Source organism: Somniosus microcephalus, chromosome 5 (genome assembly GCF_052327205.1).
Source record: "Somniosus microcephalus isolate GS21.2 chromosome 5, FLI_Smic_1.0, whole genome shotgun sequence".
Classification (NCBI taxonomy): domain Eukaryota; kingdom Metazoa; phylum Chordata; class Chondrichthyes; order Squaliformes; family Somniosidae; genus Somniosus; species Somniosus microcephalus.
This window is the reverse complement of record NC_140991.1, coordinates 64,023,306-64,095,394: the sequence shown is the minus strand read 5'-3', so window position 1 is coordinate 64,095,394 and position 72,089 is coordinate 64,023,306. Positions and strand designations below refer to the sequence as shown.

General features: G+C 46.1%; 1 long non-coding RNA gene across 1 annotated transcript; it reads left to right on the top strand.

Moving 5' to 3' along the window:
• The first annotated feature begins 22,972 nt into the window (after nucleotides 1–22,972).
• On the top strand, nucleotides 22,973–38,490 carry LOC147117072 (uncharacterized). The gene is made up of 3 exons (XR_015078363.1): nucleotides 22,973–23,318; nucleotides 25,801–26,022; nucleotides 38,266–38,490. It is a non-coding gene; the product is annotated as an uncharacterized LOC147117072 (long non-coding RNA).
• Nucleotides 38,491–72,089: the final 33,599 nt, after the last annotated feature.

Sequence of the window (72,089 nt, the reverse complement as noted above, 5' to 3'; positions counted from 1 at the left end):
CCTATTTCTACTCTGACTAGCACGTGGCACTGGTAGCAATCCTGAGATTACTACCTTTGACGTCCTATTTTTTAAATTTACCTCCTAACTCCCTATATTCTGCTTTTAGGACCTCATCCCGTTTTTTACCTATATCGTTGGTGCCTATGTGCACCACAACAACTGGCTGTTCACCCTCCCCCTCCAAAATGTTCTGTAGCCGCTCCGAGACGTCCTTGACCCTTGCACCAGGGAGGCAACACACCATCCTGGAGTCTCGATTGCGGCCGCAAAAATGCCTATCTATTCCCCTTACAATTGAGTCCCCTATCACTATAGCTCTTCCACTCTTTTTCCTCCCAGCCTGTGCAGCAGAGCCACCCATGGTGCCAGGAAGTTGGCTGCTGCTGCCTTCCCCTGATGAGTCATCCCCCCCAACAGTATTCAAAGTGGTATATCTGTTGGAGAGAGGAATGGCCGCAGGGGATTCCTGCACTACCTGCCTGCGCCTCTTACTCTGCCTGCTGGTCACCCATTCTCTTCCTGCCTGTACACCGTTTACCTGCGGTGTGACCAGCTCGCTATATGTGATATTCACGACGTCCTCAGCATCGCGAATGCTCCAAAATGAATCCATCCGCAGCTCCAGTGCCGCAATGCGGTCTGTCAGTAACTGCAGCTGGACACACTTCCCGCACACATGGTCATCAGGGACGCAGGAAGCATCCCTGATTTCCCACATGAAGCAGCTGAAGATGGTTTGCCCTAGGAAGCTGCCCTGAGGAACTCCTGCAGCGATGTCCTGGGACTTCCAACAACCATGAACATTTTTCTTTGTGCTAGGTATGATTCCTAGGGAGACTTTTACCCCTGATCCCCATTGACTTCGGTTTTACTTGGACTCCTTGATGCCACACTTGGTCAAAAGTTGCCTTGATGTCGAGGGTTGTAACTCTAGCTGTTTTGTCCATATTTGGACCAAGGTTGTAATGAGGTCTGTAGCCGACAGTCCTAACAGAACCCAAAATGAGCATCAGTGAGCAGGTTATTGGTGAGTAAGTACCGCTTGATAGCACTGTTGATAACTCCTTCCATCGCTTTTCTGCTGATTGAGAGTAGGCTGATAGGACAGGAATTGGCTGGGTTGGATTTGTCCTGTGAATATGTGATAAGTGCTAATCCCCTGTTTCACTGTGAGAAAAAACAAAATATGATAAAAGAGCTAAACACTGAGGCTGGAATTTTTCGGGGGGTCAGGGGGCGTGTTTGGTGGTGGGTCGGCTGGGAAAACCCGCCTCAACGCTAGTCTCCCAGATGTCTGATCTGTCATCGCAGAACAAACCCGACACCAAGCCACGGGGGAGGCAATTTAGATTATTAGCTGGATTGTTAAGAGGCAATTAAGTCTTATTTTAAGCTTACCTTTAGATTTTTAGAGTTTGCCAACAGCTTCCCCACTGCTTGGGGATCACGTCAGGTAAGGAGGTCGGGTGTTGTATCAGCATGTGATGATTTATAAATTTGACAGCTGCAAATGTTCTATAAAAGCTCCCATTTCATAAGTCTTCACTTTGCAAGGTTAGAAGCTGTTGCTTACTGCATTTGGAAGACAGATTGAGCTTTATGCAGGTTGCAAGTGTTTGGAGCAAACTCTCTATCCAGTGTCACCTCATTGGAACAACCTCTCTCACCATTCACAGATCGCTTCTGTCATTTCAACCTCACCTGCCAACTATTCCATCAGCAATGGTGCCCTTGAAAAAATCTCACCTTGGTCCTCAGAATCCCACCACGATCAGCCCCAACACCAGCAGCACCAGGCACACCAGCAGCACCAACAACAACACCAAACTTCTTCGCAATCAGCTGGTGCTGCACATGACACAAGGCATCAGCACCCAACCACATTGCTGCCTGGGACGCCAGGGATGGCCTTACCATGGCCACACTTGCTTCACTTGACGCTGTACACCCTGGCTATGATGCGCCAGGTTGGCACCACCCCACACCAACATCATAAAGCATCCTTGCAATGCCCAAACCATTCCTTTCACACTTATCATCATTGCAGGGGGTATTGTTATGTTTCACCATTCACTGCAACTCACTAAGCCACTTCCAAAGGTGCACACAAACCTGTCCAAGAACGCAGAGTGTTGAAAATAAAGATTTCAATGTTTGACAGCACATTAACAGAAACTTCAGATGAACATTGGTTAAAACACCCAAGTGCCTACCCTTGTGTGTTGTTAGTTGGTATGATTGGACTCGTATGAGGGTGAGTGTGAGGGGTGGCTAGTGAGATGAGGAAGTGATAATGTCGATAGAGAGGGATGGGTGCAGGTGCAAGGTAAGTTGGTGTGAGTAAGGATGTGTAGGAGTAGGGTAGGGAAGGTAAAGTGATGGGTGGCACAGCAGGATGAGGTTGAGTGTGGCTTTGCTGTAACGTTTCGTGATCTACTGAGATCATTGAAAGGTTTGCGCCACTGCAGCCTGGTCGTCCTGACGACATCTCTGCTTGTGTCCTCCTGTGCAATGTGCATCGAGGCTGCGTTGATCTCCTTGGGAAGTCTCTTCCGCCCATGGGAAGGGAAGAGAACCTCCCTGCGTGCTGTGACTCCCTCCATAAGCATATAGAGGGAGTCATGCGAGAGCCTGGGTGCAGCCGTGCACCTCTGTGCAGTGCTTGTCAGTGTTTGAAGCATCTCAATGCTGTAGAACACTGACAGCAGAATTGTCAAAATCAATTTGTGCATGGTCCCTTTAAGGAAACCGGCTGATGACACGTCACCAAGTGACATCATCATACCCGCTTCCTTCAATTGGCCGGGAAACGCGCTGGGCGGGCTTAACAAGCCCAATCAACGTAAAATTCTTTTCACAGAGCGGGATGGAGCCAGCAGCAGGGTCACACCCCGCCACCAACCCCAGCCGCCTTGGACCAGCCTCGATAGATGAAGTTGCGGCCGTAATTTCCTCTGGGGTTGTAGGGAGCTCAGAGTGATGAAAAGGTGGGAATTCCACCCACAAGTCACGTGCACCGTTAACCCCACTGAATTTCACAAGATTAGCAAATTTACATGTTCATGGTGGGCGGGAGCTCAACTCCCAAGTAAAACAGGAAAAATTCACTGGGTGGGGAGGGGGAAGGAAGCCTGTTGATGCAGGAGTTAAGACTGCAGCAACAGGTTTTCTCTCCCCACCCCCAGTGAATTTTTCCTGTTTTACTCAGGAGTTGAGCTCTTGCCCACCCACCGATGAACATGTAAATGTGCTCTAGTTTCGTTATTTTATATAAGACAAATAGGAAATGTCACATGGTTTTGCTCATAGTAAATCAGAGGATTACTAAGATAGCAGTTCCATTGGCACCTCTAAAAAAGAAAGTTAAGTATCCAGTGGTAGCCGCTCCATGAAAGGGAGGCAAGTAAGTCAGTCTTGTTATTTCATTTGCCAGAATGTTCAGCTCCACTGGAGACTTAACTTTTTTTGGGGAACTTGAAAACAGACAAGCAGTAGCAGCATTTCCATGTGCCAGAGACTTCGCAGCAGCCTCCTCCTCAGGAATGCCAGAAAACCCAGCCAAATCCATGCCAGGAACACATACTCAACGACTGAGCCGCCACAGCTCTCTGGGGTAGAGAATTCCAAAGATTCACAACCCTTTGAGTGAAGAAATTTCTCCTCATCTCAGTCCTAAATGGCTTACCCCTTATTCTGAGAGTGTGACCCCTGGTTCTAGACTCCCCAGCCAGGGGAAACATCCTCCCAGTATCTACCCTGTCAAATCCTGTAAGAGTTTTATATGTTTCAGTGAGATCACCTCTAATTCTTCTAAATTCTAGAGAATATAGGCCTAGTCTACTCAATCTCTCCTCATTTGACAACCCGTCCTCCCAGGAAACAGTCTGGTGAACTTTCATTGCACTCCCTACAAAGCAAGTATATCCTTCCTTAGGTAAGGAGACCAAGGGCTGGATTTTGATACTGGAGGCGTGTAGGAGGCGGGACTACAACTTTCGGGGTTGTAGTCCTGCCTCCATCGAGTTGTGGCCAACCCACGCGATTTTCACTTGATTCACCTTGTTGAGCCCGCCCAGCGGGCTCAGCAGGCCAGTTAAGGGCCACCCGGCAACAGGTGACGTCACAGATTGACATTTCATCTGTCAAGAGCTTTTGACAGATGAAATATCAGCGTTTGACAGTTCTGTGAAGTTGTCAAACACTGACAATCTGTACTCCAAGTTAATTCCTTCCTCTCAGGCTGATTTAGAGATCTCTCCAGAACAGAAAGCTGAATGCTGCAACTTTTGACAGCTCGCGGCCATTCTGCTTTCTGTGCCGGTGAGATGAGGGACTCCCGAGATCTGAAGGAAGAAGGAAGGCTGTAAAGGTAATTAAACTTCTTTAAACACTTTACACACACCAAACACACTTACCTCTGCACTCATGCACCCATCACTCACCTGAACACCGGACATCTCGAACCCTCCAAGCCCTTCAGCCCGACGGTCCGCCTCGCTAACTTGGCGTGGTTTGGAGCCGTCGGGAATCCCACACTTCAGGAATAAAAATAGGGATTAGGCAAAAGCTGCCTGTTAACAGGCAGTTAATTGGCACTAATCCCCTTGCCGCCTCGGGGAGGCGGCTCCCAGCAAAGGTCGGGTATCCGCCTCCTTTGAAACTGGCATGGAGGCAGGTTGGGGGCAGGATGGGTTCGTGCCCTCCATTTCGAGATTTTAACCCCCCACACGCCTCCAATCCCGCCTCCACGGCCCAATGAAAATCCTGCCCCAAGACTCTACACAATACTCCAGGTGTGGTCTCACCAAGGCCCTATATAATTGCAGTAACACTTCTTTACTCTTATAAAAAGAAAAAAAATAGAAAGACTTGCATTTATAGAGTGCCTTTCATGACCACCAGACATCCCAAAGCACTTTACAGCCAATGAAGTACTTTTTGAAGTGTTGTAATATAGGAAAAGCGGTAGCCAATTTGCATACAACAAGCTCCCACAAACAGCAATGTGATAATGACCAGATAATATGTTTTAGTGTTGTTGATTGAGGGCTAAGTATTAGCCAGGACACCAGGGATAACTCCCTTGCTTTTCTTTGAAATAATTTACACCCACCTGAGAGAGCATCCAAAAGATGGCACTTCTGACTGCACTGGAGTGTCAGCATAGATTTTTGTGCTCAAGGCTCTATAGTGGGACTTAGAACACACAACCTTCTGACGTAGAGGCAAGGGTGCTACCAACTGAGTCACTGGCTGACATTGGTTATATTCCAGTCATTTGGTAATAAAAGCTAGCATACCATTTGCTTTCCTATTTGCTTGCTCTACCTGCATGTTAACTTTGAATGATTCATGTACAAGGACACCCAGGTCCCTCTGAATACCAACATTTTCCAATCTCTCATGATTTAAAAAATATTCTTTTCTATTTTTCCTACCAAAGCGATAACTTCACATTTCTCCACATCGTATTCCATCTGCCATGTTCTTGCCCACTCACTTTACCTGTCTTTATCCCCTTGAAGCCTCTTTGCATCCTCCTCACAACTTACTTTCCCACCTTGCTTTATATCAACAGCAAACTTGGATACATTACACTCGGTCCTCTCATCTAAGTCATTGATATAGATTGTAAATAGCTGAGGCCCAAGCACTGATCCTTGCGGTACCCCACTAATTACAGCCTGCTAACCAGAAAATGACCTGTTTATTCCTACTTTCTGTTTTCTGGCCATTAACCAATCCTCAGTTCATGCTAGTATATTACCCCCAATCCCATGAGCCCTAACTTTGTGTAATAACCTCTTGTGTGGCACCTTATCGAATGCTTTCTGAAAACCCAAATACACGACTTCCACTTGTTCCCCATTATCTACCCTGCTAGTTACAACCTCAAAAAACTCTAATCGATTTGTCAGACACGATTTCCCTTTCATAAATCTGTACTCTCCATTGACTTCAGTGTAGAATAAAATTGGGTGGGGTGTAAAAGCAGCATTGCACTTGATCCCGTCAGTTTGCCACCGGGTGGGTTAGGTTAAAATTGCCCTATGTTGTTTGGTGCGGACCAATACTGTGGGAAGAAAAAAATCTCCTTAAATTATTTCAATGAATGTGGCATTGAACTGTCAAATAATTAAATCAATGGAACCAAACCTTTATTTCACTGGTGATGCTATCTTGCTTTTAATATCCCAGAATGAATATTACCAATGCTTGCTCATTCTCAGAGTGACTAAATGTAGTAAGTTTGAAACCTTTGTAGAGGTGGTTGTTGTAAAGACTCTGCAGAGTATTTACAGCAACTGATATCTAAGTTGGTGTCTCTAATAGTTTTTGCTATGGACTCCACTTTTACATAGAGTCTACAGTACAGAAGTAGGCCATTCTGCTCAACTGGTCCATGCCGATGTTTATGCACCACAGGAGCTTCTTTTCACTCTAATTACCTATTCCATAGGTGTCAGCCTTGACTCAGTGATCGAAATCTCAGCGCTGAGTGAGAAGGCTTGTGGGACCTTGCTGTGCACAAATTGGCTGCCATTTTTCTCTACATTATGACAGTGACCACACTTTAAAAGTAATTTATTGGCTGTAAAGCACTTTGGGACGTCTTGAGCTTATGAAAGGTGCTATATAAACCCAAGTTTGTTCACTCGTTCGTTATGACAGGTCTTTAGCAATTAAAAAGTGCAGTAAGCACAACACACTGGGATTTATTTTACAGCACAGTCTATCAATATTGTATTGCAGTAGGAAGTCCAATGTAAAATCTTGTCAGTTTAGGGTGGATCCACCACTCACGTGCCAAATTGGCAGAAAACACTTTTTTCTTTACAAATATATTTAGGTACATGACCCACTTTCTGGCAGTAGTTTGTTGCAACATATTAAATGTGAGCCATAACTCAACAACTTCTGTTTTTGTTTGACAAAACACTGCACATTTGCTGTGTAGCCAGAATGCTTCAAATGTCATCAGATACTGCAACTTGAGTTCCATTTGAAAGTGGTCCATTGACACCCATAGAGGTGTGCCTCAAAATATTGCTTTGAACTCCCAACTATTTATACAAAGCCATTACATAAACCACAGTTATTTTGCTATAGATTACATTCTTCCTGTAATTATATTATAATTGTAATCTTTCAGTGAGGGTGTCATCCCGCATCCCAAAATGGAGCATTTGACATTTAGGTGAGCCACAATATTCAGCACCAGAAAAAACACCCTTACACTTAGCAATTAAGGATTAAAGGTACCATTACTATGCGTCGTCATACAAAAACTAGCAGATCTCCTATGCCATTGCTCATAATGTTTTATTTTGAAAGAGGTAGAACTAGCTAGATGATTCATCTGGCAGAATTCCCACCAGTTCCACTTCTCTTGTGCCCACTGCTGTCCCCAGGACATGATCCTGATTAATAGGGGCCTGGTTTTGTTTTAGAGCCGACTTCCTTAAGACACTCGGGGAGCTAACTGTGTATGTACAGTCGTATTTGACCCCTTCACAAAAATGCAGTACACCTTGGAGCACCTTGCACCTTCCAGTGTTATCTGTAGTGGAGGCCCCCTTGACAGAGGTCCTAAGCACAGCTATGGGTTCTCGCAGGAATGTACCACCTAGTGCTAAAGAGATCTTGGGCTCCTGAGACTGAGTTTATTTTGTCTGGGTTCACAATGCTGGGGAATCGTCTGGACAGTACCCTGATGTAGGGCTCCAGGTACCTCATTACAGCCACATAGTCTTTTCCAATGCAAATTATAGGATGTGTTGATGGAGTTCCCAGCAGTAAGGGCATGGCAGGAGTAGGCATGGACGAGGGAGCTGTCTCTCAGTGACAGTCAAAACCCATGCAACTAATTGCACCACTCAAATGACTCACGAAGATGCAGAAAGACGGTAGGCCAAGGCAGCCACTACAGTATCAGACTTTGAGCTGAGATTTAATTTGAAATAAGGGGCCTAATGCCTGCTTGTCGGCTGCGTTCAGGAAAAGGTGGTCTACCTGCAGCCTGACCAGAAGTCCTTAAAGAGTCAGCTGCAGGCCCCCACGGCTTCACATTCAAACCACAGGCCTGCAACCGCTCGCCCCAACCCCACGCTACCATGCCCCTGCTCCCCTCAGTTGTGCCTTCGACCCCCATTCAATCACAGCCTCCATCCCACTCCTGGTTGCCCTCCACTCCTAGTCACCCCTCCCTAGCGACGCCCTCTCGGTCGCCCCACTTCTGATCAGTCCTTCTCTCCTGGTCGCCTTCTCTCACTCCTCTACCACCACCCTCCCCTCCTGATCAGGTACCAGTATCATGTAGGCATCAATCTCTGCACCCAGTTTCTGCCCCACAATCTGCGTGTGCCAGTCTTACACACAAGGGGAATGGTAGTGTAGTGGTAATGTCACTGGGCTAGTAATCCAAAGGCCTGGACGAATGATCTCAGAGATGTGAGTTCTAATCCCACCACAGCAGCTATGAAATTTAAATTCAGTTAATTAAATAAATCAGAAACATAGGAGTAGGAGAAGGCCATTCAGCCCCTTGAGCCTGCTCTGCCATTCAATGATATCATGGCTGATCATCCAAATTCAGTACCCTGTCCCTGCCTTCTCCCTTGATCCCTTTAGCTTTAAGAAATATATCTAACTTCTTCTTGAATATATTTAATGAATTGGCCGCTACTGCCTTCTGTGGTAGAGAATTCCACAGGTTCACCACTCTCTGGGTGAAGAAATTCCTCCTCATCTTTGTCCTAAATGGCTTACCCCTTATCCTTAGACTGTGACCCCTGGTTCTGGACTCCCCGGCCATCGGGAACATCCTTCGCCTGTCTAGTCTTCTTAAAATTTTATAAGTTTCAATGAGATCCCCTCTCATTCTTCTAAACGCCAGCGAGTATAAGCCCAATAGACCCAATCTCTCCTCATACGTCATTCCTGCCATCCCAGGTATCAGCCTGGTGAATCTTCGCTGCACTGCCTCCATGGCAAGAACATCCCTCCTCAGATAAGGCGACCAAAACTGCACACAATACTCAAGATGTGGTCTCACCAAGGCCCTGTACAACTGCAGGAAGGCATCCTTGTTCCTGTACTCGAACCCTCTCGCTACGAAGGCCAACATACCATTTGCCTTCTTAACCGCCTGCTGCACCTGCATGCTTACCTTCAGCGACTGGTGCACAAGGACACCCAGGTCTCGTTGCACTTCCCCTTCTCCCAATCTATTGCCATTCAGATAATAATCTGCCTTCCTGTTTTTGACACCAAAGTGGATAACCTCGCATTTATCCACATTATATTGCATCTGCCATGCTTCTGCCTAATCACACAACCTGTCCAAATCATCCTGGAGTTTCTCGGCATCCTCCTCACAGCACACACGCCCACCCAGCTTTGTGTCGTCTGCAAACTTGGAGATATTACATCTAGTTCCCTCGTCTAGATCATTAATATATATTGTGAATAGCTGGGGTCCTAGGACCGATCCCTGCGGTACCCCACTAGTCACTGCCTGCCACTCGGAAAAAGACCCATTTATTCCAACTCTTTGCTTTCTGTCTGCCAACCAGTTCTCTATCCAAGTCAATATCTTGCCCCCAATCCCATGTGCCTTAACTTTACACGCTAATCTCTTATGTGGGACCTTATCAAAAGCCTTCTGAAAGTCCAAATACACCACATCCACTAGTTCTCCCTTATCTATTTTACCAGTTACATCCTCAAAAAATTCCAGTAGACTAATCAAGCACGATTTACCTTTTGTAAATCCATGTTGACTTTGTCCGATCCTGTCACTGTTTTCCAAGTGCTCTGTTATTACATCTTTTATAATGGACTCTAGCATTTTCCCCACTACCGATGTCAGGCTTACCGGTCTATAATTCCCCGTTTTCTCTCTACCACCTTTTTTGAATAGTGGGGTAACATTAGCTACCCTCCAATCCATGGGTACTGTTCCAGAGTCTATCGAATTTTGGAAGATGACCAGCAATGCATGTACTATTTCTAGGGCCACTTCCTTAAGTACCCTAGGATGTAGATTATCAGGCCCTGGGGATTTATCGGCCTTCAATCCCATCAATTTCCCTAACACCATTTCCCTACAAATACTGATTTCATTCAGTTCCTCCATCTCATTAGACCCTATGTTCCCAGACATCTCTGGGAGGTTATTTGTGTCCTCCTTTGTGAATACAGAACCAAAGTATGTATTTAATTGGTAAGCCATTTCTTTGTTCCCCATTATAAATTCCCCTGATTCTGACTGCAAGGGACCTACGCTTGACTTCACCAATCTTTTTCTCTTCACATATTTATAAAAGCTTTTACAGTTAGTTTTTATGTTCCCTGAAAGCTTACTCTCATACTCTATTTTCCCCCTCTTAATTAATCCCTTTGTCCTCCTTTGCTAAATCTTAAACTGCTCCCAATCCTCAGGTTTACTGCTTTTTCTGGCCAATTTATATGTCCTCTCCTTGGATCTTATGCTATCCCTAATTTCCCTTGTTAGCCACGGTTGAGTCACCTTTTTTGTTTTATTTTTATGCCAAACTGGGATGAACAAATTCTGTAGTTCATCCATGCGATCTTTGAATGTTGCCATTACCTATCCACCGTCAACCCTTTGAGTGATATTCCCCTATCAATCCTACCCAACTCGCGCCTCATACCATCGTAGTTTCCTTTATTTAAATTCAGGACCCTAGTCTCTGAATCAACTACTTCACGCCCCATCTTAATGAAGAATTCTATCATATTATGATCGCTCCGACCCAAAGGGCCTCGCACAACAAGATTGCTAGTTGGTTCCTCGACATATTGGTCCAGGAAACCATCCCGTATACACTCCAGGAATTCCTCCTCCACAGTATTGTTACTAATTTGGTTAGCCCAATCTATATGTAGATTAAAGTCACCCATGATAACTGCTGTGCCCTCATTGCACCATTCTCTAATTTCCCTTTTAATGCCATCCCCAACCTCTGCATTACTGTTTGGGGGTCTATATACCACTCCCACTAACGTTTTCTGCCCCTTGGTATTTCTCAGTTCTACTCATACAGATACCACATCATCAGAGCTAATATCCTTCCTTACAATTGTGTTAATCTCCTCTTTAACCAGCAATGCTACCCCACCTCCTTTTCCTTTTTGCCTATCTTTTCTGAATATTGAATACCCTTGGATGTTGAGTTCCCAGCCTTGGTCACCCTGGAGCCATGTTTCCGTAATCCCAATCATATCATATTCGTTTACCTCTATTTGCGCAGCTAATTCATCCACCTTCTTACGAATGCTCCTCGCATTAAGACACAAAGCCTTCAGGCTTGTTTTTTTAACTGTTGTATCCGTGTGTTAATGGAGACACGGAATGCAGGAGTTGGTTTAACAGGTGTTTACTGAACAAAGTCTGGAGGTGAACTAAAAGATACAAGACACTATACAGGCTTATATACCCGAGTGGTCACTACCGGTATTACAGTACACAGGGGCTCTTAAAGGTACATACACTACAATTCCTCCCCTTTTAGATAATTGGTACCTAACATTTTAAGTAATCATTCATTAACATGTTTACAAGAACAATAATCTACACATTTGCTGCAGTTAATCAATTATAAGTCAGTCTCTCTGGAGGCTTCCTGACTCGGTCCGGATAACGCCTCGGTGGTGTAGTAGTTTTCGGTGGTGTAGTAGGTTCTTTTGGCAAGGTCGATTCGGCTTGAATGCCAGTGTCGGGTTCATCTGGTTCCAGTATCACCGGATCGGAGGTAGATACTATGGGTATCTCTGCTTCATCATTAGGCGTATAGAGTTGTGGTGTAGGTTGTCCCTTTTCGGATGACTCTATGATCTGGTCAGCATGGCGCCTTATTATACTTTCTCCAATGTCCACGGTATACATCAGCGGTCCTAGTCGTGTGCAAATAGTTCCAGGCTGCCATTTCTCGGTACGGTAGTCCCGGGCCAAAACTTGCTGACCTATCTGGAAGGTTCTAGTTGGCCTTTCATTCATGCCTTGAAATTGCCAGTTCTCTACGTCCCTTCTGATGTTTGGCTTGATCAAATCCAGCCGGCATCTTAGTCTTCTATTGAAAAACATCATGGCGGGAGTTTGGTTTGTAACCACATGTGTTGCATTCCTGTACGCAAACAAGAAGTTATCTACCTTATGTTGTAGATTTATGTCTTCATTACCCATGGCCTTTATGGCCTTCTTGAAGGTCTGGACAAACCTTTCAGCTAATCCATTGGTGGCGGGATGGTATGGGGCGGACGTGTAGTGCTTAACCCCATTGTTTTTTAAGAACTTCCTGAATTCTTCGGACACAAATTGCGGTCCATTATCAGAACAGATCTGTTCAGGCAGCCCATTCCTGACAAATATGGTCCTTAATACTGTGATGGTTTTTTCCGTGGTGGTGGAGGACATCTTTATTACCTCCGGCCACTTGGAGTATGCATCAACCGCGATTAAGAACATTGAGTCCATAAATGGACCAGCAAAGTCGATATGCACCCTTTGCCATGGAGATGAGGGCCACTCCATGGATGTAGAGGGGCTTGTGGTGGGGCGTTTTGGACCTTCTGGCATCCTAGACAGCTCTTGGTCATTTCTTCAATGTCTCCATCGATACCTGGCCACCACACAAACGCTCTGGCTAGGTTCTTCATTTTCACTCCACCCAGATGCCCCTCGTGAAGCTCCTTTAGCACTTTATCCTGGAGTTTGGGTGGAATCACCACTCTGGATCCACACATCAAGGTTCCTCGGCACACTGACAGCTGTTCTCTTCTTTGCGAGAATGCTGGCAACAGTGGTTCGCCATGTGCTGGCCATCCCTTCACCGTTAAATCGTAGACTCGTGAGAGAGTCGGGTTATTTCTCGTTTCCTTTTCAATGGTAGAATTTGTTACTGGTAGACATTCCACTATGGTTGAGTGGAACATCTCCACTGGGTCCACTGTAGGTGCCTCTTCTACTGTTGGCAATGGTAGGCGCGATAAACCGTCAGCATTCCCATGCTGTTTTGATCCTTTGTATTCTATGTCATATTGGTGTGCCCCTAGGAAAAGGGACCACCTCTGTAGCCTTTGCGCTGTCATAATGGGAACGCCCTTTTTAGGGTTGAATATGGAGACGAGGGGTTGATGGTCAGTCAACAAGGTAAATTTTTGTCCGTGTAGGTAATGGTTGAATTTCTTCACTCCCCACACCAGGCTGAGTGCTTCCTTGTCGATCTGGGCATAGTTACGCTCAGCTGAGTTCATTGAGCGTGACGCAAAAGCTATCGGCCACTCCGAGCCATCAGGGAATCTATGCGATAATACCGCTCCTATGCCGTAAGGGAATGCATCGCACGCCAGTCTGATTCGCAGTGATGGGTTGTAATGAGCCAACACTTCCTTGGACGTGATCAAGCCTTTGCATTTATGGAAGGCACGTTTACAGTCTTCGCTCCAATTCCAAATTACTCCCGTTTGTAGCAGTGCGTTAAGAGGGTGCAGAACAGTTGACAAGTTCGGTAAAAATTTATGATAGTAATTTATCAATCCCAGGAACGACCTTAATTGTGAGGCATTTTCAGGTGCTGGGACTTTTATGACCGCTTCAATTTTTTCACGTGGCTTATGCAACCCTTCTTCGTTAATTATATGGCCACAATATGATATTTGTTTCTGGAAAAATTCGCAGTTGGGGCGATTTGCTCGTAGGCCCCGTTCTCTCAGCCTAGTGAGCACCTGCTCCAAATTGGCAAGGTGCTCATTGTCGTTTTCTCCTGTTACAAGGATGTCGTCTAGGTAGCATTGAGTCCCCGGAATCCCTTGCGGGACTTGCTCCATAGCTCTTTGCCAGATAGCTGGAGCTGATGCTACTCCGAAAACCAGTCGATTGTACTGGTACAGGCCTTTGTGTGTGTTTATCATGAGATACTTTTTAGAGGCCTCCTCAACCTCCATCTGTAGATATGCCTGTGCCAAGTCAATTTTGGTGAAACGTTTCCCTCCGGATAGTGAGGCGAAAGTATCTTCTATCCTCGGAAGAGGATACTGTACCATGTGAAGGACCGGGTTTACAGTCACCTTGAAGTCCCCACAGATGCGAATTTTTCTCTGTTCTTCAGATTTATCATTATTCACCGTTTTCTTCATGACCGGGATGATGGGTGTTGCCCACTCTCTCCAATCTACCTTGGATAACACGCCTGCCTTTTCCAAATTCTCCAGCTCTGCCTCGACTGCTGGACGAATTGCGTTTGGCACCGGCCTTGCCTTAAAAAACTTGGGAATTGCCGCATCTTCCACTTTTATTGAGGCGGTGACGCCTTTCAAGCTTCCTAGTTCCTGTTGAAACACTTCTTTGGCGTTGGCCAAGATGTCTTTTAATCGTTCAGGTATGACGTCATCATCATTTTTTTTCTTACTGGTCACCGTCAGTGCCTGAATGGAGTGCCAGTCTAAACGTATCTTCCTGATCCATTCACGTCCCAACAGCGGTGGACCACCATCTTGCAGAACGTATAAATACAACTTCTGTATTTCCTTGCCGTTGTATACAACAGGCACCCTTATTTTCCCTCTGGGGTACACTTTCTGCCCTGTACATGTCTTCAAGATAATGGATGTGTCTTTCAAAGGTATATGCGGAAATAGACGCTCGTAATCCCGTCGACTTATGACGGTCAGAGCTGATCCTGTATCTAGCTCCATTTTAACTGGGGACCCCGCTATCGTGAGGGTAACCCAAATGGTCTGGTAATCTTCTTTGGCAATTACATTATGTAATTTGAGACAGCTTAGTCTCTTGTTTCTGGAGTCGCTATCGCTCTTCTGGTCTTCGGAGCTACTGTCCGTCATCATTTGTACCTTTCTGTACTTTTCCTTATTGATTTTTTTTCTGTCAGTGGATTTTTTGTTTCCAGATCGGCATACACGTGCAATGTGTCCCATCTTTCTGCATTGCCTGCATGCTTTGTCCTTGAACCAGCAATCCCTCTGGTCATGGGTGGATCTGCCGCAGCGATAACATCTTTCGAAACCCTGTGTCATTTCATGGGTGCCGAAGTCCTGTGGCTTTTGCTGTATCTCTGCAGTTCCTCTTGCGGCTGCTTTGTATGATACAGCCACACTGAAAGCCTTGTCCAGTGTCAAATCTTTCTCAGAAAGTAGCCTTTTCTGTGTTCCTTCACTTAGGAGACCGCAGACGAATTTGTCTCGTAGAGAATCTGCCAGTCCTGCCCCGAATTGGCAGTGCTTTGACAGCTTTCTTAATTCGGTGAGGTAATCAGCGTTACTTTCATTCTTGTGCTGATTCCTCCTGAAGAATTTGAATCGTTCCGCTATCAGCAGCGGTGTTGGGTTTAAGTGCTCCTGTAGGGTATCAACAATCTCCTTAAAATTCTTGTCCATCGATTTGGCTGGAGTGATTAAGTTTCGTAACAGCCCGTATGTCCTTGCGCCCATCAGATTTAGAAGTACCGATGCCTTTTCATCATCCTCTACTTCATTCGCTGTGCAATATACCTCCACTCTTTCCACATATGTGGTCCAATCCTCTATATCACTATCGAAAGCAGTAATATTGCCAGTCTTAGGCATCCTGAAAATCAAAAATGGCGCCTCCCGCGCTTTCCTTTCTTCCCTGCCGAGAAAAAAATGGCGCCTCCCACGCTTTCCCGCCGCTGCCGCTGGTGACAACGCTGTTCTCCGCGGTTTTTATTTACACAGATATTTTTAATAGTTGGAGACTCGTTCCCGCCTGACTCTCTGGGACTTTTCCCTCCCTCTGCTTGGTCCGAACGCTGACCTGATTTTCAGCGCCGGCCGTCTCCCGAGTGCTCCACCCTCCGTCTCTGTTTGCCTCCGCCTTCTGACTCGCTGCTCGGCCCCGCTGCAGAGCCACCCGATCGAGCCCCAGCCCGCTGACCAGGAAGGATTAGTGCAGTACCTGCCACCAGCCCGGCTAGCTGGTGAAACCAGAGTTTTTCTTTTTTTTTTTCTTCGACCTTCGTCTGAGGAATCGATCTCCTTGAGGTGCTGCCGAATTGCAGGTAAGTCCGTTTCCAACAGCAGCCTGCCGCACCGCATCGGGTGGCGCAGCGGCACCGGGAGCGCTGAAATTCACTTTCAGCGCCCCAAGCGGGGGCGGGCACACCCTGGAACAGCGCCCGGTTCCGCCTTGGGGCGCTAAAAGTGAATATGGGACGGGCGCAACTGGCTCCGCGGCCAGCGCAAAATTTTCGGCGCAAACGAGCTGGCGGGGCTATACCCAATTTCTAGGCCTTGATTTCTCTGACTACCACCTTTATTTTTCTCCTTCCTGTCTTTTGCTTCTATCCTTGCTTCCCTTTCCTCTGTCTCCCTGCTCCGGTTCCCATCCCCCTGCCATTTTAGTTTAAACCCTCCCCCAGAGCACTAGCAAACACTCCCCCTAGGACATCGGTCCCGGTCCTGCCCAGGTGCAAACCGTCCGGTTTGTACTGGTCCCACCTCCCCCAGAACCGGTTCCAATGTCCCAGGAATTTGAATCCCTCCCCCTTGCACCATTCCTCTAGCCATGTATTCATCTGAAATATCCTTCTATTTCTACTCTGACTAGCACGTGGCACTGGTAGCAATCCTAAGATTACTACCTTTGAGGTCCTATTTTTTAATTTACCTCCTAACTCCCTATATTCAGCTTTTAGGACCTCATCCCGTTTTGTACCTATATCGTTGGTACCTATATGCACCACGACAACTGGCTGTTCACCCTCCCCTTCCAAAATGTTCTGCAGCCACTCTGAGACATCCTTGACCCTTGCAACAGGGAGGCAACACACCATCCTGGAGTCTCGTTTGCGGCCGCAGAAACGCCTATCTATTCCCCTTACAATAGAATCCCCTATTACTATAGCTCTACCCCTCTTTTTCCTCCCGTCCTGTGCAGCAGAACCACTCCTGGTGCCAGGAAGTTGGCTGTTGCTGCCTTCCTCTGATAAGCCATCCCCCTCAACAATGTCCAAAGTGGAATAATTAATGGTATCAGTAATGGTAATCATGAAACTATCAGATTGTCGTAAAAACCCATCTGGTTCACTAATGTCCTTTCGGGAAGGATATCTGCCGTCCTTACCTGGTCTGGCCTATATGTGACTCCAGACACACAACAATGTGGTTGACTCTGAACTGCCCTCTCAAATGGCCGAGCAAGCCATTTCAGTTGTAACAAACCGCTATGAAAAACAATGAAACCGGATGGACCACTGAGCAACGACAAAGGACACGACAACAGCACACCCAGTCGACCCTGCAAAGTCCTCCTCACCAACAGCTGGGGACTTGTGCCAAAATTGGGAGAGCTGTCCCACAGACTAGTCAAGCCTGACATAGTCATACTCACAGAATCATACCTTTCAGCCAATGGCCCAGAAATTCGGGTCGGGGGCTTCCCACGGGTGTAAGCCCCCGACCTGCACTTACCTTGCGCGCCGGCCATTGAGCTGTGGGCCCGCGTGGAATTCCGATCCGGGGCCTGGTCCAGCTGCCGGCGCGCAGTGCTTGCGTATCCCAGGGACGCAGTTAGTTCGATGCGTCCCCTGGGATCACGTGGGCCATGGAGAGCAAATGGTAGCAGGGAATGCTTCATTCATAAGATTGACAGGAAGAGCTGTCAAAACTTATAAATACTACAGCCCCAAAATAGCACTAAATCTTGAAATAATTTTTTTTTTAAATCACATTTTTTAAATAAACTATAAATTACATGAAATAATTATTTTAAACAATAATTTAAATTTTTGAAAAAAGTAATTTTATTTTCTAACGGGGCTAAAAAATAAACTTAGCTTGCTTTAAAGTATTTAAAAATAATAAACCTGTGGAAAAAATGTTTTAATTTTAATTAATTCACCACTTACCTTGTAAAAAAGCAGGCCTTACGCCTGCTTTTTATATGTCTAACTTCTGCAGACTCCCTGGAAAACCTGGAAAAAAAACTAACTTTGATGCGCATGCGCAGCCTCTCCCGCTCACGCGTTCGACCTCTGAACCCCTTCGTTCAGGGGAACGGAAGTGCCGGTTTCCCGCGCATGGGCAGTGCATGCAGGAAACCAGAACTTCCATTGGGCCTACGGGTGAGCACCCCGTGCGTACTCACCCGTGGAGACCCGAATTTCTGGGCCAATGTCCCAAACTCCTCCATCACCATTCCTGGGTATGCCCAGTTGCACCGGCAGGACAGACCCACCAGGGGTGGTGGCACTGTGGTATACAGTCGGAAGGAGTGGCCCTGGGAGTCCTCAACTTTGACTCCGGACCCCATGAAGTCTCATGGCTTCAGGTCAAGCATGGGCAAGGAATCCTCCTGCTGATTACCACCTATCGCCCTCCCTCAGCTGATGAATCAGTATTCCTCCATGTTCAACACCACTTGGAAGAAGCACTGAGAGTAGCAAGGGCACAGAATGTACTCTGGGTGGGGGACTTCAATGTCCATCACCAAGAGTACTTCAGTAGCACCACTACTGACCGAGCTGGCCGAGTCCTGAAGGACATAAATGCCAATCTGGGCCTGCGACAGTGAGAGAACCAACATGAGAGGAAAACCTACTTGACCTCGTCCTCACCAATCTACCTGTCGCAGATGCATCTGTCCATGACAGTAATGGTAGCAGTCACCACCACACAGTCGTTGTGGAGACGAAGTCCCGTCTTCACACTGATGTCACCCTCCATTGTGTTGTGTGGCACTACCACCGTGCTAAATGGGATAGATTCAGAACAGATCTAGCAGCTCAAAACTGGGCATCTATGAGGTGCTGTGGGCCATCACTGGCAGCAGAATTCTATTCCACCACAATCTGTAACCTCATGGCCCGCATATCCCTCACTCTACCATTTCCATCAAAGCCAGGGACCAACCTTGATTCAATAAGGAGTGTCCAGGAGCAGCACCAGGCATACCTAAAAATGAGGTGTGTAGGAATGAACACTCAGCGGGGTTGGGGTTATTGTCTCTGGCCAGTCAGAAGCCTCTGAGCTACTCCAGGGACCCCCGTGCGGTTTTGAAGCGCTCCCCTATTCCTGGTTCTGACCGCCGGACTTATTCGGTAGCGATGTGGACAGAAAAACACTGAGACTCGTGGTTTGGGTGCAAAACAGACCAGTATTTGAAACAAAAAAAAAAGAAACAACTTAAAAATAAACAATACAACACTCCTATGCTCGATACAGCACTTTTACTCAACGCAGTACACTTAGTGTCCACTAGAGCGCTCTTTGCTCAGTGCAACACTCCTTTATTTAAATACAGCACTTTTAAATATAGAAACACCTTGCTCACTACAGCACCTTTGCTTAGTGGCTTTTACTTAAAAACAGCACTTTAATACAGAACCCTTAGTGTCCACTGAAGCACTTCTGTGCTTAGTGCAACACCCTTTTTAATAGCACTTTTAATATAGAAACACCTTGCTCACTACAGCACCTTTGCTTAGTGGCTTTTACTTAAAAAAAACAGCACTTTTAAATACAGCTACTCTCAGTGTTCACTACAGCCTTATCTGCTAGTGCAACACTGTTACATAAATAGGGGAGGAGAGAACGGACACAACGAGGGAAAATCGACTAAAATCACAGTTCTAACAAAATTCCCACTTAATTCCCACCCCTATACCTATTCTAAGTTGCCTTGTAATGGGCCAGAAAAATATATGCTCACCAATGAAGAACGCCTGCTCCGTGCCCTGCGATCTTTGATCTTCACTGCCCCAAAGTAAAAACACCCCAGTATTTTAAAAGTAAACTGCTGGTGTTCCACTCCTTTAGGCAGGCTCCCACGTTGTAGAGAGCATGGAGGCGAGGCCACAGAGAGCGAGATAGCTTCTGAGAAGCTATCTTTTATACCCCATTTGGGGCCCGCCCAAATCGGATGTATCTGGGCTAAACAAAAGGGATCCAAACTGTCCCCATTGTCTTGTAATGGGTTTGGATGAATCACCCATTTGTTTAAACTGTTTTCTTTTCAGTTTAAATGTGTCCTCATTGTCTGTGAATGAGCTTTGAATAAAGCTGCAGTTGAAATGTGTCCTCATTGTCTGTGATGGGCTATCGAATAAAGCTGCAGTGGTTTGAGTAAACAAAAGTCTTTGTCCTGTGGTCAAACTGAAACCGCAGTCAAGTGGTTAACCCTTTGAATAAATAAACACAGTTTCTGTCGATTGTCTCTGCAGGGAGGGGAACTCCCCTTTGATTGGCAGATTGACTGCTCCATTGAACCTTTCTCACAGACACAGCAGGCTGCCTTTTCAAGTCCTTTTGTCTTCTGCCATGTGGTCTGACGGCCATTTTGATCCCTGGATTTTTAAAGGTATATTACCCCAGGTATTTTTTAATCAAAATTAATCTTCAGAACTGTAGGAAATCTCAAAATTATTGCGAAATCCCTACAGGTGCCAACCTGGGGAAGCTGCAACACAGGGCTACATGCATGCTAAAAAGCAGAAGCAGCATGCTATAGACAGGGCTAAGCGATCCCACAATCAACGGATCAGATCAAAGCTCTGCAGTCCTGTCACATCCAGCCGTGAATGGTGGTGTACCATTAAACAACTAACGGGGGGAGGAGGAGGATCCATGAATATCCGCATCCTCAATGATGGTGGAGCCCAGCATGTGAGTGCAAAAGACAGGGCTGAAGCATTTGCAACCATCTTCAGCCAGAAGTGCGGAGTGAATGATCCCTATCGGCCTACTCCTGAAGTCCCCACCATCACAGAAGCCAGTCTTCAGGCAATTTGATTCACTCCACGTGATATTAAGAAATGGCTGAGCGCACTGAATACAGCAAAGGCTATCGTGCTGAAGACTTGTGCTCCAGAACTAGCTGCGCCTCTAGCCAAGCTGTTCCAGTACAGCTACAACACTGGCATCTATCCGACAATGTGGAAAACTGCCCAGGTATGACCTGTCCACAAAAAGCAGGACAAATCCAACCTGGCCATTGACTGCCCCTTCAGTCTACTCTCAATCATCAGCAAATTGATGGAAGGTGTCATCGACAGTGCTATCAAGCAGCACTTACTCACCAATAACCTGCTCACAGATGCCCAGTTTGGATTCCACCAAGACCACTCGGCTCCTGACCTCATTACAGCCTTGGTCCAAACATGGACAAAGGAGCTGAATTCCAGAGGTGAGGTGAGAGTGACTGCCCTTGACATCAAGGCAGCATTTGACTGAGTGTGGCATCAAGGAGCCCTGGTAAAACTGAAGTCAATGGGAATCGGGGGGAAAACGCTCCACTGGCTGGATTCATACCTAGCATAAAGGAAGATGGTTGTGGTAGTTGAAGGTCAATCATCACAGCCCCAGGACATCGCTGCAAGAGTTCCTCAGGGCAGTGTCCTAGGCCCAACCATCTTCAGCTGCTTCATCAATGACCTTCCCTCCAACATAAGGTCAGAAATGGGGACGTTCACTGATGACTGCAGTGTTCAGCACCATTCACTACTCCTCAGATAATGAAGCAGTTCATGCCCGCATGCAACAAGACCTGGATGCCGTTCAGGCTTGGGCTGATAAGTGGCAGGCAACATTTGCACCACAGAAGTGCCAGGCAATGTCTATCTCCATCAAGCGAGAGTCTAACCACCTCTCCTTGACATTCAACGGTATTACCATCGGCAAAACCCCCACCATCAACATGCTGGGGGTCACCGTTGACCAGAAACTTAACTGGACCAGCCACAAAAATACTGTGGCAACAAGAGCAGGTCAGAGGTGGGGTATTCTGCGGCGAGTGTCTCACCTCCTGACTCCCCAAAGCCTTTCCACCATCTACAAGGCAGAAGTCAGGAGTGTGATGGAATACTCTCCACTTGCCTGGATGAGTGCAGCTCCAACAACACTCAAGAAGCTGGACTCCATCCAGGACAAAGCAGACCCCATCGGCATCACCTCCCAAATCCGTGACTTCTTCCACCTAGAAGGACAAGGGCAGCAGGCGCATGGGAACACCACCACCTCCAAGTTCCCCTCCAAGTCACACACCATCCTGACTTAGAAGTATATCGCCGATCCTTCATCGTCGCTGGGTCAAAATCCTGGAACTCCCTCCCTAACAGCACTTGGGAGTACCTTCACCACACGGACTACAGCGGTTCAAGAAGGTGGCTCACCACCACCTTCTCAAGGGCAATTAGGGGTGGGCAATAAATGCTGGCCTTGCCAGCGACGCCCACATCCCATATCCGAATAAAACATTTTTTTTTAATTCGCACAAATGAACTTTAAAGACAAAGAACTAAATACCGCAAATGTTGGAAATCTGAAACAAAACCCAAAAAATCTGGAAGCACACAACAGGTCAGTCAGCAGCAGTGCAGAGAACTGTTCTGAAGAAAGGTACAAGCCTAAGACTTCAACTGTCGCTTCTCTCCAGCATTTCTCTCTTTTGTTACAAATTGAACTTTTTCTGGATTGCAAAATATGTTTAGTCATCGATTTAATTAACAAATGAATTAAATATTTTTACACGTTAACTAGTAAGACTGAAGTTACTGAATAATGTGAAAACGTAGATAATTAAATACTCCACAGAACAGACTCTATTCCTCATCTTACTTTAGAAATCCTTACTGAAATGCAATGTCAAGATTAAATAATAAGCTAATTTTTTTCCTCCATTACCTTCAGGATCAAGAAAGAATTGCACTGTTTCTCTTGCAAGTATAAACTATGTTGCTACTTTTATGATCAGTCTCCCAAAAGGGGAAGTAAACCACCTTATTGGTAAAGGCCAAAAAATCGGCACGTGGTGCTCACGCCTGAAACAAGTGTTAGGCCCTTTGCATATGCAATCAAGGGGCCTAACTCCTGTTTGAGGTTCCCAGTGCAAGATTGGTATGCTCTGAGGTAGCCATGCCAGCTGTACTCAGGAAAACCAGGTCTACTTAAAGGAACTGCCTGTTAGGCCACAATCAATAAGGTAAGGTTTTAAGGTTTGCACAAAAGTGGGCACATTCGAATTTCTAGGCCAATATGTTGTCTGATGGATTGGGTTGGTCAGACTGATCCATACTTTTTGTTATTCTAGCTCTCAGCATGTATTTAACACTTTATGTTGCTTGCTTTCTTAGGAAGCTGGAGAAATGGTTCGCTCCTTTGTTGGTGGTCTGGAATTAATTGTTAATTTGCTAAAATCTGACAACATAGAGGTTCTGGCCAGTGTTTGTGCAGCTTTAGCCAAAATAGCCATGGACGAAGAAAACTTAGCAGTTATAACGGATCATGGAGTTGTTCCAATGTTGTCAAGTTTAACATACACAGTAAGTAACCTTGGTATAACATTTATTAAAAGAGGTACATAGTATTACATAGTATTTACAGCACAGATGCAGGCCATTCGGTCCAACAGGTCCATGCCGATGTTTATGCTCCACAAAAGCCTCCTCCCACCCTTCTTCATCTAACCCCATCAACGTATCCTTATATTCCTTTCTCCCTCATGTGTTTATCAGGTCACCCGTCAGTCTTCTCTTTTCTAGAGAAAAGAGCCCCAGCCTGCTCAATCTTTCCTGATAGGTGTAGGTCCAGGTACAATTTATTATGCTAAATATTAAATAGTAAAACTAGTGATTAGAATGTGGAATCCTCTGTCAAGGCTGTTGTTTAAGCAGAGTCCATTTTTTAAAATGGAGTTAGATAGCTGCTTGAAAAGGTGAATATTAAAGGAGATGGGAAGAGAGCAAGAGGGATTAGACTAGATGGCTCAAAGGGAGAAATATACCAGCACAGACTTCATTGGCGATATGGTCGGTTTGTGAGTTGTAGTATTCCATGATTCTACTTTCAATTTATTTTGAATCACAGCTTGAAATTTCAATGGATTAGTATTTATTGTTTCCTAAACTCCTGTTTCAAAATATGTCTGAACATCTGAAATAATTTGGGGAAAAGGGTACATAATAGGTATCTTAACATTTTTTTAGAACATGATAAGGCCAATCAGTCCAATAAGCCAGTTGCATTTTGTTTGATCTCAACTGCACCTACCCACCTTGCCATATCGTTCATTAACTTCTCTCTGCAGAAACACATGTAAGCTGCTTTATATTTATGTACCGCCACATTAGTATGTGGGATCTCGCAGAGTTGGTAGTAACCCCAACATAAACTTTCAAAATTCTCTAAAGCTGGAGATCGGGATGACCAGTTTTTCACTGGGTCAGAAGCTGGTGGCACTGGTATGATAGTGTAACATATCTATATAAAATCAGCTATAAAGTTGCTTCTTGAACCCATTTATATTATTTACTTCAATAACTTTCCAACCTTCAACTTGAATTTCATGTTGATTGCCCATGCCTCTGTTACCCGCTCCAACACCCCCTTCAAAGAAAGAAAGACCAATTTGTGCATAGTAATGAGATAAATGAACAGATTACTTACTTATTCAAACTGTTCAGATACATGCAAAACCAAAATACTGCGGATGCTGAAAATCTGAAATATAAACAGAAAATGCTGGAAACACTCAACAGATCAGGCAGCATCTGTGGAGAGAGAAACAAAGTTAATGTTTCAGGTTGATAAACTTTCATCAGAACTGGAAAATGTTAGAGATGTAACAGGTTTTAAGCAAGTACAGAGGCAGGGAATTGGGATGGGGAAGAATGAACAAAATGGAAGATCTGTGATATGGTGGAAGGCAGGAGAGATTAAATGACAAAAGGGATGATGGCGCAAGGCAAAAGGGGATGGTAATGGGACAAGTAAAGAAACAAAAGATGGGTCTAGAGCAGGTATAAATGGTAACAGCAGAACCATTACCAAAAGCTGCTGTCCGAAAAAATGGAAGCAGTGGTTATGATCTGAAATTGTTGAACCCAATGTTGAGTCCAGAAGGCTGTAAAGTGCCTGATCAAAAGATGAGGAGCTGGTCCTCGAGCTTCCATTGAGCTTCATTAGAACAGTGTAGGAGGCCAAGGACAGAGAGGTAAGAGTGGGAATGGGGCGGAAATGGCAGAGGATGATCCATTAAATGTGGAGGCTGGTGGGGTGGAAGGTGAGGACATGAGGAACCCTATTGTGGTTCTGGGAGGGAGAGGAAGAGGTGAGAGCAGAAGTGCGGGAAATGGGGCAGACATAGTCGAGGGCCCTGTCAACCACAGTGGAGGGGAATCCTTGGTTGAGGAAAAAGGAAGACATGTTGGAAGCATTGGTATGGAAGGTGGTATCGTCAGAACATATGCAACGGAGATGGAGAAACTTGGAGAATGAAATAGAGTCCTTACATGAAGCGTTATGGGAGGAAGTGTAGTTAAGGTAGCTGTGGGTGTCCGTGGGCTTATAATAGATATTAGTCAACAGCCTATCCCCAGAAATAGATAGAGATAGAGAAGTCGAGGAAGGGGAGGGAAGAGTTGGAGATGGACCATGCAAAGGCGAGGGAAGGGTGGAAATTAGAAACAAAATTGATGAAATTTTCCAGTTCGGGGCGAGAGCAGGAAATGGTACTGGTATAGTCATCAATGTACCAGAAAAAGAGGTGAGGGAGGGGACCTGAGTAGGACTGGAACAAAGAATGTTGAAACTTGCCATCTTGTGAACTGTTTACTTTAGTCTATAGGCAAATGACTTCTGGTAGAATCAGAAAAATTATATTAATCATACTTATTAAACATTGTGAAATGCAATTTTACACATGTGAAATAATAGTAATATTATCAATTATGAGTATTTAATATAAGCATAAAATTTACTATCCCTAGAGATGAATATGATGTGCTTGTTTTGCCTGTCCTACAGAGAGATGATATGCTTCGCCAGCATTTAGCAGATGCTGTTGCTTGCTGTTGCAAGTGGGGTAACAACAGGGTCGCATTCGGAGAAACTGGGGCTGTGGCCCCACTGGTCCATTACCTGAAATCAAAAAATTCCCTAGTCCATCGTGCTACAGCAGAAGCCTTGCACCAGCTTTCATTTGATCCCAAAAACTGCATTACTATGCATGAGAATGGCGTGGTTAAGGTAAGTTTTTACAATTCCCAAAAGTTATAAATGAATTTTTTTTTTTAATGTACTTTACATAGAATGACATAGAATATACGACACAGAAACAAACCAGTCAGCACAACCAGTCCATGTCGGCATTTATGCTCCACTCAAGCCATCTCCCATCCTTCTTCATCTATCTCTATCAGCATAACCCTTCTCCCTCATATGCTTATCTAGCTTGCCCTTAAATGCATCTATATTATTTGCCTGAACTACTCCCTGTGGTAGCGAGTTCCACATTCTCACCACTCTCTGGGTAAAAAAAGTTTCTTCTGAATTCCCTATTTGATTTCTTAGTGATTATCTTATATAGATGGCCTCTAGTTTTGCTCTTCCACACAAGTGGAAACACACTCTCTGGGGGAGAAATTCAGTTGTTTGCGCCACCCGTTAGCGCCTTAAGAGGGCGATAAGTGGGGCGCGAGGCGGCTAGCGCCCAGGCGCGGCGAGACCTGCACCTCTCGCGAAATTGAGCAGACATTTAGCAGCGGCGCAAAACCACAACGTCCACTCAGCTGCGCGCGCAGATCCTGACGTCATTTCATGGTGCAACGCCCTTGGGGCGCCCCGAACCGGAAATTCAGTGGCGCCCCCATCCTTTCCGCCTGGCGCTCCCAGCGACTGGTTGACTGGAACGGTTCCCAGTCGCTGTGGGGCTGGAGGGGCGCTATTTAAAGGGGGCTCTTCCTGTCTTCTTTGTGGTAGCCATTTTTGGACCACTCCTTCTGTGAGAGAGAGAGAGATTTTCAGAGAGACAAAGGGAGAGAGCTTTCTGCATTGAGTCAGCGCTCGCAGAGGTACTTTTGGCTTTGGCCCAGAACTTTGTAGTTGGTTTGCTTTTTCACTGGCATAACCTTGAGTGGCCACATACTATGGGGGCTGCAATGGGTGGAAACGTTGGGCTTCTCCATTACATTGAGAGGGCTCAGAGACGCCGAGAGAGAGTGCCAATCATGGCCAGACGGAGGAGGGCCAACAGGCGTCGGCACACGAGACCTTACCGTCCCAGGGTTTTCCGCCAACAGTTCTCATACCTCAACATGTCTGAGGAGCAGTGTTTTCGGAGGCTGCGATTCAGCAGGAAGGTGGTCACTGAGCTCTGCCACCTGCTTCAGCCAGATCCGCAGCCTCAACTGAGGAGCAGGACGTCTCTGTCGGTGGCAGTGAAGGTGACAGTGGCTCTCAACTTCTATGCCACCAGCTCCTCCCAATCCGCTACTGGGGACATTGCCAATATCTCCCAGTTCGCGGTGCATTGCTGCATCCGTCAAGTCACGAATGCCCTCTTTAAAAGGAGACATCAGTACATTTCCTTCCCCATGACCCCGGACAAGCAGCAAGAGCGTGCACTGGGATTTGCAAGAATAGCGGGCTTCCCCATGGTCCAGGGCGCCATTGACTGCACGCATGTGGCTTTGTGGGCGCCGCAAGAGAATGCCGAGGATTACCGCAACCGGAAGGGGTTCCATTCGTTGAACATCCAGTTGGTGTGTGACCACAGACAGCTGATACTCGCTGTCAATGCCCGCTTTCCAGGCAGCAGCCACGACGCCTTCATCCTGCGCCAGACTTCTGTGGCAGACCTTTTCGAAGCCCCAGCTCACCCAGGAGGCTGGCTTTTCAGGGACAAGGGCTATCCTCTGTGCACCTGGCTGATGACCCCGCTCCGTGCGCCCAGCACCCCTGCTGAAGAACGATACAATGAGAGCCATCAAGCGACCAGGAACATCATTGAGCACACAATCAGCGTGCTCAAGCAACGGTTCCGCTGTCTGGACCATTCCGGGGGAGCCCTTCAGTACTCACCTGAGCGAGTCTCCCATTTCGTTGTAGTGTGCTGCATGCTGCATAACCTGGCAATCCTCAGGACTCAGCCACTGCCACCAGACATTGGAGCACCAGCAGAGGAGGAGGCGGAGGAGGGAGGCACAAAGTGCAAGGGCCGTCCGTCAGCGGCTTATTGCAAGTCGGTTCTAGGCCCCCTCTGAGGGAATGGCTTCTGCCATTGAAAGAACATGAATGGAACCGTTCCACAACCCCTAAGCCGGTCAAGGCAACAAATAGTTCAAAGGGCAAACATGCACATTCTGAATAAAGACACTTCTTTATTTAACAAACTGTGTGCCCTTCCCGCATGACAAAGTAATAGAGAGAAACCCCAAAAAAAGCAGTCAGACACATAACTGGCTCTCACAACCTGGAGACAATGAACAAAACAGTAACCAAAAAATGACCATGATCCTCGGCCTTCAATAAAACATTGAACAGCATTTTGCCACACTGGCACTCCCACGGGGCAGCACTGCAGCATGCGGAGCAATCTGCTGAAGCACAGACTGCTGGCCTGCTGCGGCGTGGCGAGGACCCCGGCGATTCGTGCCCGATCCAGCGAGGTTGGCAGCAGTCAGTGCTCGTGTGGCCTCAATCTGCGTCTGCATGAGACCAGCCACTGACTGCATTACACCACTAAGCACTTGCGTGGAAGCCGCCTGTGCTGCGCCGAAGTCCTGGAGACTCCTTGCCTGTGCTGCGCCGAAGTCCTGGACACTCCTTGCCAGTGCTGCGCCGAAGTCCTGGACACTCCTTGCCAGTGACTAAATGGATTCGGGCATCCTTGCCACTGCAGCCATGAGCTCAGTGTGCCTGTGCTCCGCCTGGGTGCTCATTTCAGCGAGGAGCCGCACCTCTTCTGCGCTCACTGTAGCAGGACTCGAGGCCAGACTCTCCCTCCGGGGAGAAGACCGCCGAGCTTCCCTAACCACCCCCCCCCGCGTTGCTGCAGCCCGCTGGCCCCGGAGCTTCACCCTCCTCAGACCATTCCCCCCGCTCCACTCCAGGGAAGACGTGTCTCCATTATGGCCATGGGCTGCCTCGGCTGAGGGTGGCACTGATGGTCCGGCTTCCTCCTCGTCGTGGCCTTCAGAGTAACTCACAGTGGCAGCTTGAGAGCCCACTTCCTCACCTGGCGAATCAGCATCTGAAAGCAGGGAGGTACAAGAGTGGCTTTAGCGTGAGGACAGGGCGGCAGCGAGGGAGGCATGAGTGCTGCAATGCACTGTATTGGTTCGATAGTGGCAAAGGATGCTGGTGTGAGGCACAAGTGGAAGGAGAGAGGTCAAAAAGGTGATCACCTTACCATTGCTGTCCAGAACAGGGTCGGCATCTCCAGTGGTGACGGGGCCAACCATCCGGCCTGCCATAATCCGCTGGACTCGCTGCTCCAGATCGGTGAGGGCTTGAAGGTGAGGCCGGCCTCCCCCGGTCCGTTGCTGCTGCCTCCTGTTATGAGCCAGCTTGCCCTGCAAGAGAAAGGATGGGCTCTGAGTACAGTGTGAAGCCCTGATCTTGGCTGCACTGCCTCCCATGGTGGAATAGCCCTTACAGTGTGAAGCCCTGATCTTGGCTGCACTGCCTCCCATGGTGCAATAGCCCTTACAGTGTGAAGCCCTGATCTTAGCTGCACTGCCTCCCATGGTGGCATAGCCCTTACAGTGTGTAAAGTGCTGAATGTGCGTGTGAGTTTCATGAAAGGCCCATAGGTGTTGGATGAGGACTGGGTATTGGGGCTTTCAGGACCCTTTGGCCATAAAGTGAGGTGGACATGCAGGGATGAAGAGGATACTGAAAAGGGTACTCACCCTGACGACCCGAGTGAGGTCGTTGAACTTCTTCCTGCATTGCACAGGGGTCCTAGGCACCATGCTGCTGGAGGTCACTCTGTGAGCCACCTCCCTCCAAGCTTTGTGATAGTCATTGGGCAACGGTCTCCTGCCACTGTCCGGGAACAGGATAGATCACCTGCGCTCCACCGCGCCAACCGGAACTTGCAAGACCCCCTCACTGAACCGCTGCGCTCGCTCCCTGGCCCTCTCCATGGTCCTAGGCGTAAGAATGTGGCAGCTGGTCTGTCCAGGCCGAGAATCAGGGCTCCGATGCGCAGGGTATGGCTACAATCCAAGATCGAACCTCCCCTTTAAGAGCTGACCGGCGCCAGCGTGTCTGCATGCAATCGCTAACTGGCCGCACCTGCGCTGCGCCCGCCCTCGGTGGTAGCGCCTCGCTTCTCCGGCTTAGCGCCTTAAACAGTCGTGCAGCGCCTGTTTTAGCGCTCCAAGCACCTCCTGGGGCGAAGCAGGTCAATTTAGCAGTAGGTGGCGATAATTTGCACCGGGCGCTAAATTTCGTGCCTGCTCGAGTATTACACCCCAAATGTGGCGATACTGAATTTCTCCCCCTCTGTGTCTACTCTATCGAACCTTTTTATAATTTTAAAGACCTCTATTTGGTCACCCCTCAACCTCTTTTCAAGAGAAAAGAGACCCAGCCTGTTCATCCTTTCCTCGCAGGTCTGGTATCATCCTTGTAAGTCATTTTTGCACCATCTACAGTGCCTCTATATATCCTTTTTATAATATGGCAACCAGAACTGTACACAGTACTCCAAATGTGGTCTAACCGAGGTTCGATAACCAAGTTTGCTGATGATACAAAGCTGGGTGGGAATGTAAGTTGTGAGGAGGATGCAAGGAGGATTTAAGGGGATATAGACAGGCTAAGTGAGTGGGCAAGAACATGGAAAATGGAATATAATGTGGAGAAATGTGAAGTTATCCACTTTGGTAGAAAAAATAGAAAAGCAGAGTATTTTTTAAATGGTGAGAGATTGGGAAATGTTGGTGTTCAGAGGGATCTGGGTGTCCTTGTACACGAATCACTGAAAGTTAACATGCAGGTACAGCAAGCAATTAGGGAAGCAAATAGTATGTTGGCCTTTATTATAAGAGGATTTGAGTATAAGAGTAAAGACGTCTTACTGCAATTATATAGGGCCCTGGTGAGACCACACCTGGAGTATTGTGTACAGTTTTGGTCTCCTTACCTAAGGAAGGATATACTTGCCATAGAGGGAGTGCGACGAAGATTCACCAGACTGGTTCCTGGGATGGGGGATTGTCCTATGAGGACAGATTAAGTAGACTCGGCCTATATGCTCTAGAGTTTAGAAGAATGAGAGGTGATCTCATTGAAACATACAAAATTCTTACAGGGCTTGACAGGGTAGATGCAGGGAGGATGTTTCCCCTGGCTGGGGAGTCTAGAATCAGGGGTCACAGCCTCAGAATAAGGGGTCGGCCATTTAGGACTGAGATGAGGAGAAATTTCTTCACTCAGAGGGTGGTGAATCTTTGGAATTCTCTACACCAGAGGGCTGTGGAGGCTCAATCGTTGAGTATATTCAAGACAGAGAACAATAGATTTTTGAATATTAAGGGAATCAAGGGATATGGGGATAGTGCAGGAAAGTGGAGATGAGGTAGAAGATCAGCCATGATATTATTGAATGGCGGAGCAGGCTCGAAGGGCCAAATTATCTACTTCTGCTCCTATTTCTTATGTTCTTATGATACCAGTTTAGCATAACTTCTTTACTTTTCAATTCTATCCCTCTAGATTTAGATTTTGTTATGGACTTATTGACCTGCATCGCAACATTTAGTGATTTGTGTACTCTACCCCATTTAGATTCTTATTTTCTAAGTAATATGTGACCTTATTTTCCTTACCAAAATGTAATACCTTACACTTATCAATGTTGAAATTAATTTGCCAATTATATGCCCATTCTTCAAGTTTATTAATGTCATAGAATCATAGAATGGTTACGGCACAGTCCATCGAGCCCGTGCTGGCTCCCTGCAAGAGCACTTCAGCTAGTCCTACTCCCCCGCCCTTACCCTGTAGCCCTGCAAATTGTTTTCCTTCAGGTACTTATCCAATTCCCTTTTGAAAGCCACAATTGAATCTGCCTCCACCACCCTCTGAGGCAGTGCATTCCAGATCCTAACCACTCGCTATGTTAAAAAGTTTTTCCTCATGTCACCTTTGGTTCTTCTGCCAATCACCTTAAACCTGTGTCCTCTAGTTCTCGACCCTTCCACCAATGGGAACAGTTTCTCTCTATCTACTCTGTCTAGACCCCTCATGATTTTGAACATCTCTATCAGATCTCCTCTCAACCTTCTTTGCTCTAAGGAGAACAACCCCAGCTTCTCCAGTCTATTCACATAATTGAAGTCCCTCATCCCTGGAATTATTCTTGTAAATCTTTTCTGCACCCTCTCTAAGGCCTTCACAGTGGTGCTCAGAATTGGACACAATATTCCAGTTGAGGCCGAACCAGTGTTTTATAAAGGCTCATCATAACTTCCTTGCTTTTGTACACTATGCCTCTGTTTATGAAACCCAGGATCCCGTATGCTTTTTTAACCGCTTTCTCAACCTGCCCTGCCACCTTCAATGATTTATGCACATATACCCCCAGGTCTCTCTGTTCCTGTACCCCGCTTTAGAATTGTACCCTTTAGTTTATATTGCCTCGCCTCGTTCTTCCTACCAAAATGTATCACTTCGCACTTTTCTGTGTTAAATTTCCTCTGCCACGTGTCATAGAGTCATAGAGTAATACAGCACGGATAGAGGCCCTTCGGCCCATCGTGTCCGCGCCGGCCATCAAGCCCTGTCTAATCTAATCCCATATTCCAGCATTTGGCCCGTAGCCTTGTATGCTATGGCATTTCAAGTGCACATCCAAATGCTTCTTAAATGTTGTGAGGGTTTCTGCCTCCACAACCCTTTCAGGCAGTGAGTTCCAGACTCCAACCACCCTCTGGGTGAAAAAGTTCTTTCTCAAATCCCCTCTAAACCTCCCGCCCTTTACCTTGAATCTATGCCCCCTAGTTATTGACCCCTCTACTAAGGGAAAAAGCTCCTCAGCATCCATCCTATCTATGCCCCTCATAATTTTGTACACCTCAATCATGTCCCCCCTCAGCCTCCTCAGCTCCAAGGAAAACAAACCCAACCTGCCCAGTCTCTCTTCATAGCTGAAGCGCTCCAGCCCTGGTAACATCCTGGTGAACCTCCTCTGCACCCTCTCTAACGCGATCACATCCTTCCTGTAGTGTGGCGACCAGAACTGCACACAATATTCCAGCTGTGGCCTAACCAGTGTTTTATACAGCTCCATCATAACCTCCTTGCTCTTATGTTCAATGCCTCGGCTAATGAAGGCAAGTATCCCATATGCCTTTTTTACCACCTTATCCACCTGTTCCGCCGCCTTCAGGGATCTGTGTACTTGCACACCCAGATCCCTCTGACCCTCCGTCTTGCCTAGGGTCTTTCCATTCATTGTGTATTCCTTTGCCTTGTTAGTCCCCCCAAAGTGCATCACCTCGCACTTTTCCGGGTTAAATTCCATTTGCCACTGTTCCGCCCATCTGACCAACCCATCTATATCGTCCTGCAGACTGAGGCTACCCTCCTCGCTATTTACCACCCTACCAATTTTTGTATCATCCGCTATTTACCACCCATTCCACCAGCCTGTCTATGTCCTCTTGAAGTCTATCACTATCCTCTTCACTGTTCACTATACTTCCAAGTTTTATGTCATCTGCAAATTTTGAAATTGTGCCCTGTACACCCAAGTCATTAATATATATCAAGGAAAGCAGTGGTCCTAGTACCGACCCCTGGGGAACATCACTGTATACCTTCTTCTAGTCCGAAAAACAACCGTTCACCACTACTCTCTGTTTCCTGTCACTTAGCCAATTTCGTATCCATGTTGCCACTGTCCCTTTTATTCCATGGGCTTCAACTTTGCTGGCAAGCCTATTATGTGACACTTTATCAAACGCCTTTTGGAAGTCCATATACACCACATCAACCGGATTGCCCTCATCAACCCTCTCTGTTACTTCATCAAAAAACTCAATTTGCCTTTGACAGATCCGTGCTGACTTACCTTAATTAATCCACACTTGTCCAAGTGACTGTTAATTTTGTCTCGGATTATCATTTCTAAAAGCTTCCCCACTACTGAGGTTAAATTGACTGGTCTGTAGTTGCTGGGTTTATCCTTACACCCTTTTTTGAAAAAGGGTGTAACATTTGCAGTTCTCCAGTCCTCTGGCACCACCCCGTATCCAAGGAGGATTGGAAGATTATGGCCAGTACCTCCGCAATTTCCACCCTTACCTCTCTCAGCATCCTAGGATGTATCCCATCCAGTCCTGGTGACTTAGCTACTTTAAGTACAGCCAGCATTTCTAGTACCTCCTCTTTATCAGTTTGTATCCCATCCAGTATCTCAACTATCTCCTCTTTCACTATGACTTTGGCAGCATCTTCTTCCTTGGTAAAGACAGATGCAAAGTACTCAATTAGTACCTCAGCCATGCCCTCTGCCTCCATGCGTAGGTCTCCTTTCTGGTCCCTAATCGGCCCCACCGCTCTTACTACCCGTTTATTATTTATATGCCTATAGAAGACTTTTGGATTCCCTTTTATGTTAGCTGCCAGTCTACATAAGAACATAAGAACATAAGAAATAGGAGCAGGAGTAGGCCAATCGGCCCCTCGAGCCTGCTCCGCCATTCAATAAGATCATGGCTGATCTGATCCTAACCGCCAATCCACTATCACAGGACTATCTCCTGAATCTAACAGAATTAGACACACGAAACAGGAGCAGGATCTGGCTACACGGCCCCTGGGCCCGCTCCGCTACCCACAGGGCCATGACCGATCCGAACCTAGAATCATGTCCAAATTCCTGCCCGCTCCCCGTAACCCTTAATTCCCTTTTCTTCTAGGAAACTGTCTATTTCTGTTTTAAATTTATGTAATGATGTAGCTTCGACAGCTTTTTGGGGCAGCATATTCCATGGACCTACCACCCTCTGACTGAAGTAGTTCCTCCTCATCTCAGTTTTGAAAGAGCAGCCCTTTACTCTCAGACTATGCCCCCTAGTTCTAGTTTCACCCATCATCGGGAACATCCTCTCCGCATCCACCCGATCCAACCCCTTCACAATCTTATATGTTTCAATAAGATCGCCTCTCATTCTTCTGAACTCCAATGAGTAGAGTCCCAATCTACTCAACCTCTCCTCATATGTCCATCCCCTCATCCCCGGGATTAACCGAGTGAACCTTCTTTGTACTGACTCGAGAGCAAGTATGTCTTTTCTTAAGTATGGACACCAAAACTGTATGCAGTATTCCAGGTGCGGTCTCACCAATACCTTGTACAACTGAAGCAATACCTCCCTATTTTTATATTCTATCCCCCTAGCAATGAAAGCCAACATTCCATTGGCCTTCTTAATCACTTGCTGCACCTGCATACTAACCTTTTGAGTTTCGTGCACCAGGACCCCCAGATCCCTTTGTACTTCAGTACTTTCCAGTTTCTTGCCATTAAGATAATAACTTGCTCTACGATTTTTCCTGCCAAAGTGCATAACCTCACACTTTCCAGTATTGTATTCCATCTGCCAAATCTCTGCCCACTTACTTAGCCTGTCGATGTCCCCTTGCAGGTTTTTTATGTCCTCCTCACTCACTACTTTCCCTCCCATCTTAGTATCATCTGCAAACTTTGATATGTTACACTCGGTCCCCTCCTCCAAATCGTTAATATAGATTGTAAAGAGTTGGGGACCCAGCCCTGACCCCTGCGGAACACCACTAGTTACTGATTGCCAGTCTGAGAATGAACCATTTATCCCAACTCTCTGCCTTCTGTTAGATAGCCAATCCTCTATCCATGCCAGAATATTACCCCCAATCCCGTGATTTTTTATCTTAAGCAATAATCTATTGTGTGGCACCTTGTCAAATGCCTTTTGGAAGTCTAAATACACTACGTCCACTGGTTCCCCTTTATCCACCCTATACGTTACTTCCTCAAAGAACTCCAGCAAATTTGTCAAACATGACTTCCCCTTCATAAAACCATGCTGACTTTGTCCTATTAAATTATGATTATCCAAATGTCCTGTTACTGTCTCCTTAATAATGGACTCCAAAATTTTACCTACCACAGATGTTAGGCTAACCGGTCTATAGTTTCCAGCCTTCTGTCTACTGCCCTTTTTAAATAAGGGTGTTACATTAGCAGTTTTCCAGTCTGCTGGGACCTTTGCCGAGTCCAGGGAGTTTTGGAAAATTATTACCAATGCATCCACAATCCCTACCGCCACTTCCCTCAAGACCCTAGGATGTAAGCCATCAGGTCCAGGTGATTTATCCGCCTTGAGTCCCATTATTTTACCGAGTACCACTTCCTTAGTGATTTTGATCGTGTTTAGCTCCTCCCCCCCTTTAGCCCCCTGTTTGTCCAGTGTTGGGATATTCTTAGTGTCTTCTACTGTAAAGACTGATGTAAAATATTCATTCAGTGTTTTTGCCATCTCCATATTTCCCACCATTAATTTCCCGGTCTCATCCTCTAAGGGACCAACATTTACTTTAGCCACCCTTTTTCTTTTTATAAAAAATATAAAAACTCTTACTATCTGTTTTTATATTTTTTGCTAATTTACTTTCATAATCTATCTTCCCTTTCTTAATCAATCTTTTTGTTATTTTTTGCTGTCTTTTAAAGTTTTCCCAATCCTCTATCCTCCCACTAGATTTGGCTACCTTATATGCCCTTGTTTTTAGTCGAATATTATCCTTAATTTCTTTACTTAGCCACGGACGGCTGTCTTTTCTTTTACACCCTTTTCTTCTCAGTGGAATATATATTTTTTGGAAGTTGTAAAATAACTCCTTAAATGTACACCACTGATCATGTATCATCTTATCCTTTAATCTATTTTCCCAATCCATTCTACTCAATTCCGCTCTCATACCTTCATAGTCTCCTTTATTCAAGCTTAGCACGCTTGTTTGAGATCCAACCTCCTCACCCTCTAATTGAATATGGAATTCAACCATGTTATGGTCACTCATTCCAAGGGGATCCTTTACTAGGACATTTTTAATTAATCCTGTCTCATTACACAGGACTAGATCTAAGGTTGCTTGCCCCCTGGTCGGTTCAGTTACATACTGCTCAAGAAACCCATCCCTAATACACTCAATGAACTCATCCTCAAGGCAGCCCTGCCCAATTTGATTTGTCCAATTAATATGATAGTTAAAATCCCCCATAATTATCGATATTCCCTTATTACAAGCCTCAACTATTTCCTGATTGATACTCCGTCCAACCGAGTTGCAACTGTTCGGAGGCCTATAGAATACGCCCACTAGTGTTTTTTTCCCCTTATTATTCCTTATCTCCACCCAAACTGTTTCATTATCCTGATCTTTTGACCCAATATCATTTCTCTGTATTACAGTGATTCCTTCCTTTATTAACATAGCCACCCCACCTCCCCTTCCTTCCTGCCTGTCCTTCCTGATCGTTAAATAACCTGGTATGTTTAATTCCCAGGCATTGTCACCCTGCAGCCATGTGTCTATTCTCGTAATCTCTGTTTGTCCCTCTTATTTCCTTTTTCACTTCCCCTCTGAACTTTCTATATTCAGCCTGGTTCTCACTTGTATTCTCAACCTGACATCTGTCATATGCCCCTTTTTCAGCTTCATCTTACTCTGTCTTTCGTCATCCAGGGAGATCTGGCTTTGGTTTCCCTACCTTTCCCCTCGTGGGAATATACCTCGACTGTACCCGATCCATCTCCTCTTTAAAGACAGCCCATTATTCAATTATAGTTTTGCCTGCCAATCTTTGATTTTAATTTACCCGGGCCAGATCCATTCTCATCTTGTAATGTGTTGTAGCCCTCCTCAGTATTGACTATCCCTCCCAATTTGGTGTTGTCCGCAAATTTAGAAATTGTGTTTTTGATTCCAAAGTCTAAATCGTTAATATAAATTGTGAACAACAGTGGTCCCAGCACTAATCCTTGTGGGATCCCACTTATTACTTTCTGCCACTCTGAATAGCTACCTTTTGCCCCTACTGCCTGCTGTCTGTCTTTCAGCCAGCCAGCTAGCCATTCTGCTACTTGTTCCCTGATTCCACATGTCCTGACCTTATTCATTAGTCTATTATGTGGTATCTTATCAAGGGCCTTTTGGAAATCTAGATATATTACACCTATTGCGTTACCCTGGTCTACTCTCTCAATGACCTCTTCAAAGAATTCAGTGAGGATGTTCAAGCAAGACTTTTCCTTTTGAAATCCATGTTGACTATTTATTATTATATTTTTGGTTTCTAGTATGTTTTTCTATTTTCTCCTTTAGTAGGGATTCCATTATTTTTCCTACTACTGATGTTAAGCTGACTAGTCTATAGTTCCCTGGACTTTACTGTGTTTTTATTGGTATGTTTTGCATTTTTCCATACAGACTCACTGGTATATGGAATATCTTAATAGCTGGACGTAGAAAAACTTAGTTTTAATGTATCAACTAGGGAACATATTCTAAAAATGGAGATGGTTGATGCCTGATTTTCTGAAGCTCATCCAACAGCCTCCTTGGTGTTGAGGGGCCAGGATTGTGTTATGCTGACTTTTCTGAGATGCAGAGAATTACATAAAAATTACAACACGGAAACATGCCAACCAGTTTGTGTTGGTGTTTATCTTCTATATGAGCAGCAATAATAAGCCAAAGTGTACACCTTGTTCCCACATTCCTTTTGTCTCCTTTCCTTCAACCAACTATTTTTAACCTATTCTTAATAGATAGCATGCGCCTGGAATTCCCTTAGAGCTACTTCTACTCTGCCACTGTAACTGCTGGAAATGCGGCGGAAACCCTCGTTACGCATGTAAATGGGGTTTCTACCGCACTTACTTGGAAACATAGAAGATAGGAGCAGGAGTAGGCCATTCGGCTCCTCGAGCCTGCTCCGCCATTCAATGAGATCATGGCTGATCATCCAAATTCAGTACCCTGTCCCTGCTTTCTCCCCATAGCCCTTGATCCCTTTAGCCTTAAGAAATATATCTAACTCCTTCTTGGATATATTTAATGAATTGGCCTCCACTGCCTTCTGTGGTAGAGAATTCCACAGGTTGACCACTCTCTTTCTGAAGAAATTCCTCCACATCTCTCTCCTAAATGGCTTACCCCTTATCCTTAGACTGTGACCCCTGGTTCTGGACTCACCGGCCATCGGGAACATCCTTCCAGCATCTAGTCTGTCTAGTCCTGTTAGAATTTTATAAGTTTCAATGAGATCCCCTCTCATTCTTCTAAACTCCAGCAAGTATAAGCCCAATCGACCCAATCTCTCCTCATATGTCATTCCTGCCATCCCAGGTATCAGTCTGGTGAATCTTCGCTGCACTCCCTCCATGGCAAGAACATCCTTCCTCAGATAAGGCAAACAAAACTGCACACAATACTCAAGATGTGCTCTCACAGTCCCTGTACAACTGCAGCAAGACATCCTTGTTCTTGTACTCGAACCCTCTCGCTACGAAGGCCAACATACCATTTGCCTTCTTAACCGCCTGCTGCACCTGCATGCTTACCTTCAGCGACTGGTGCACAAGGACACCCAGGTCTCGTTGCACTTCCCCTTCTCCCAATCTATTGCCGTTCAGATAATCACCTGCCTTCCTGTTTTTGTCACCAAAGTAGATAACCTCGCATTTATCCACATTATACTGCATCTGCCATGCTTCTGCCCAATCACCCAACCTGTATAAATCATACTTGAGTTTCTCGTCATCCTCCTCACAGCACACACGCCCACCCAGCTTTGTGTCATCTGCAAACTTGGAGATATTACATCTAGTTCCCTTGTCTAGATCATTTATATATATTGTGAATAGCTGTGGTCCTAGGACCGATCCCTGCGGTACCCCACTAGTCACTGCCTGCCACTTGGAAAAAGACCCGTTTATTCCAACTCTTTGCTTCCTGTCTGCCAACCAGTTCTCTATCCAAGTCAGTACCTTGCCCCCAATCTCATGTGCCTTAACTTTACACGCTAATCTCTTATGCGGGACCTTATCGAAAGCCTTCTGAAATCCAAATATACCACATCCACTGGTTCTCCCTTATCTATTCTACCAGTTACATCCTCAAAAAATTCCAGTAGATTAGTCAAGCACGATTTACCTTTTGTAAATCCATGTTGACTTTGTCCGATCCTGTCACTGTTTTCCAAGTGCTCTGCTATTAGATCTTTTATAATGGACTCTAGCATTTTCCCCACTACTGATGTCAGGCTTACTGGTCTAAAATTCCCTGTTTTCTCTCTACCACCTTTTTTGAATAGTGGGGTAACATTAGTTACCCTCCAATCCATGGGTACTGTTGCAGAGTCTATCGCATTTTGGAACATGACCAGCAATGCATCTACTATTTCTCGGGCCACTTCCTTAAGTACACTAGGATGTAGATTATCAGGCCCTGGGGATTTATCGGCCTTCAATCCCGTCAATTTCCCTAACACCATTTCCCTACAAATACTGATTTCTTTCAGTTCCTCCCTGTCATTAGACCTTATGTTCCCCGACATCTCTGGGAGGTTATTTGTGTCTTCCTTTGTGAAGACAGAACCAAAATATGTATTTAATTGGTCTGCCATTTCTTTGTTACCCATTATAAATTCCCCAGATTCTGACTGCAAGGGTCCTATGCTTGATTTCACCAATCTTTTTCTCTTCACATATCTATAAAAGCTTTTACAGTCAGTTTTTCTGTTCCCTGCAATCTTACTCTCATGCTCTATTTTCCCCCTCTTAATTAATCCCTTTGTCCTCCTTTGCTGAATCCTAAACTGCTCCCAATCCTCAGGTTTACTGCTTTTTCTGGCCAATTTATATGTCCTCTCCTTGGATCTTATGCTATCCCTAATTTCCCTTGTTAGCCACGGTTGAGTCACCTTTTTTGTTTTATTTTTATGTCAAACAGGGATGAACAAATTCTGTAGCTCATCCATGCGATCTTTGAATGTTTGCCATTGCCTATCCACCGTCAACCCTTTGAGTAACATTCCCCAATCAATCCTACCCAACTCGCGCCTCATACCATCGTAGTTTCCTTTTTTTAAATTCAGGACCCTAGTCTCTGAGTCAACTACTTCACTCTCCAGCTTAATGAAGAATTCTATCATATTATGATCGCTCCGACCCAAGGGGCCTTGCACAAGATTGCTAATTAATCCTTTCTCATTACATAATACCCAGTCTAAGATGGCCTGATCTCTAGTTGGTTCCTCGACATATTGGTCCAGGAAACCATCCCATATACACTCCAGGAATTCCTCCTCCACAGTATTGTTACTAATTTGGTTAGCCCAATCTTTATGTAGATTAAAGCCACCCATGATGACTGCTGTGCCCTTATTGCATGCGTCTCTAATTTCCCGTTTAATGCCATCCCCAACCTCCGCATTACTGTTTGGAGGTCTGTATACCACTCCCACTAACGTTTTCTGCCCCTTGGTATTTCTCAGTTCTACCCATACAGATTCCACATCATCAGAGCTAATATCCTTCCTTTCAATTGTGTTAATCCCCTCTTTAACCAGCAATGCTACCCCACCTCCTTTTCCTTTCTGCCTATCTTTCCTGAATATTGAATACCTCTGGATGTTGAGTTCCCAGCCTTGGTCACCCTGGAGCCATGTTTCCGTAATCCCAATCATATCATATCCGTTTATCTCTATTTACGCAGCTAATTCATCCACCTTATTACGAATGCTCCTCGCATTAAGACACAAGGCCTTCAGGCTTGTTTTTTTAACACTCTTACACCTTTTAGAATTATTATTTACTGTGGCCATGTTTGATTTAAACCCTTGGGCCTAGAAATTCAGTTGGCTGCGCCAGCCGTTAGCGCCTTAGGAGGAGTAGATCTCGAGCGCTAGGCGCTTAGCGCCCGGGCGCAGCGCGATCTGCGCCTCGCCCCAACTTCAGTAGACATTTAGCGCCGGCGCAAAGTCATTGCGCGCGCTCATCTGCGCGCGCAGATCATGACGTCATTTCATCGTGCAACGCCCTTTGTGCGCCCGGAACCGGAACTTCACTCGCGCCGCCCCATTGTGCGCCTGGCGGCCCGAACGACTGTGAAGTGGAACGGTACACAGCCGAGGCGGGCCGCGGGGAGCGCAAATTAAAGGGCACTTACCCTGCACTATAAAGGGCAGCCATTTTGCAGCATTCACTCTTGTGCAACGGATTTTTGGAGCGAGACCAAGGAAGAGAGCTTACTGCTTTGGCCCAACACTAGGACAGGTATTTTTGGCTTCAGGCCAGAGCTTTGCAATTCTCTTTGCCTTCATTGAGATCTCAGAGTTTGCCAGCATATTATGCGGGCTGCATTGGGTGCCAACGCTGAGTTTCAGCATTATGTCGGAAGGGCTTACAGACGCCGTGAGAGAGTGGCAGCCCTGGCTAGACGCAGAGGGGGCAACAGGCGTCGGCAACGGAGGCCTTACCCACTCAGGGAATACCGCCAGCAGTTCTCCTATCTCAACATGTCTGCCGCGCAGTGTGTTAGGAGGCTGCGATTCAGAAGGGAGGTGGTTGCAGAGATCTGCCAGCTGCTTCACAGAGATCTGCGTCCACAGCTGAGGCGCAGGACGTCTCTGTCGGTGGCAGTGAAGGTGACGGTGGCTCTCAACTTCTATGCCACCGGCTCCTTCCAATCCGCTGCTGGGGACATCGCTAACATCTCCCAGTTCGCCGTGCATTGCTGCATCCGCCAGGTGACCAATGCCCTTTTCAGAAGGAGACGCCAATCATCTCCTTCCCCATGACCCTGGACAAGCAGCAGCAGCATGCAGTGGGATTTGCAAGAATAGTGGGCTTCCCCATGGTGCAGGGCGCCATTGACTGCACGCATGTGGCTTTGCGGGCACCTCTGGAGCATGCCGAGGATTACCGCAACCGGAAGGGCTACCATTCCCTCAACGTACAGCTGGTGTGTGACCACAGGCAGCGCATCCTAGCTGTCAATGCCCGCTTTCCAGGCAGCAGCCACGATGCCTTTATCCTGCGACAGACAACTGTGGCTGACATGTTCCAGGCACAGCCTCACCCAAGAGGATGGCTTATCGGGGACAAAGGCAATCCTTTGTGTACCTGGCTCATGACCCCGCTCCGTGCGCCCAGGACCCCTGCTGAAGAGGCATACAACGAGAGCCATCAAGCGACCAGGAACATCATCGAACAAACAATCGGCATCCTGATGCAACGGTTCCGCTGTCTGGATCGCTCCGGTGGAGCCCTCCAGTATTCGCAGGACCGAGTCTCCCAATTCGTCGTCGTTTGCTGCATGCTGCACAACCTGGCTATCCGCAGGACTCAGGCACTGCCACCTCACGTTGGACCACCACCTCAGGAGGAGGAGCAGGAGGAGCATGAGGAGGAGCAGGAGGAGGAGGAGTACCAGCCCAGGAGGGAGGCAGAAGGTCCAAGGGCCGCCCGTCGGCGGCTTATTGAACGTCACTTCTAGGCCCCCTGTCAGGGAATGGCTTGTGCCAATGAAAGAACATGATTGCAGCCGCTCCGCAAGCCCTCAGCCGGTTAAGGCAACAAACACTTCAAAGATCAAACATGGACAATCTGAATAAAGAAAATGGTTTATTGTACAAACTCAGGGCCCTTCCCACATTAAAACCAAAAACACACGAAACCCCCAAAAAACACTCACACACATGACTCACTCCCACAACCTGGGGAGCATTAACAAAAGATGTAAACAAAAATGGCCTTCATCCTCAGCCTTCACAAAACACCCATTCCAAAAAACAAAACATTTGGCCACACCCTCTACTTTGTGGCCCGCGAGGGCGATGCCTTCTGCAAACTTTGGCGGCCCCTGCACGCCCTGCTGCTCCTCCTCAAAGTGAGGCCAGTGGCTGCTGCAAGGCTGGGGGAAGGCTCCTGAGGGGCACATGTTGTGACGGCAGATGCCCTTGGGGGTCGGCCTAGACGAGGTCTGGCCCTCGAGGGGCCGGCTGGTGAATGCTGCAGCTGTGGCTGGCCAGCATCAGTCGCTGCAACAGCTCATGGCAGCTCCACTGGGGGAGTGGCAGTGGCGGCTGGAGGAATGGGGGCAAGCTGGCGGATGGCCGGCGCTCGCTGGTCGCCTGAGACACTGGCACTCACCCGGGCCAGCACTGCAGCATGCGCAGCAATCTGCCGAGGGACAGACCGCTGTGCTGCTGCAGCGCGGCGGGTGCCCTGGCGATGCCTGGCTGACGCAGCGAGTGTGGCAGCAGTGAGTGCCCATGTTGCCCTGTTCTGTGACCGCATCAGAGCAGCCAGTGACTGCACGGCACCACTGATCACCTGGCCAGTCGCTGCCTGAGCTGCCCCGAATTCCGCCCGACTCGCTGCCTGATCTGCCCCGAATTCCGCCAAACTCGTGGCCTGTGAGGCCCCGAATTCGGTCACACTCCGAGACAGGGACTCGATGGCCTCAGGCATCCGTGCCACTACCCCCATGAGCTTCGTGTGCCGGCGCTCCGAGTCCGCGGACATGTCCTCGAGGAGGCACAGCTCCTCGGCGGTGACCGTCTCCGGACTGGAGGCCGGACTCTCCCTCTGGGGAGAAGGCCGCCGAGCTGCCCGACCCTTCCTGCGTTGCTGGACGCCGCTGGGCCCAGCAATTGGACTCCCCTCCGACCCTTCCCCCCTCTGGGGAGAAGGCCGCTGAGCTTCCACCCCCCTCCCGCGTTGCTGCAGGCCACTGGTCCCAGGAGCTACACTCCCCTCCGACACTTCCCCCAGGCTCCCCTCCAGGGAAGACGTGTCCCCTACATTGGCATGGCTTGCCGCGGCTGAGGGTTCCCCTGATGGGTTGCCTTCCTCTTCCTCCTCCTCCTCCTCCTCTTCTGAGGGGCTGTCACTGGCAACTTCAGGGACCTCCTCCTCACCATCTGAAAGCAGGAAGGCACAAGAGTAGCTTTAGAGTGAGGAGAGGGCGTCAGCGAGGGATGCATGAGTGGTGGCATTCAGCGCATTGGTCGGACAGTGGCAAAGGATGTAGATCTGATGCGCAAGTGGGACGAGAGAGGTCCAAAAGGTGATGTCCTTACCATTGGTGTCCAGAACAGGGTCGGCATCTCCAGATGCAACGTGGCCAATCACCCGGGCACCCATGATGCGCTCCACGCGCTGTTGCAGCTCGGTGAGCTGCTGGATCTGGGGTCCGCCTCCCCCGGTCTCAGTCCGGCTCCTCTTATTATTGGCCAGCTTGGCCTGCAAGAGAAAGGACGGCCTCTAAGTACAGTGTGTAGCCCTGATCTTGTGTGCACTGCCTCCCATGGTGGAATAGCCTGGCCAGTGTGTAGCCCTGATCTTGTGTGCACTGCCTCCCATGGTGGAATAGCCTGGCCAGTGTGTAGCCCTGATCTTGTGTGCACTGCCTCCCATGGTGGAATAGCCTGGCCAGTGTGTAGCCCTGATCTTGTGTGCACTGCCTCCCATGGTGGAATAGCCTGGCCAGTGTGTAGCCCTGATCTTGTGTGCACTGCCTCCCATGGTCGAATAGCTTGGCCAGTGTGTTAAGTGCAGAATGTGCAATTGATGTTCATGGCTGTCCCATAGCTGCTGCATGAGGGCTGGCCATTAGGGCTTTCAGGTCCCTTTGCCCATAATGTGAGGTGCACATGCAAGGATGAGGAGGACACTGGAAAGGGTACTCACCCTGACAATCCTGGCGAGGTCATTTAGCTTTTTGCGGCATTGTACAGAGCTCCTGGGGACCTCACTGTTGGATGTCACCCTGGTGGCGACATGCCTCCAGGCTTTCCGGTAGACGCGGGCCGCCGGCTTCTTCCCATTGTCCGGAAACAAGATATGGCGTCTCTTCTCCACAGCACCCTCAGATCATGCTCTGAGAAGCGCTGCGCTCGTTCACGGGCCTTCTCCATCCTTTCAGGTGCTATTTGGGTCCAGCAGCAGTGTTCAGGCCTAGCTGGAGGGCTGCAGTGTCCAGGGCGTGGCAGCAGACCAACTCGACCCTTCCCCCTTAAGAGCTGGCCGGCGCCAGGGTGTCTGCTGTCAATCAAGAAATGACCACACCTGCGCTGTGCCCGGCCTCGGCGGTATCGCTCAGCACCGCCGGCTTAGCGCCTAAAGATAGTCGTGCATCGCCAGTTTTAGCGCTCGAGCAAACTCTTAGGGCGAAGCTACTGAATATCGGCGAAGTGGCCTCGACTTTGCGCCGGGCGCAAACTTTAGCGGCCGCCCGACTTTACCGCCCCAAAAGTGGCTATAATGAATTTCTAGGCCTTGATTTCTCTGACTGCCACCTTTGTTTTTCTCCTTCCTGTCTTTTGCTTCTATCCTTGTTTCCCTTTCCTCTGTCTCCCTGCTCAGGTTCCCAACCCCCTGCCATTTTAGTTTAAACCATCCCCCAGAGCACTAGCAAACACTCCCCCTCGGGCATCGGTCCCGGTCCTGCCCAGGTGCACTTCTGGTAAAGTCATTACAACAGAGGACGAATAGCTCCAAGGAAATTCTGTGCATGTTCCCTGCTTCAATCACAAGCCTCACAACCCTTTGCATAAAAATAACATTTCTCCTGCTCTCTGTCCTAAATCTGTTCCACTTCATCGTATATCTGTATTTTAGGGGCGAGCAGGAACAGGCATGCACAAGCCTCAATTAAATAGAATAATTATGAGAATGAAGTCTCACACTGAAATTCCTGACTTTGGGCAAAGATCGACCCATATTTCCCACCTTGCGCATATAAAATGCGTATCGAGGATCTCGGAGCCTAGCCTGCTCAAGTAGGTTAATGTTCCACAATTGTTATGAAGAATCTTTTTTTAGTTGCCATTTTCTGGCAGCAATACGGTTGTTCGTGCAAATGGCTCACACAACCTGTGTATGCTACCTACCAGGGTGTTATACAGGGAGCCAGGCAAGTCATTACTCCACTGCTGCAGATGCAGCATACTCCATTTTAAAACAGGACCGGTGACATAGGAATCCCTGAGTACTCTTTCACAGCCAGTGATTATGCACAACAGTTGCCCCCTCCTCACCCATATTCATTTAAATCATTGTGTAGGTCATCTTTGGTGAGTGTGTTTGGAATGAATTGGTGATGATGCTGAGTGCAATGCAGGCTTCTGGCTGCAGCATGATCCTGCCTCTGGGTCTCCTTCTGAAAAAACAGCATTAAAAAAGAAAATATTTAAAAGTTCATGTACCATGTTATCCATATGGCTTGCTGTCATGCACCAGAGGTACTGTGTGGACCATGCTGAAGGTATTTATTATAAAAATTGGACTATTGGATAGATTTTGACTTTGTGCTATTGTGCAAAATGAATGATAGCGAATCAGCAGCCCGATTTACATCTGTTCTGATTTTTATTTCCATTGGCTTCAATTAAAGTAAAAATTGGGACAGATGAAATCAGGCTGCCGAGCTGTGACACGTTTTACACTTTTGCACAAAGTTAAGATCTCACCCCTATGTGCTGCCTGGGACACTAATCAGTAGATAAAAGCTACACACTTAGCTTGGCATCACCAATACTCTGTGATATTTTGCAGCTTATAATATCAACAGTTGCCTCTTCAAATGTTCGTGTACAGATCTGGGTTTGTTTCTGATCACCTCTTTTCTATAATGGTGTATTCCACAATCCAGCGCTGCCAGCAGAATTTACAGGCAGCATGGGAAATCATAGGCGCCCAGCCGTGATTTTGCCTCTATTAATTTTAACTGATGGAAAATAAAAGGCTGCGAGTACAAGATTTCCTGAAATGTGCTCCCAACTGGGAATGCAGATCGCAGAATTTCTCCTTAAATGCCATGAAAAAATACAGGACATTAGAGCATTGAGTTCATGCAGTAATCTCGTACACAAGCAAGGTATGTTTAGTACCATCATGGCTTCTGCAATGCTTTTTGAATTGGTCTTTCCCTAGGCGAAATTGAGGCATCATTTCCAGCATAGAATCCTACCCCATAATTAAGCTATTCCTATTTTCATGACCCCTACAATGGCCTATCATCCCAAGCCAACACTGCCTACCCTTGCATTTCTCTTCAGATAATGCAACTTCTTTTAAACTTCCTATCAAAAATAGCATTGTTACTGTATGTCAGCTTAGGAAATCTTGTTTTAATAATCCAAAAATTGTACTTTTTATGACCATTAGCACTAAAAATATTGGACCGTATCATTTATTTGATTGTTTAAAAGGTCCAATCTCTAAGAAATGTCTTTTGATAAAGTGGGGGGTAGTAGTGGGAAGGGTGGGATTGGATGGAACTAAGGAAGATAAACTGAAATTAAGAGACGAACCATAGAAAATAAAAGCAAAATAAAGAGCTTATTGGCAGCACTTTGCTACAATGAAAGGAAAGTTTACTTTGGGGTCTTGCAGTTTCAAGTAGAATATCATTAAGCAGCACTGCAATTCACCACCTCATCTGCTTTATTGCCAATGGCTGTGCATGACAAAAATTCTGGAACTTTGTGGCTGGGATTTGAGTTTACTTCTTGTATAGAAATGATCTGTTTTATACCAACTGCTGTTTTGTTGGTGAATGAATATCTATTATTCAGTTTTAGCAATCTTCCAGGTCACAACTTCAGTTACTACCTTTTTTTAAAGCTTTTTTACCTTCAGCTATCCTGAGTATCAGTCAGTACCAATCGTAGCTCACAAAATCCAGAAGCACCTCTGTCAGAATTGATACAGTTTCAAAAGTATGTCAGTTGCATTCCTGAAGTTAGCAGTAAATGGGGTTGACACTAGGAAAATAGAGGAGCAATAACTATTGTATTGTGTATGTCTAATCACTGAGCTCCAGTTGATGCCAGACAAATGCTTATTGATGCAAAAGTTAAGCAAGCTCCCCAAATATAAAAAAGGGGTTTTGAGAGCTGCCAAAGAAAGGATGCAGACAAAATCTGTTTTGTTTTTTCTAGCTGGTTGAGAAAAAAAAAATCACAGTTGATTTTCTTCCCAAAGGAATTCATTTTTTTTATTCCAAAGTTTAGTCAGAATACGTTCTTAGGATGCCTTAAAATTCTACAGATTTTATCTTGGAGCACAGTTACTATGTGCTTTCACCTTCATTTTAAAAGTAAATAGAAAAAGGCAAAAGCACATAATTCTGTTACGATTTTTGAACTGATTGAAAGAATGTGTTGCTCAGAGGGCTTTGTTTAAACTAGTAATGATCAATAACTGATTAATTTAATATTAATATTGTCATCTATTTTCCTGTCTGTTTCATTTCTTAATACGCCTCTGGATATTTATTATATTAAACCATTATATAAATGCAAGTTGTTGACGCAAACTAAAAATAAACGACTTTATATGACACAACAGTGTTGTTTTCAGCAATAACTTAGAGTAGCTTTACATTACAACTGTAGCATCAGTGTGAAGCAATTTCACTGTGCACTGACATTATGGTTGTGTTGTTACTGCAGCCTAAATCCAGGATCAGGTATTTACAAGTGAGACTCACTGAAAGAGGCAACCTCTCTCTGCTTAATTCTGCAGTCAGGGCATGTCTAAATTTAAACTACCCAAGTTTAGCACAGGTGCAAAGTTGTTTGTGTTTCACATCAATACTGAACTTGTAGTGTAAATGCATCTTACTGTCACTTTAATGAAAAGACCCAGCAAAATTCTGTTAACCATTTTTCATTCAGTATAGGCAAAATAGCCATAATGCATTCCCCAGAGTAGCTGGAGACAGTGTTCAAGTTACACAGCTGTTTATTATTTTACAGTTACTTTTATAATAAATTTTGCAGTAATTTCATTGTTACATTTTTGTGCAATATAGTTCCCAGTTACTTATAGTTTGCATGTGGCAATGAGCTCAATGACCTCACATTTGCATGAAAGACCCTCTTCTCATATGGATTCTTTACCCAATTAACCGATTTTCTAAGTTTATATAGTTTTTGTTTATGCAGTAATTTGGAGCTACACTGATCTTCAGTGTTTAGGGCAGTATGTTTTATATACTTATCACTAATTCATTACATTATTAAAATCTCCCTGCTATCCGACATTTCAATTTCAAACGGAACAGAGGGAGTTAGGTGTCCATGTACACAAATCACTAAAAGCTAGAGTACAGGTACAAAAAAATAATCAAAAAGGCTAGTGGAATGTTGGCCTTTATCTCAAGGGAGTTGAAATTCAAAAGTGAGGAAGTAATGCTTCAGTTGTAAAGAGTTTGAAACACAAACCACTTGGTCAGAGCCCATCTGGAGTACTGCATTCAGTTTTGGGCACTGAACCTCAGGAAAGATATATTTGTCTTGGAAGGGGTACAGCACAGATTCACCAGAATGATACCTGGGCTTAAAGGGTTAAATTATGAGGACGGGTTACATAAACTTGGCTTGTATTCCCTTGAGTTTAGAAGCTTGAGGGTTGATCTAATCAACGTATTTTAAATGATCAAGAAATTCGATAGGGTAGATACAGATAAACGATTTCCTCTGGTGGGGGAATCCAGAACAAAGGGGCATATCCATAAAATTAAAGCTAGGCCATTTAGGAGTGAAATCAGGAAACACTTTTTCATACAATGGCTAGTATAAATCTGGATCTCACTCCCCCAGAAGGATGTGGATACTAGGTCAATTGAAATTTTCAAGACTGAGACTGATAGATTTTTGTTAGGCAAGGGTATCAAGCGATATGGAGCAAAGGCGGGTGAATGGGGCTGAGGTACAAATCAGCCATGATTTAATTGAATGGAGGACCAGGCTTCAGGGGCTGAATGGCTTACTCCTGTTCCTATGCTGCAATGTTTATGCTTGCTTCCATAGATCACTTGGAATGTAGATCAGGTTTAGAACCATTAACTTTCCATCTAAGCATGACATTTTAAAATGAACGATGGAGATGGTCACGTTATGGTACATTACCTGTACCTAAAACCCACTAAAGGTTTAGACAGATGGAATTCCTCTCACCCCTAATCCCTTGAGGAATTAATAGATATACTAAAGACAAATATACGATGATGAATCTGCTGTGTCCAACTATGCTTCTGTCACATATTTCTCATAGCACTTTAAGGCAGATGGTATTTTTGGAAATTTATGTGGTATTAAAAATAAATTGTAGATTTATTTGTTTAAGTAATGACAGTACAAAAAAATGGGTGGTCTCAGTTTACCAGTATGATGTACTCAAAAAATTGGACCATTACATGGAAGTATAGTGGAATTTTTTTCTTTGTGTGTTCATTTTCCTAAATATACAGGGGTAAGATCAGCTTATCTTTAAATGCACTATCTATTAAAGGCCTCTTTAGTTCAACTCATATGACTGTCCCTTTACAGTACATAGTACCTATATAACCCCTATATTTCTTTTTCTCCTGTTGCCAATACCAGTCACTCTCAACACTTGTTTATGACACAGCATCCTTTATTTTCTGAATAACTGAAAGTTTCAGTCAGTGGCTTGAGAATTTATTGTATTTAGTAAATTTTGAAATTGAATTAATTGCAATAAATTCATCATTGGTGTCTTTGCTCCTGATCTCAGTTGGTGTTTTAAAGAGGCATTTTCTGATCAGGTTCACCCAATTTGCCTGCACAGGTTCATGATACCAATACACAACCCGCACTCCAGAAATGAGGGGTGCTACAATAAACCTGCAGCCCAACCAAAGGGCTGAGTAGACCTTTGGTATGCTAAAAAGGTTTTTCTGGTGCCTGGATTGCTTTGTGTGCTGCTTTATGTGTTCAAAAAACTTACTCTGTACGCTGTTATCGGAGGTCTGATAAAAGGTTAATGTCGAATTTCTGTGTCTGCCATTTGAATCTGTTTCAAATTAGCAGCTTTGTTAAAATATCATTCATGGGAATTTACTGTGCTTAATAGACTGCAGAGATATTTCAACCCCCTAATGAAGAAAACTGAATTCAGATGACAGCCAGCACTGATATTTGAATTTCAACTTCTGGTTGAGAATCCAGGGGTCGATTTTCACTACCTTTGCCTGGCATTAACATGGTAATGGTCTCAAAATGGCGTCAGTCGCCTTACCACCCTGTTAACACTGGTGATGTGGCTGGCTCCATTTTGAAAGGGGCTTAATTCCAGGTGTTCAAAATGCCTGCATGTTTCAGGTGATAGGCCCTTTTTAATATAGAAATCGGAATCCAATGATGCAAATAGAATTATGACTGCCATTTTAGATTGGAACTGTTTGGAGCCTGCGCCATGCGCATTCTAACCAATTACACAGGCGATGGAAAGGAAAAGACCCGCCAAAGATAAGTGTCGAACAATAATGTGGGCCACTGCGCCTCAGGACCCACATCTTCCGCGATCCTGACCATTCCCGCAACGTACCCTGCTGGCCCAATCTTGAGGCCTCAGTCCAGCGCACTACATCGGGACGTTTGACGCCCTGCAACTTGCCTGCCAAATTTAAATGAGGCCTGGGCCTCAAAATCGCAGGTTCCTCTCCCCCACCGGGATGGTTGGCTGACCAAAAGTCTAAATCAACCCCCAGTACTCCAGTGCTAATGATGCAACAATTGGCCTCAACCGTCCTGTGTTAGGGAGGGTTTGCATAGAATTACACAGAATTTACAGCATAGAAACAGGCCATTCAGCCCAAATAGTCTATGAGGGCACTTATGCTCCACACGAGCCTCCTCCCATCCTACATCATCTAACCCTATCAGCATATTCTTCTATTCCTTTCTCCCTCACCTACTTATCTATCTTCCCCTTAAATGTAGCTACACTATTCGCCTCAACTACTCCAAGTTCCACATTCTAACCACTCTCTGGGTAAAGAAGTTTCTCCTGAATTCCTTATTGGATTTATTGGTGACTGATGTAAGAAAACTACTAGGCACTTGGTCTGAGTATTAAACAAGGCTTTAATCAACTGTTTTTCAACATGGAGATCTAGTTGTGTCCTTCACTAGATCCTGTTAAAGAATGTCCTGCCAAGCTAGACCCATGCCCGAGTATTTATACTCTCCCTGGACAGCGCCACCAGCAGGCCGCCCAGTATTATTTCCACATGAATGACGAGATTCATGTCAGTGACCATCTTGTATTTATGGCCCCTCGTTTTGAACTACCTCACAAGTGGAAATATCTTCTCTATGTCTACCCTATCAAACCCCTTCATAATTTTAAAGACTACTGGTAGGTCACCCTACAACCTTCTTTCTTCTTGCAAAAGGAGCCACAACCTGTTCAGTCTTTGCTGATAGTTGTAACCTCTCAGTTCTGGCATAATCCTTGTAAATCTTTTTTGCACCTTCCCCAGTGCCTCTGTATCCTTTTGTAATATGGAGACCAGAACCAAACAGAGTACTCTAAGGGGGAGAAATTCGGTATTGCCCCGTTTGGGGTGTAATTATCGGCTGGGCGCAAAGTGTAGCGCCTGGCGCTAATTATCGCCTCCGAATGCAAACTTGGCTTCTATCACCCCTGGAGGTGATTTGAGCGCTAAATCAGGCGCTACACACCTCTCTTAAGGCGCTAACGCTGAGGAGCGAGGCGCTACCTCAGAGCGCTGGCGAAGCTCATGTGATGTCAGTCAGCAATGGAACACAGACACACTGGCGCCGGCCAGTTCATAAAGGGGAGGGTCGATCTTGCTCTCCATCCACACCCTGCTCATTGCAGCCTTGAATCTCAGCCTGGAGAGACCTGTACATCAATTCCACTGGAAAGAACAATAGAGAGGCCCAGGGAAAGAGCTCAGAGTGCAGCCCCCAAAGTCTCTTCTAAATCGATGCAAGGAAGGTCAAATCAAAATGAACCTGCAAAGTGCTGCTCAGTACCCAAAACTCCTTCACACAGCAAGGGGCTCCACTCAATATCCGGTCCGTTGTGCTACCGGGGCGTTGCACGCTCGACTGACGTCACGATCTGTGGGCGCAGGAGATCGTGGCGGTAGTGTTTAGTGGTGCTGCAAAATGTCTGGTCAATTTCACGAACGGCGCAAACATCGCCACGCCCGGTGCTAGTTGCTTTGCGCCCCATTAGCGCCCTCTTAGGGCGCTAACGGGAGGCGCAAAGCAACCGAATTTTTCCCTTAAGTGTGGCCTAACCAAGGTTCTATACAAGTTTAACATAACTTCCCTGCTTTTCAATTATATTCCTCTGGAAATGAACCCCAGTGCTAAGTTCGAATTTTTTATGGCCTTGTTAACTTGCATTGCTACTTTTAATAATTTGTGAATATGTACGCCTAGATGCCTTTGCGCCTCTACTGTTAGGCTGCAATTTTCTGGGGTCCATGCAGGCACGCTTGGAGGCGGGTCGGGTGGGAAATTTGAAAAAAGTCAGAGCATGTCGGGAACCCGCCGTCATCCCACCCCCACATGCCTTTCCCTTGAGCGTGTTTGCTGGTGCAGAGGCAGGTGACCTAACTGAAATCATTATAAGCTTATTGTCAGACAATTAAGAGCCTTTTTCCCCCAATGTTTCAAATTTCCCTTCTTGGCCATGGGATTCACGTAGCTCGGGAACCACGTCTGTCAACCTGAGGCGGGAGTTGAGTGGCCATTGCTCCAGCTGATTACTTGACAGCATCAAACATACTATAAAAGCTCTGACCTCACAGCCAACCATTTTCCTCAGGCAGAAGCATTTGCTGACTACATTGGCAGCACATATTTAACTTTCTGCAGGCTGCAAGTCTTTCCAGCAAAGTCTCCATCCAGTGTTACCTCATTGGAAGAATCTCTCTCACCATTGACAGATTGCTTCTGTCAACTCTACTTGACCTGCCATCCTATTCCATCAGCATGGGTGCCGTTTATACTGTCTCACCTTGGTCCTCAGGATCTGACCACGATGAACCCCAACACCAGCAGCACCAACAACACCACCACCAACCTCCGCAACCACCTGATGCTGCACAGGACAGAGTGCATCAGCATCCGAGCACATTGCTGCCCAGGAGGCCAGGGATGATCTCATCATGGCCAGATTTACTTAACTTTAGGCTGTACACCCATATGGTTGCCACATGCTGTGCCAGGTTGGCACCACCCCACAGCAACACCATAAACCATCCCCACAATGACCAAGCCATTCACCATTGGTGGAGGTACCATTATGTCTCACCATTCACTGCAACTCACTAAGCCACTTCCAAAGGTGCACACAAATTTCTCCAAGACCAGAAAGTGGTGAAAATAAAGATTTTTATGGTTGAGGTCATATTAACGGAAACTTGACATTAACATTGAATAAAACACCCAAGTGGCTACCCTTGTGAATCTACTTGAGCGTCATCTTTTTCTTACGCATGCTTCTACGAGGTGTTACCCCTGTGGCTTCAGCAGAGGTAGAGGCAGCCTGCTCACTTCCCTGCTGTGACTGCTCAGACACTCTTGGCAGATGTCCTCTGGGTTTTGGAGCCTCTGATGGCCCCGCCAAAGTCTGCTCCTCCTGCGTCTGTGCAGGGACAGACTCGGCCATTACTGTCCAAGGAGGCATCTGGGACTCTGACTGAGGGGGTGGCAATGGGGGAGAATTGTAAGCGCTTTGAGAGGAGCCCACAATTCCATGTCCCCTCTCACCATTATCCCTCTCATGGGTCACCCACACATCCCTGCTAGCAAGGAGCTGGAGAGCACCTTTCTGCACATCAGTGGGGCCATGAGGACCCATGTCTACGCTGACATCCCTCCTAGAGAGGAGGTCTATGAGCCTCTGCCATCTATTCTTCATAGATAGCATGTGCTCATGTGAGTGGCACATCAGCTGCTCCATGCAGGTGCCCATCCTTTCCACAGTGGTGCTCATATTGGAGATGGACTCCTCTATTCTGTGAACATTTGCAGACATCGCAGTTGCAAAACCTGTCACAGCCTCCTGCACTTCTTCCTGCACCTCCAGGATTGCCCTCTTTCTGGATGGCCCCCGAGGCTCAGCGTCTACATGCAGCTGAGCAGAGCTGGGAGCATTCTGCGCCCTCCGGCAAGGAGTCCCCACTGCTGTCCCTGTCTCCACCATCTGCTCTTGCTCATTTGTGAGTTGTGAGACACCAGGTCACAACACTACTCTATCTCACGTGGGACCCACCAAGGTGTGTTGTCTGCGCTGGTGCTGGGTGTGCTTATGTCTGGTGACGGTGTGCCCTCAGAGGCTGGAGGCTCTTCTGAGGAGTCGTCTTCCTCTTGGACAGTATTGGGGGGTGGGGGGGGGTACGGCTCTTGATGGACCTGTGGGAGAGCAAAGAGATGAGTTAAATATGTCATATGAATAATAGGTACAGATACCATTATGCACATGATGACCATTCAGTGGCTGATGACATCAGTCCCCATATGAGTGGGGTGATAGAGGAGTGGACTAGGGTGTCTCGGAGGGAGCGGTCCCTACGGAATGCTGAAAGGGGAGGGGAGGGGAAGATGCGTTTGGTGGTGGGATCACTTTGGAGGTAGCGGAAATGGCGGAGGATGATCCGTTGAATGTGGAGGCTGGTGGCATGAAAGGTGAGGACAAGGGGAACCCTATCGTTGTTCTGGGAGGGAGGGGCAGGGGTGAGGGCAGAAGTGCGGGAGATAGAACGGACACGGTCGAGGGCCGTGTCAACCATGGTAGAGGGGAATCCTCGGTTGCGGAAAAAGGAAGACATGTCGGAAGCACTGGTGTGGAAGGTCGCATCGTCGGAGCAGATACAGCGGAGATGGAGAAACTGGGAGAATGGAATAGAGCTGTACAATGCAATTGTCAGGTAGAGGAAATGCAGCAAGGTCCCTCCTTCCCCACACCCCCGATTCTAGGTACCTGTTCTGGTTGAGGAGGTGAGCAGGAGGAAGTGCTGTTCCAAACAGGCAACAAAAGGATGGCAAGGCAAGTTTTCCTGCACCAGTGGGCCTTGGTTCAATGTCTCATCCAATATACAGCACCTCCAACAGCACACCATCAGTACTGCACTGAAGTGTCAGCCTAGATTATACACTCAAGTCTCTGGAGTGGGACCTGAACCCACAACCTTCTGACTCAGAGGCGAGAGTGCTACCACTGAACCACAGCTAACACCCTGAGGACTTGGATGTTCATTTCAAGGGCCCAGACTACCAAAAAAGGTTGATGGGCATATACCAGGAGATGCTAGGTGCACTGGGTAGCCTTACAGCGAGCTTACGCACAATGTTGCAGAGCATGGAAGAGTCCATTGCCAACGTGTGTCAAGACTTTGTGCAGAGCATGGAGACCATTCTGTCCAGCATGGATCAAGTGGTCAGCTCCATCAATCCACCCACCATCACGTAGCCTCTCCTGACAGCTCTAACAGTTGTCATGAAAGCTCAGATGGCTGCCATGTTGGCTTTCGGGACCCCTGTTTACATGGGCTTCCAGAGTGTCACATCACTCCTGCGCTCAGTTCTCATGCAGAGCTACAGGATTGCTGAGGTGCACTCCTAGGAGTGTGGCCTTGGCCTTATGGGAGAGTCACCTATTGTCCTCTCAGAATGACAGCATGCTTGCTCCATTGGCAGCCACTCCGCCTGTGCCCTTGTTAGTGCCACACAGCTAGCTGGACCAGGCAGCTCTGACCCTTACCTAGATGTTGCAGTCTGCAGCAGGGCCCTCAGCTGCTCAAGGTTGCCTACCACAGCCATCTGAAGTGTCCTCAATTGAAGCTCAGCAGCCTTCCACCTCCCAAGCTGTAACCAATGGGGAAACACTTTGTAGGAGCACTAGGATAGGTAAACAAGCACACAAGACAGGCACTAAGGACTTACACATGGGTAATTCATAATTATTTCTGTTAACTGTTAAGACACTGAGGGAATTGAGTTGTTTGATAAATTTATTTTTTGTTCTGGATTTGGTGTTGGTTTTTATATTTGTAGTGAAGTAATCAACTAGGTTTTCCACTCTTTATTGCTATCCAGTGACCCTGCTGGAAATGCACAGAATTGGGCTCAGCCTTGAGTGTAAGCAGTGTAGTTGACTATGGGTCTGCATCACAGCTATCACATGAATAACTCGGAGAAGACACCCCAGGCACTTCGCACCCATGGAACTGTGTCTCAGCTACAAGTGAAGTTTATCTTTCAGGAATGGAGGGAAGAGGGAGAAATTGACAACAAGAAAATATAGCACACTTTGATTATTCTAATTGTTCCAGCGGTGTGTAATTAATTTGTATGGTTAGAAGGTTGGACAGTGAGAAGTTGATTATGTTCCTATAATGCTACAGGTAATTGCTTGCAACTGGTACCTGTTTAGGCGAACATGGAGCCAGCAGACTTGATTTGTACTGTTGGCTCCATGTCAATCTCAAGTCAGGCAATACTTGCTGAGCTCTGCCCACCAGCATCTAAATGCCAGTTATGTGGTGTATGTGCCTTTAAGAGCAATTATGGTGTATGTGCCTTTAAGAGCCCCAGGTGTGCGTAATGCCGGTAATTGCCACTTGGGCTATATAAGCCTGTGTATTGTGTATATCCTTTAGAAACCCCCCCCAGACTTGCTTAGTAAATACCTATGAACCAACTCCTGTCTTCAGTGTCTTTATCTACACACGGACACTACAAGTTACATTTTTAATGTTAGCTAAGAGCCAATACAATAGACAGTTCTTTACCAACATTAAACTTAATTTTTAAAGGTTTTCAATGTATTTGTGTGAGACCACTTCCTCAGGATGATGTGATGCAGTTTGTTAGAATTTGATCTAGCTGACTTAATTGCTTTGAAGTCATCAATATAGTTTTGAAAGTACATTAGTTTGATAAAACTGAAATAAGACCATTAAAGCAGTTTTGTTTGTCAATGTAGTCTCAATATTTTTTCACTTGTTACAGATCTGCAATGCATCAAACAAGTACCTCTTAGCCAATGAGGTAGTCAAAGCACAAAATTCTTGATTTTCTTTCATGTTTTTATTTTAGGGTAACAATTTTGCACATGTTACTGAGTGTTGGAATGCAAGGGATATTTGGAAAATGGTTTCAGGTGTAAATTCCAATGGTGTGGCAGCTGCATCTCCGTTGGTAGCAGTTGTTGATTGTTCAAGAACTGATTCCTAATCTTTTTTATTAATATATAAAAATAGTACTAATGCAATATTTACAGTAATATTATCATAATGTTCTGATTTCTATGCCATAGTGGTAAATGGTAATAATAGGACCTAGAATGTGAAATATTTAATTTCCAGCTATTTACAGAGCACATTATTGCATTCTATAAGTAATCTTTCTGCTACGGTCATTTAAAAAGGTAAAAAATGGAAAACTATGCTAACTTGTATTATAGATCTTTTTACCATGGGTGATGTAGTAGAAAGAAAACTTGCACCTCTCATGACCTCAGGACATCCCAAAGTTCTTCACACACAATGAAGTACCTTTTGAAGTGTAGTCGGTGTTGAAATGTAGGGAAACACAGTAGCCAATTACAGGAAACTTTGGTTTATCTGGAGGTTGTATGGCCGGAAACCTCGCTCTAACGGCAGAAATCAGCAGCTGTTTTGGTTAGGTTTTTTTTCTTCTCCTAGCATTCTTTTAACAGGCAGGCTCTGGAAAGCGTCTTTGTAGCTTAGCAACAGCTTCAGAGACACTTCCAAGGTACGGGCCGAGTGTTTACAAGCTGTTGCTGAGCAACAGTGTTTGTTGTCAAATATGGAGATTTTTATCTCCGTATGCTTCAACGTTAACTTTGCATGTCCGGCAGTTTTGATATATCGGCAACACGCCGGTCCCGTCGGTGCCGGATATCAGAACTTTTCCTGTAGTACACAGCATGGTCCCACAAACAGCAATGAGTTAAATGACCAATATAATCTGTTTTGGTAGGGTTGGTTATGACACTAGGAGAGCTCCTTGCTTTTCTTCAAATAGTGTCAAGGAATCTGTTACCTCCACTAGAGAGAGCAGATGGAGCCTCAGTTTAACATCTTAACTGAAAGACAGCACTTCCAACAGTACAGCACTGAAGTGTCAACTTAGATTGTGCGCTCAAGTTTCAGTAGTGGGTTTTGAACCCACGACCTTACGACTCAGAGGGAGAGTGCCACCGCTGAGCCAAGGCTGACGCACAGAAATGTAGCTATAAAGTACTGATGCCAGTATTTAACTTTGAATTTCTGTTAAAATAACTTATTTTTATGGCAATTACATTCTACTTGTATTGGTGCTGAGGGCATAGGTTAACTATATAATTAAAATGCAGTTTTGTATATAAAGGTGTTAATAGTTGTAAATATAAGATTGGTAAAATATATTTAAAAGTCTTAAGTGCATGAACAGATTTGTTTAGCATTAAAAAATACTTCATACATCAATTCATAGTCGTACTACTGATCCTACATTAACACAGATAAATCTTACAAATCAAACTTGTGCTGAAGTGCTCTTTTCAATAATGCCATTGGAATCTGTTAATTTTGTTGATGTATGATAAAAATGTTTGTAATTTGAATGTTGCAATGGAAATTTAGTGCTCAGTTAATTAAAACACCGGAGCAGTGAGCACATTAAACAAAGAGTAAGCTCAGTGATGAAGCTGTCATTTCTAGCTACTAACCAGGTGATTAAATTTGCTAAATTACATTGGAAGATTTATTTCACTATATTATACAAACCTAAGATGCCTCAATGCATGTGTTTATTTTTATTCATGTAGAAGAGGATAATTGCAGTGGTACTTGATTATAGAATGTTGTTTGTTTGAACCTGTGAATAATTTTCAAAGTATAAAGAAGTCAAAGTGTTTTACACAAGTGATCAATCATGGTTTATAATTGTACTAAACCTGAAAGTGATTGGGAGACAGTCTCTACTCAGTTCTTCCCAACTATTTTGTATGCAATAGATTCTAACAACCAGACAGTGTGAACACGGATACATAGTAAGAAGATTAATTATCAGCCAGTTTGATTTGACATGTATGCTTGGTATCTCACAGTTTTATATCGATATGCTACATTATTGTCTCTCTGTCTGAAAGCTACACATGCTGCCTTTTACTGTAGATTGCTTCCAGGCTATTGGCGATTGTTTGTTGAAATCATAAATCCTTGAAGACAGCTTTGGCTTGCCTTTGGTATTAAAGAGGTTCTTTCATAAGACAAGCTCGATGCAGTAATTGATTTAAATTACAAAATAAGGAAGGGTAATTATTTGTAATTCCCACTGAAGCTATTCCAAAATGACTACAGCCAAAATTTCTGGTATGTAGCTATAATGTGAATTTCAGACTTAAATGTAAAAACAGCAATTTTTGATGTTTTTAATAACACTATTGTATGTGTATAATGTAATTTGCTGAAATATTCAAAATGACAGATGGATTTTTCATCTGCTGAATTTACTTAATAAGTCCATTGTTTATATGCTTATTTCAATATTGTGTCACAGTTGCTCTTGGTTGCTTGTTTTTATGAGTTTTGCTTGAGCTATATTTTGCCACTTCCTTTTGGAGCTTGGCATCAGGCAGCCCCTACTGTTTCAGCTGTGAATGCTGGCTCCAGGGTTTAGGCTGGAGGTGCAGTGTGTAGGTTTGGCATTTTGACAGTGCTGCAGTCTCCCCTTGCTGTAAATTAGTGGTTAATTTGACAGCACAGAAAGAAAGAAAGAAGTAATGAGAGCAGTATTTCTGTCAAAGTGTACTCAAGAGAGCACAATTCTCTCTTGCAACATTCACCAGGGTGCTCCATCTCCTCACACTCAAAAGCTTGACAGAGATGGGAGGCTGTGAAAATCAAGCACCCTACCTGTGTGTTTTGTTTATACAAGGGAGGACTAATAAAATGAATAGCTGGTTTAATCTAATCCACTTGTTTTTTAGTTTGATTTGAAGATTGTCAGGTGTGGACTTTCTCATTTTAAATTTGGTAATGATGAACAGGAAACAGCAGCCTGCTGCCTTTACACTTAACGCTACAACACCTCTGTGTAAATTGGGCTGTACATGCATGGGCATTGCACTGCTATTTGAAACAGTGCCAGAAAGAGAGAACATGTTTAAAGCTCTTTCTAGAGGTCAAGAAGCCTTGGAATCTCTTAGAGCTAGACCACTGGCTGGAGTTAATTTTTCAAAATGAGTGTTAAGTTATCATGTTACTGAAACTGAAATATCTAACAAAGTGCTGCATTATAGTCTGTCAAATCCCAGCTGGGAGAGAGTAGTAGTGAGAGGCTCCCTTATCTTTGCCTTGACTGTGCTTCTGGAGACCTGTAATTTGGCTATGTTTGAATAACAGGCACTGGGGCTGGCATAAAGCCGCTCTTGGCACTCCCCAAGTGTCATTCAGTCATACAAAAAAGAGCTTGTCCCAGTTAGCTATGTGTTTGCTAAGACTATACAGCAGTAGCAGTGAATCTGAGCTTTTTTTGGTTTGTAACTAACTGGTCTAAACTAATATTATTGCAGAAGGTTTTGAACATGAGCAAAAGATTTTATAGATTCAGTTTTAGGGAGAAAAAGGCAAGAAATTAAATTAGAATTGGTATAGAAAGAAGTTTGTTGTCCAAGTTTACCAGATCGTTGCAGGGTGCCAGAATAGTGAAGAATCTAACTATGTTCACATCCAGTAGTTCCATCTTTCATCTGTTTTCTTTTCTCTATTTATCTTGCTCTGTAAAATGCAGGGAATGTCCTCTCCTTCCGATTTGGCACCCAGCAAAACCACATGACTACACAGAGCAGCCTCTCACAATTGTAGAGCCCAGCAAACGTTTCAAACGGCAGTACTATTTAGGTACATTGGACATTATTGCTAACATGAATTACAGTAAAGTCCTTAGAATGCATAAGAAAACACAAGAAAAGAGTAACACAGATGATTGTTTTGTATGTCAAGCCTTCAAGCAATACAGGTAATAGCCCCTTTTTGTAAGACCAGTACACCGTTTAGTAAGTATTCTGTTGTATAAAACATTTTAAAACACCATTATTTGCTGAAAACATTTGTGTGCAGGACAAGTAAAAATGAATATCACTTACACAAGACAACCCAATTAAACAATAAAGTGCTAGTTTACGTCTGGATCCTGTGATGAGGTACAGAACAAATGAGGCTAAAGCACAGGTGCAGTGACTCAAAAACATGTAGGACTGTGTAAATACAATGAATATTATTGTTAAGCAGGATTGCTGTAAGTGTCTAAAATAGGGAGTAATACTGCAGCCAATATTACAACATTAGCGATTTAGGACTGAAAGGTGAAATGGGCTAAGCCTCCAAGACATTGGGCGCGATTTTGCCAGCCCTGGGGAGACGGGTATGGAGGTGGGACTGCCGGGAAAATGGCAGAATTTGGGGGAAGGTAGTTAACAGGCAGATAAGAGGATTATCCCCATTTTACCCACAAAAGTGCGGGTTTCCCGAAGGCCCCAAACTCCACCAGGGTCACCAAGGCAAGTAGTGGGTCTGCGGGGGTCGGAGGGGTGCAAAAGTGTGCTGTGGAGGTATGTGATGGGTGCAAATGTGGAGAAGTAAGTATCTGAGGTAAGTGGAAAGTGTTAGAAAAAGTGTACTTACCTTTGTTTCTTCCTGCAAGCTTCAATCGCTGGGTATGCAGAGAGTCTCGCATCTCCGTGGCAAAGATGACAGATGGCGTTGCATTCTCCAATGCAACAGCCATCTAATTTCTGCAAAAGAAAGAGGTTTGATGAGGATTGAATTCAAGAACTCATCAAACTACAGAGAATGTCACTGACAGCTTCACAGCTTTCAAACGATGACAAATCATCTGTCAAAAATTTCTGACAGATGAAACGTCATACGTTGACGTTCTCTGTAACCGGCTTTCCCTTAATTGGCCTGCTAAGCCCGCTGGGTGGGCTTAACAAGGTCAATCAAGGGAAAATAGCATGGGTTGGCCACAAATCGATGGAGGCGGGACATCGACTCGCCAAGCAGCAGTCCCGCCTCCAACTCGCCCCCATTGGCAAAATCAGCCCCATTATTCAGGTTACATACTTATAATGCACTATGCACAGTTAAAAGTAGTCCCAATTCCCACAGTGTTCAATAGGAATTGGCTTTAAGTAGATAGCAGAGCCACATACATTGTACAAAACACAGCAGTTTTCACTTAAATAAAATGCAAATCCATAAATAAAACCAGAGTTGGAGTACTATGTGCAGTTTTGGGCTCCACACTATGGGGAGGATATTGAGGCAATTGAAAGGGTACAGTACAAATTTATCAAGATCATGCCTGGTATGAGGAAATACAAATATAAAGAAAAAATTTAAAAATTGGGACTGTTTTTGTTAGAACACCGGAATTTAATAGGTGATTTAATAAAGGTGTTTAAAATTCTGAAAGGATGGGACAGAGTAGATAGAAACAGAGAGGTTCAGCGGTAGCACAATACAGGCGGCAGTGAATAGGCAGCCCATTTTACACCGATTTTCTTTTCCATTAAGAAGTCTAGAACGAGAGGACAGAAATATAAGATTAGATGTGAGAGATTTGGGACAGAGAGCAGAAGAAAAAAATCTTTACAGTGTGGGTTTTAAGGCTGTGGAATGCACAACCAGAGTTAGCGATTGAAGCAGAGACCATGTCAACATCTAAGAATAGCTTAGATAGGTGGTTGAAGTAAAGGTGAATAAAGGGATATGAGAACAGAACATAGGAATATTGTAGTGTATGTACCTTGAAGAAGGAACTATATTCTGCAGCCCCTGTATACTGCAGTACCAGTAGTGACCACCCCTGTATATAAGCCTGTGTAGTAACTTTGTATAGTAGTTCCAGTTTTGTCTCCATTCAGTAAACACCTGTTATAACCAACTTCTGCAGTCCGTGTCTCAATTACACACGGACGTTACAAATATGACTCCTGCTTGTGTGGAGGATAAACTCCAACACGGACAGTTTGGGCCGCAGGACTGGTTTCCATGTTATAATTTGTGTATAATTCTGCAAGACGTAAAACTGAGGTGCTACTGTGCCACCACTGGTGGTAGGGTGTAATTACAGCATGACAACTTTATATCGGTAGTTTTCATTATAAATGTGGACATAAGAATTTACAATAGGAAAAAGTTGATACAAAAAATGGGACAATAACGTGACAATGGGAAATAAGCTTTTGTAGACAGGAAGGGCATACAGACATAAGATTTAAAATATATTACAGATAGGATAGGAAATAATTAAAAGTAAAATATAAAATAGAGAACCGGGAAGCAAGAGATGCAACAGAACAGACATAATGGGGTCGATTTTGAGTTTTGGGTATCCAACTGGTGGAGTACGCCGGCTGGTCACCCACACTTGAATTAAAGAAGTGGCAGCAACGTCGGGCCAGCGAACTGCATGGTGCCAAACGGGCATCCCTTGCAGCTCACCAGATTGTGGCCTACAAATATCAGGCCGCCCCAGCTTGCAGAAAGGTAAGTGGGGGGTGAGGAGTCTGCAGATGGCAGTAGCCCATTTCCAACCCAAAATAGCAATTGGTGCCCAAGGACCCTTATTTGCATATCTAGAGTTTTACCGTCTGAAACAGACAGGCACTTTGGAAGCCCAGCGGTAGGCCCCTTTCAGAATGACAAAGAATCATAAAATAGTACAGCACAGAAGGAGGCCATTCGGCCCATCGAGTCTGCGCCGGCTCTTTCGAAGAGCAATCCAATTAGTCCTACTACCTCCCTCTTGCCCCATATCACTGCAATTTTTTCTCCTTCAATTATTAATCCAATTTCCCTTTGAAGGCTACTATTGACTCTGTATCCACCACCCTATCAGGCAGTGCATTCCAAATCCTAACCACCCGTTGCGTAAAAAAGTTTTTCCCCATGTCACCTCTGGTTCTTTTGCCAATCATCTTAAATCTGGGGTTAGTGCCCTGAAAATGTTAGCGGCCCCACGCCCGAAATTCACCGGTAGCGCCCCAAGAGCACGGTGGCATAGTGGTTAGCACTGTTGCCTCACAGCGCCAGGGACCCGGGTTCAAATCCGGCCTCGGGTGACTGTGTGGAGTTTGCACATTCTCCCCGTGTTTGCGTGGGTTTCCTCCGGGTGCTCCGGTTTCCTCCCACAGTCCAAAGATGTGTGGGTTAGGTTGATTGGCCATGATAAAAAAATTGACCCTTAGTGTTAGGGGGGATTAAATACACGGGGTTACGGGGATAGGGCTTGGGTGGGATGGCTGTTGGTGTAGGGACCGGGTGCTAGGGTTTGGATGATCAGCCATGATCTCGTTGAATGGCGGAGCAGGCTCGAAGGACCGAATGGCCTACTCCTGCTCCTATCTTCTATGTTTCTATGTAAGAGGGAGGCGGGGCGCTTCCAGTAGCGCCCCGCCTCCCTCTTGGGGCTCTGCGAGTGAGTATCGCGGCGCTACGTGCCGCAGCACCACACTCTGCGGCACGTCGTGCCGCAGTACTGCAGGCTTTCCTTCCCTTATTAAAGTGGAGGGGCCTAGTGCAGCGTGACCCGGAGACCAGCTGGGCCACCAGGGATCGGAGTGCCAGCAAAAGAGCCCAGCACTCCAGAGAAGTGCCGGGCTCACGGAGCGCAACCGGCACTCTGTGGGGGGGCTGCACAGAAGGCTAGGGACAGCAAAGTGGGCAGGTGCTGGCAGGCGGCCAGAAACAAAAATGACCGCCCGACACCTTCCCTTTAATTTGCGCCGCCCCAGCCACAGGTAGGCCTCCCTGACCCTGTTGGACATAGCGTCCAGCAGTAAGTCAGGGGGCGCTACCAAAGATCGCAGCCGGGGTGCGAGTGGGGCACTGCGCACGGCGATGACATCATCACCGCGGGGCGCTAACGGTTACTGCTGCCGCTAACAACCTGCTGAATTTTGCGGGAGGCGTTAGCGGCGCCGCGCCCAGGCGCTAGTTGCTTTGCGCCCCGTTAGCACCTCCTTAGGGCGCTAACAGGAGACGTAAATCAACCAAAATTTTCTCCCGTGCCCTCATTATCAACCCTTCAGCCACGATCCCTATTGTTGGGGTTCACGTGGGAATCACACGGCCCCGACAACATTCCAGCTGTCATGCTGAAGGCCTGTGCTCCAGAACTAGCCGCGCCTCTAGCCAAGCTGTTCCAGTACAGCTACAACACTAGCAACTCCCCGACAATGTGGAAAACTGCCCAGGTATGTCCTGTCCACAGAAAGCAGGACAAATCCAATCCGGCCAATTACCACACCATCACTCTACTCTCAATCATCAGCAAAGTGATGGCAGGTGTCGACAGTGTTATTAAGCAACACTTACTCACCAATAACCTGCTCACCGATGCTCCGTTTGGGTTCCACCAGGACCACTCTGATCCAGACCTCATTACAGCTTTGGTCCAAACATGGACTATAGAGCTGAATTCCAGAAGTGAAGTGAGATTGACTGCCCTTGACATCAGGGTAGCATTTGACCGAATGTGGCATCAAGGAGCCCTAGTAAAATTGAAATCAATGGGAATCAGGGGGAAAACTCTCCACTGGCTGGAGTCATACCTAGTGCAAAGGAAGATAGAGTCATAGAGTTATACAGCACAGAAAGAGGCCCTTTGGCCCATCGTGTCTGCGCCGTCCATCAAGCCCTGTCCAATCTAATCCCATTTTCCAGCATTTGGTCCATAGCCTTGTATGCAATGGCATTTCAAGTGCTCATCCAAATGCTTCTTGAATGTTGTGAGGGTTCCTGCCTCTACCACCCTTTCAGGCAGTGAGTTCCAGACTCCAACCACCCTCTGGGTGAAAAAGTTCCTCCTCAAATCCCCTCTAAACCTCCTGCCCCTTACCTTGAATCTATGCCCCCTTGTTATTGACCCCCCTACTAAGGGGAAAAGTTCCTCTTTATCTACCCTATCTGTGCCCCTCATCATTTTGTACACCTCAATCAGGTCCCCCCTCAGCCTTCTTTGCTCCAAGGAAAACAACCCCAGCCTGTTTAGTCTTTCTTCATAGCTGAGGCGCTCCATCCCAGGTAACATCCTGGTGAATCTTCTCTGCACCCTCTCCAAAGCAATCACATCCTTCCTATAGTGAGGCGACCAGAACTGCACACAGTACTCCAGCTGTGGCCTTACCAGCGTTTTGTACAGCTCCATCATAACCTCCCTGCTCTTATATTCTATGCCTCGGCTAATGAAGGCAAGTATCCCATATGCCTTTTTAACCACCTTATCTACCTGTTCCGCTGCCTTCAGGGATCTATGTACATGTACACCAAGGTCCCTCTGACCCTCTGTACTTCCTAGGGTCCTACCACTCATTGTGTATTCCCTTGCCTTATTTGTCCGTCCAAAATGCATCACCTCGCACTTTTCAGGGTTAAATTCCATTTGCCACTTTTCCGCCCATCTGACCAACCCGTTTATATCGTCCTGTAGCCTGAGGCTTTCCTCCTCGCAATTTACCACCCCAGCAATTTTCGTGTCATCTGCGAACTTACTGATCATACTTTTTACATTCTCATCCAAATCATTTATGTAGATCACAAACAGCAAGGGACCCAGCACCGATCCCTGAGGTACCCCACTGGACACAGGCTTCCAGTCACAAAAGCAACCTTCGACCATCACCCTCTGCCTCCTGCCACTCAGCCAGTTTAGGATCCAACGTGCCAAGGCACCCTGGATCCCATGGGCTCTTACCTTCTTGACCAGTCTCCTATGGGGGACTTTGTCAAAAGCCTTACTGAAGTCCATGTATACCACATCCAACGCATTTCCCTCATCCACACACCTAGTCACCTCCTCGAAAAATTCAATCAGATTGGTCAGACATGATTTACCCTTGACAAAGCCATGCTGACTATCCCCGATTAATCCTTGCCTCTACATGTGGAGACTAATTTTGTCCCTCAGAATTTTTTCCAATAATTTCCCTACCACAGATGTTAGGCTCACTGGCCTGTAATTCCCTGGTTTATCCCTGCTACCCTTCTTGAATAATGGTACTACGTTAACTGTTCTCCAGTCCTCTGGTACATCCCCTGTGGCCAGAGAGGTTCTGAAAATTTGTGTCAGAGCCCCTGCAATCTCCTCCTTTGCCTCACACAGCAGCCTGGGATACATCTCGTCCGGGCCTGGGGATTTATCCACTTTTTGGCCTGCTAAAACCGCTAGCACCTCCTCCCTCTCAATGCTAATATGTTCAAGTATATCACAGTCCCCTTGCCCGATTTCTATGTCTACATCGTCTTTCTCCATAGTGAACACAGATGCAAAAAAATCATTTAAAACCCCACCTACATCATCTGGCTCTACACACAGATTGCCACTTTGGTCCCTAATGGGCCCTACCCTTTCCATGGTTATCCTCTTGCCCTTAATATACTTATAAAACATCTTAGGATTTTCCTTTATTTTGCTCGCCAGTGTTATTTCATGGCCCCTCCTCGCTCTCCTAATTTCTTTTTTAAGTATGCCCCTGCACTTTTTATACTCCTCTAGGGCTTCCTCCATCTTTAGTCTTTTGTAACTGCCAAAAGCCCCCCTTTTTTTCCTAATGCATTTTTGTATATCCCTTGTCATCCAAGGTTCCCTTTGCTTGTTGGTCCCACCCTTGATCTTTACGGGAACATGTTGGCGTTGTACTCTCTCTATTTCCCTTCTGAAAGTCTCCCACTGCTTTGATGTGGATTTTCCTATAAGTAGCCGCTCCCAGTCCACTTTGGCCAGATCCTGCCTTATCATATTAAAATCGGCCTTCCCCCAATTTAGAACCCTTATTTCCGGGCCGTCTTTGTCTTTTTCCATGACCACCTTAAATCTCACCGAATTATGGTCACTGTCGCCAAAATGCTCTCCTACTGACACTTCCACCACTTGCCCGGCTACATTCCCTAGAATTAGGTCCAGTACCGCCCCCTTTCTACATGTTGGCTCAAAAAGCTCTCCTGGATGCACTTTAAGAATTCTGCACCCTCTAAGCCTTTCACACTCTGACTATCCCAATTTATATTGGGGAAGTTGAAATCCCCCACAATTATTACCCTATTATTTTCGCACTTCTCTGAGATTTGCCTACATATCTGTTCCTCTATCGCCCCCTGACTGTTTGGGGGCCTATAGTACACTCCCAGCAAAGTGCTTGCCCCCTTTTTGTTTTTAAGTTCTACCCATATGGCCTCATTAGAGGAACCCGCTAATATATCGTCCCTCCTTACAGCAGTAATTGACTCCTTAATTAATATTGCAACACCCCCTCCCCTTTTACACCCCCCTCTGTCTCGCCTGAAGATTCTATACCCCGGAATATTGAGCTGCCAGTCCTGACCCTCCCTCAACCATGTCTCCGTGATAGCAACAATATCGTACTCCCATGTGTTCAACAACAACTTCAGTTCATCCACCTTATTTGCAAGACTCCTTGCATTAAAATAAATGCCTTCCAGCCTTGCCATATTCCCTTTTGCCTTCACATATTTGCTCTGCCTTCCCAGCTGACTTGTTTTTTCCTCCGTATTTGGCTGTAAATCACCCCCTACTATAGCTCCACTCTGTATCCCATCCCCCTGCCAAGTTAGTTTAAACCCCCCCCCCCAACAGTGCTAGCAAACCTCCCCGCAAGGATATTGGTCCCCCTCTGGTTCAGGTGTAAACTGTCTGACTTGTACAAGTCCCACCTTTCCCAGAAGCAGACCCAGTGATCCAGGAAACTAAAGCCCTCCCTCCTGCACCATCCCTTTAGCCACGCATTCATCTGTTCTATCTCCCTATTCCTATACTCACTAGCACGTGGCACCGGGAGTAATCCAGAGATTACAACCTTTGAGGTCCTGCTCTTTAATCTTCTACCTAGCTCCCTAAATTCTTGCTGCAGGACCTCATCCCTCTTTTTACCTATGTCGTTGGTACCAATGTGGACCACGACCTCTGGCTGTTTGCCCTCCCCCTCCAGAATGCCCTGCAGCCGCTCAGTGACATCCTTGACCCTGGCACCAGGGCGGCAACAAACCATCCTGGATTCACGTCTACGGCCACAGAAACGCCTATCTGTTCCCCTTACTATAGAATCCCCTACCACTATTGCTCTCCCACTCTTTTTCCTCCCTTCCTGGGCAGCAGGAGCACCCCCAGTGCCAGGAAGTTGGCTGCTGCCGCCTTCCCCTGGTAAGTCATCCCCCCCAACAGTATCCAAAGCGGTATACCTGGTTGAAAGGGGGATGGCCACAGGGGTCCCCTGCACTACCTGCCTGCTTCTATTGTTCCGCCTGGTGGTCACCCATTTTCCTTCTGCCTGTGCAGCCCTACCCTGCGGTGTGACCAACTGACTGTACGAGTAAATCGCAACCCTCTCAGCATCGTGAATGCTCCACAACCCATCCACCCGCAGCTCCAGCACCCCAAGACGGCCCGTTAGTAGCTGCAGCTGGATGCATTTCTGGCACACGTGTTGGTCAGGGACACTGGCAGCGTCCCTGAATTCCCACATAGAGCAAGAGGAGCATATCATGGGGCTGGGCTCTCCTGGCATGACCTACCCCTTTAATCAAGTTAAATTAAATTAATTCAATACCACCAGTAACGTAAGCCTTACCTGGTCTCTGGAGCCCTTTGTAGGCCCGCTCTACCGCTGAAGCACCCACCGAAGCTCTAAGGCCTTGCCTCACCTAACTCCCTGACTCACAAAGATGGTTGTGTTTATTGGAGGTCAATCATCACAGCCCCAGGACATCGCTGCAGGAGTTCCCCAGGGCAGTGTCCTAGGCCCAACCATCTTCAGCTGTTTCATCAATGACCTTCCCCCCCATCATAAGGTCAGAAGTGGGGATGTTCACAGATGATTGCATAATGTTCAGTTCCATTCACAACTCCTCAGATAATGAAGCAGTCCATGCCTGCATGCAGCAAGATCTGGACGACATTCAGGTTTGGGCTGATAAGTGGCAAGTTATATTCGCGCCACACAAGTGCCAGGCAATGACTATCTCCAACAAGTGAGAGTCTAACCACTGCCCCTTGACATTCAACAGCATTACCACTGCCAAATTCCCCACTATCAACATCCTGGGGGTCCCCATTGACCAGAAACCTAACTGGACCAGCCACATAAATACTGTGGCAACAAGAGTAGGTCAGAGGCTGGGTATTCTGCGGAAACTGTCTCACCTCCTGACTCCCCAAAGCCTTTTCACCATCTACAAGGCACAAGTCTTGAGAATTGAGAAATACTAAGGGGCAGAAAACGTTAGTGGGAGTGGTATACAGACCTCCAAACAGTAAGGCGGAGGTTGGGGATGGCATTAAAAGGGAAATTAAAGAAGTGTGCAATAAGGGCACAGCAGTCATCATGGGTGACTTTAATCTATATATAGATTGGGCT